Source organism: Lepidothrix coronata, unplaced genomic scaffold, assembly GCF_001604755.1.
Source record: "Lepidothrix coronata isolate B3197 unplaced genomic scaffold, Lepidothrix_coronata-1.0 Scaffold235, whole genome shotgun sequence".
NCBI lineage: Eukaryota > Metazoa > Chordata > Aves > Passeriformes > Pipridae > Lepidothrix > Lepidothrix coronata.
In genome coordinates, this window is record NW_016690415.1 from 431,995 (window position 1) to 484,913 (window position 52,919).

Sequence of the window (52,919 nt, forward strand, 5' to 3'; positions counted from 1 at the left end):
AGCAGTGTTAGGAGGAGGCTGTAACCTGACTAAACAGGCACTGATTAAAGTCATAGGGAAATTAAAGTTGTTTAAGTACCAGAAGAAGGGCTTCATTCCCTTCTTGATCAGAGTGTATCTTTCATGGCTAGTTCACTGCCTGATAAAGCATATTTGAAGACTGAAAAATATAGGACTACTATGAAGGCCCAGCAAAGAAACAAAAGACATGAAAGAGCAAGAATGTACTATTTTTTCAGTCAGGTAAAGGTCAAAATCCAGATGCTTTCAGAGCTGATCACCATTCAGAATAGACACCTAACCCAAAGACAGACAAAAGGATAAAAAATGTTCTGTAGAAACATGCTACATTACTTTAAAAGACGTTGCAGCTAAGAGAGGAAATGCCTTGCATTTGATAAGGCTAGCTGGCCATAGCTGTAGTCATAGGAATAAAAAAAAATCCCTTCATCACCTGAGCACTTGGTCCCAAGGAGTGAGCAGATTTCCACCTCCTGCTGCATGGTTCTGATCAGCACTTCCAGTCCTACTTCAGAAAAATAATAATCTTTTTAGCAAAATCCTATGTACTCTCTTTACAGAAGTACATGAAAACACACTTATCTAGAGGTAAACACATGCTCAAATGCTTCACTGGAAAAAACAACCATTTAGGCTGCAGGTACCTGACTGAAACAAATAGCAGTGCTGTCCATGTGTAGAATAAAAAAAAGGAAAAAAAAGAAACAACAAAACACAACCTTGTGAAGAAGTGCAAAGTGATGCAGCTAGAGGAGAAGGCTCTACAACAGAAAGGACACGCCTAGAAAGAGGCTGGCAAGGACATCCTATTCACAGCCAGGCAGACGAAAGTACTCTCAGAGGCCTATGGGCAACTGGACACCTCTAGATTTAAGAGTAATGGGAAGTCATGCACTTGATGACCATGTGAAAATGTGCAAACTGGGAACGAAGTCTGACCTCACTCTGTGAACTTTCACCAGTAGTGTGAAATCCCTGTGACACGGTCCCAAAACACACCATCTCTTGGATGAGGGGCAGCAGTGCCACCCTGCATCCAGGTGCTGCCCGTGCATCTGGCACCCTTAAAAGGAATAGTTCAGGTTCTAGACAGGAAAATGATGGATGTAATTCTGCAAGACTAGTTACTGATATTCACCTGTTACAACTTTTGACATTGTTTTGTTGAATAAGAAGGTTTCAACACCTCTGGATGCTTTCAAATTGTTTTGTAGTGCTAGAGCGATATAAAAGTACTTAGCATAAAAGAGACTTAAGCCAGGAATGTGTAACAGAAAAGGCATGGACCTGTCTGGAAGAGCTACAATACCCACAGTGCAGGCAGACTCAGTCATGTGCTGGCACTCAGCTCGCAGACAGGTGTGCCGGTCGCTGACATTATCATTCTTCCAGTTGTTTCTTACCACTCCTCTGCCGAGAGTTTCCACGCCCGCAGCTCTGTTGGCAGAAGGAATTAAGTAAGCGCTCCCTCGTGTGCTTCCAACAAGTCAAATGGATTAGTCAACAAAGAGGGTTTAAACCAACCTGCTTGCTTTGCCTGAAGGAAATGAAAGTGCTCTTAAACAAACCCTGTTACCACTGTTACCAGCAGAGCTACAGCAGTAGTAACTACAGCATCAAAGGGGAAGCATGTAAACTGGAAAAATCTTCAAATGGCACAGTTAGGACTGGAACACAGTGTCTGTCCACAGCTTCATAAGTAAGCACAAGCCATAGCATCTTACACGGACAACACGTGTCCACATGTATATTTTACTCTGCAGCAAAATTACACTGCAATTACACTGAAATTAATGCAATTACACTGAAAATTCTTCCACTGTGGGCTAAATTAAGGCACATTATCTTGTGTTTGCTGTGTACTAAGAGCATGTGAAGGAAGAGGTATCAGACAATGGATGGTAAGTTTTAATTCATAATACCTTCTTAACCTTGGAGTGGTTAGGAAGGTATTATGACTGTGCAAAGTATGCAAGGTATGACTGTGTAAAAATAAGTAATTGACCTGAAAAAAGTTGTGATTTACCTCACAAAAAGATTCCAAGAAGAATTACTGCATAGACTCCATTCAAATTCAGTTTACCTCAGAAACAGGTACCAATTTTAGTCCATACATTCTGTTGACATTTACAAATTTAAGAGTTTTTACTATCAAGAATTACTATTTCAAGTCTTCTCCAATTGTAATCTGGAAACAAAGATCATTACATGACCAGATGTGCCTGTGCCAGGTTGGACAGAAATGAATTCCCAGCACACGCAAGCCTTCCCAAGGCACTCAGTGCTCCCTAAGCAGATGATTCCATGCCACCAAAACCTGCTTTGGTATGTCTACTTCAGTGACACCTGAGCACACAGCGTAACCAGAACCGCAGACTAAGGATGGCATCAAGGTTTCTGAGTCCTTCCTCATGAAATTCGATTGTTGTACTCTCTTCCTGGTACTTGTTCTGTGCAGCAGCACCATTCAAACTACAAACTGACAGCTTATACTATTTATTTTCTGCTATGATCTATCTGTCTACTTTTGCCATATCAGGACAAATGTACACTTGTTTCTGCCCTGGTATAAGGCTTCAATTCTGATACACTCACTTTGCGGTGTGATCCCCACAGCAGATGAGCCTATTTTGCAGAGAAATGAATTTGCTTGAGAGACAAGAGCACCTTCTCTCCTATCAGTGAACTTTTAGCTTCAAAAAACCCTCACTATGCAGGAGTATGTGAACTAAAACTTTCATATGCCCAGGAATATAGATATCCATAAAGACAAAAATCATATTAGTGAGACTTGAACTCTCTCAAAAAAATCCTCCTTACTGTATGAACAATCATTGCAGAGTTGTGCTCTGCAACAACCCATGGGTTTCAGAAGCTATCTTGGAAGAGTCAGCCTCATCAGGAAAGTGTTCCTTAGGTCACAACAGGAATTTCAGGACCAAAATCTTTCCAGCTATAATGTGTTGTTCACATCAGTCGAATTTTGTTGAAAATGCTTATGATTGGTATACACTGGAATCGTGCAAAGTCTCTCACGGCATAATCTATTTCTCACTAATTTCTGTAAGAGACACATCAGACTTCAAATACTCTCCTCAGCTGCAACAAAGGAAACACTGGATGTGTCTAACAAGCTCACTAGCCATGGTGGGGGGGTTGGAACTAGATGATCCTTAATGTCCCTTTCAACCCAAACCACTCTATGAATCTGTGGACAGCACACAGGCATTAATCAAACAAGCATAACAATTTAATACTCAGAGTCTTGCACAAGAGGTTTATCATCTAAAAGCAAAAGATGCTATTCTTTGTGTAGGAGTTTGCAATTTGTTCGCTGAAAACCCAATTCGGTAAAATATACAAACACACATTTAAATGTTTTGGTAGAATGGGCTTTAAGAAGAATGAAATATGGAATTGATTAGCGATGATATTCACCACAAAGAAGTTCTATAAACCATTCTCCCCAGATATATTTACAGCTGTAGTGATAAACAGGATTTTATGTGATGCTCACTCCCTTTCACAGCATTATGTCCATGTAATTACTTTTAAATACTGGACAAAACAAAAACAAATGACAAGTGATGCCTTCCTAGACTGTGTCTCCTCCACAAAGTACTGCCAGTGACTGGCAACTGCATAGTTTAGAGTTGGACGGTTCTAGATTTGGAGCCACATTGCAGTAGTGTATATAGCATTAATGTATTGATTATTAATTCCCTCATCTCATGCGAGCTTTTCATTTGCAGAAAGCTGAAACAGTTTATGATTCTTTCCTAATGAACAGTCGGAGATTTCTGCGCCTTTCTGTAACACAGGAGAAAGAAGCAGAAAGAACCAAAGGACTACCAGAGACATAATGAAGCTCCATGTTACATCTGGAGAATTAGATTTCAGACTGAATAGTGTTGCATTTGCCATCTACAGGACTAGGACAGTTAACCACTAAAGCATTCTTTCCTACACTGTCCCATCAAAGAACAGAAAAGCAAAGAGATCCTGGCTGTTGTCCAAAAGTATGAACTTCGGCAGTAAACACTATTGACTCTGAAGAGACTGTGGGTGAAAAAGGTATGTTAAAAATTACCAGGAGGTGTACATCAATGGTTATTTTTTAATTATGAACCTAGTAGCACGTGGATTTGACAGGGAAACTGAAAACCAGTTGATGAGGAAGCTGCAAATTGTTTCTATAAAATCAACGCATTTTAGCTACAGCATCTCCAGATGTTTTTTGAAATATTTTGTCCTATCATGAATACTTTATAAAACCTAATTTGCAAAAAAGCAGTCTGAAAATGAGAATTTCTGCCATGAAGATTAAGCAGTTTGTAAATTTTTGCAAATCACTCGACAAAAAGAGCATCATACAAAAGTTAGGACAACCTGTGGAGACTTGTGTCCATGAAGATACTCAGTAAAGTGGTAGTATTAAATAGACCAGTGCAATCGAAATTCTGGTGCAACAGGGCCATTACAGAGGAATCAAATTAGCCACAATAATTCGGTTAAGTTCCCTTTCCTGAGAGCACTGCACACAGTGGAATACCTCATAGCAAGCTGACAACAAAAGCATGATGAGACGATTTGGGAGGAGCTATTGCAAAAGCTCTTCTCAGCAAACAGTCCAGGAGAGTCCGAAAGGGTGTCCCTGAGCAACCTACTGTAACTTTGAGGTTGGCCCTTCTTTGAACTGAGTGAACTCCGGAGGCTTCCTCCAATCTAAATTATTTTATGATTCCGTATTGATCCAGTAGCACTCTAGATTACCTGCTGTAATCAAATAACACTTCCTTGCACTTTACAACAAGGACCCTACAGCTCATTATCCTACCATTCCTCCTGTGTACTTGGCAGTTCATTCCTGGATGCCCACTGGTACATTTTTAACAGACCAGTCATGGGTGCACTTTATGTTCTCCGAGATCACAAGCAGTTTGCTCCGTAAATGTGAATCCCAGCAGGGATTCTTAATGCAAACTTTCTGTGTACAGTCACTGCAATCTGCACTTATTGAAACATATGAGAAATAATCTACACCGCCAAACATTTCTTTAAAAACAATACAAAGCAGGCAAGAAATTCTAACGTAGGTTTGTCAGCTGACAAACACCAACAGACAAGGATCAAGTACAACAGGAATGCAAAACCATCGACACATCACCAAACCTAAAAGTTTATGAAGTACGGGTCTGTTTTGTGTTTTATGGAGGTTGTATCGTGGGAACCCTTCCCTTCAATGGACCCAGAGATGAATCATTACCTCCACCCTGTGCCCCAGCGAGGCACGGCAAATTTAAAAATGCTTTTCTTTCCCTTCACGAGTCTGTCCCCTTGCCCAGATTTAGACTACCTTTCTCTTCTGGAAATCTCATACTGCCTTTTACAGTTTTTTTGTTTCTCCATGACTGACTCTCCCCTCCTCTCCCCCCTAGAATTTTAAAAAGACTTTCTTAATCTTTCCAGATTATAAATTAATGTTCTACCACATATCTCCTTTTCCAAGTAACTCTTTGGAAGAAAGAAATCATTCCTGTTTACAGAATTTTTACAGTATTCTTGCAAAGGCTTCTCAAATGTTTAAGTTCAGGTAAAGTGTCTCTCTGTGTATTTCCAGGCCAAGACACAGGGGTATATATTTTTTTGCTACTGAATATATTACGACATACACAACAGTGACAAAACTGCACTTCTTCAGCTGGAAGATTCCATCACTCTCCCTCTCTGAGAGACTTTGTTATCTATAGTACTGGGTCTGGCCAGGGTGGAGTTAATTTTCTTCTTAGCAGGCTGGATGGGGCTGTGGTCCAGACCTGTGGTTGCACAGCATTGAGACCTTTTCTGGTCCACCCCAGTGAACAAACTTGGGGTGCCAAAGAGGTGGGGAGGTGACACAGCTGAGCCAAGGAGAGCGGTACTCCACGCTGTGTAACATTGTGCTCCAGGGTGGAACAGAAAAGGGTGTTTAGGGAAGTTAACCACCTTTTTCTTGGGAACTGGGCAGGCATTGGTCTACCCACAGGGGGTGGACAGTGACTGCCTGAGCATCACTTGTTCTGTTTTCCTTCTCTCGTCTCTCGCTTTTTCACTTACTAAGCTGTTCCATATCTTGACCTATGAGTTTTCTTGCTTTTCCTTTTATGATCCCTCGCACCACTGGGTGTGAGGGAAAAGCAAGTGAGCAGCAGTGCCATTCTCAGTTGCCTGATGGGCAAGTATCTGAATAGTGTGCCAAGAGGATGGAGCCAGGTTCTTCTCAGTGGTGCCAAGCAATAAGACGAGGCAGTGGGCAGACACTGATGAACAGGATGTTCCATCTGAGGCAGAACTTCTTTACTGTGCGGGTGACCGAGCACTGGAACAGGTTGCCCAGAGAGGCTGTGGAGAGTCCCTCACTGAAGATATTCAAGAACCGTCTGGATGCAATCCTGTGCCATGTGCTCTGGGATGCCTCTGTTTGGGCAGGGAGGTTGGACCAGATGACCCACTGTGGTGCCCTCCAACCTGACCAACTCTGACTCTCTGTAACCCACTGGGGTCACCCGGTGGGGTCACCCGGTGGGGTCGCCCCACGGCTCCTGCCCGCCGCCCTCCCACCGCTCCCTAGACCTGCCCAGCGGGATGCCTCCTCCCCGGATGCCGCTCCCGCTCCCGCCGCGCCTCGCGCCTCCGCCCGCGGCGGGCCCCGCCCCGCCGGCACGTGCCGATAACGGTACCGCCGCTCCCGCCCCGCGGCCGCGGCCCCTCGGGACCCGCCGTGTCCCCCTTCCCTGTCTCACTGCTTCTGGCAGCGGAGCGGGCAGGCTGAGGCCCCTCGGTGCGGGGGAGCGAGGGAGGGAGCTGGGAGGAAGGAAAGGAGGGAGGGCAGGTGGGAGTGGGAGGGTCACCCCCGTTCCCCCTCCCCTCCCACCCCTGGGCGGACGGGGCGGGGCGGGCGGCGCGTGACGCGACGCGGCCGAGGCGCGCGCCCGCCCCCCGCCGCCCCCCCCTCCTGCTCCTGCCCGCCCCCCGCTCGCGCCCCCCCTCCCCTCCCCTCCCCTGCGGCGGCGGCGGGCGGCGGCCGCGGTGCATTGTGGGCGCAGCCCGTTGTTCATTTGCCACCCGACCCGATCCGGGGCCTGTCGGGACGGAAGCGCCGCCGCCGAGCGATCGAGCGGGATCCATTGTGGGCAGCCCCGCGCCCGCCGCGATCCAGGCCGGACCCGGGGCAGTGGGGAGCGAGCGGCCGCGCTTCGCCTCTTTCGGCCGCCGCCCCCGCGCGGCAGCCGGGCGCCTCCTTCCCCCGCCCCGTTCCCGCGGCGGACGGAGCGCTCGGCCGGGCGGGGGGCGCGGGGCGCGCCCGCCATGTTCGCGGAGATAAACCGGCGGACGCTCGCGTTCCGCGGCGGCGGCCTCGTCACCCCCGCGGCGGCCCCTTCGGCGGCGGGGGCCGAGGCCTGGGAGCGGCAGGACCCCGAGGCGCTGAACGGGCGCGGGGCGGACGAGGAGGCGGAGCTGGAGGGGCTGGAGGCCGAGGAGCTGGAGGCCGCCGCCGCCGCCGAGGAGAAGGAGCTGCTGCTGCCCCAGGACGCGGCGTCGCCCCCCGCCGCCGCCGGTCCCATGTTCGCCGAGAGAAACCGCCGGACTCTGGCCTTCCGCGGCGGCGGGGGGCTCCTGGGCGCCCACCCCGCCGCTAACAATGGCTGCGAGGCCGCGGCCTGGCCGCGGAAGCACTTCAATGGGCGGGGGGCGGACGAGGAGATGGAGCTGGAAGGCGCGGAGGGGCTGGAACCGGAGGGGCTGCTGGAGGGCAAGGAGCTCGTCCAGGACGGGGGCTCGCTGAGTGACAGCAGCGACGATGAGGAGGACGGCGAAGGGGGCAGCCTGGGCGACGGCAGCGGCGCCGAGGGCGGCAGCTGTAGCAGCAGCCGGCGGTCGGGGGGCGACGGCGGGGACGAGGCGGAGGGCAGTGGCGAGGGGGAGAGCATCAGGCATTTCCCGCTGGCCAGGCCCAAGTCTCTGCTGCAGAAGCTGCACATCTCCTTCCAGGGCTCCTGGCTCAAGGAGTTCCCGTGGCTCTACTACTGCCAAGAGACCGGCCTCATGTCCTGCGCCTGGTGTACTGCGGCCGCGGCCGCTGCCGCGCCCCCCGAGCTGATCATGGCCGGCGGGCCCCTGCCCGGGGGGCACGACGAACTCTGCAAGGGCACCCGCAACTACAAGCGCACCCTGCTGCTGCGGCACCACCTCTCCGCTGAGCATCGCCTCAACGAGCCCGGCAGCGCCGAGCAGGTACGGCGCGGCATGGGGATAGCCATGGGCATGGGCAGGGGGGCGGCGGGGAGGGACGGGGCGGTCCCGGCTTCCCCTTTCGTATAGGTGGGGATTTTCCGTGCCCACGTGTGTGAAGTTTTTTTACGTGACTGCCCATGGTGGCGGTTGTTGCCCGGCGGGCTGGGCACACCGCAGTGGTCTCGGTCGCCGACTCCGGAGCGGGAGAGGAGCCCCCTCACTCTGGGATTTGGGGCGGCTGTCGCGCTGGATGCGGGCAGGCACGTGGCACGCAGGCACACAAACACAGCCCGAGCCGTGGCTGTTCGTGTCTGTGCCCGATTCCCGTTATCCGTCTGGCGCTGGTATGTGCCGCTTCCATTCGTTCATCTGTTTATCTCGTGAAGCTAAACCGGCGATGTGGGAAAAAAAGTTGCGCAGGAATCCCAGTGTCACAGCACTGATTTAAATACGCTCGTTACAACTTCCTCCTGCGGTACGGGCGGAGGGAGGGCAGTGTCCGGCCAGCGACCGCCTGTGAAACTGGGACTCGCTAGCGTGAAATTGGAATTGCGATACCGCGCTTAGCGGTACGGCCGTGGAGCGCTAATCGGATAACTCCGTATACTCAAGTTCCTCGCATTTAAATCTTTTTTTGCCGATTGCGTTGCTTTGGATTGAGTTGCTGAGCAAGAAGTTTGCAGTCGCTTGGTGTGTGTTTGAGATAAACATGCGGTTTCCTGAAAGCCGTGTTACTATGCCAGAGCTCCTCTAACGCTTTAGGAGTAGTGAAACTCTTCTTCCCGTTCTGGCTGAACTTAAAATCATCGCGTTTCCTGGCTGCTCTCATGAATGAGGCAGGGCTTGCTCTAGAACATACGTGGATGAAAAGCCCCTAAAGAATACTCGTTCGGAATCCGCAGCGTTCTGCAGCCTTTTCTCCTAGGATGAAAGTTCGTTCGCTCGATCGCCTCGTTGGCGTTAAACTTGCCTCCGGGCATTAGGTAGTGTGCCTCAGGTTAGGCCAGTCCTTGAATTGTTAGGCTGTTAGCCGGAATTAATCCCCCATCGCTCCGTTTTTCCCCATTTAGAACTCAGTTTTAATCACGACACTCACCTTGGCTGTATAGCTTTGTCTGGAGCCCGAAATGTAACGCGGTAGTTATATTGAGTTTAATGCTTGAGCGCTTTAAGGAGCTCAGGGTACCTTGGACAAGAGCTGTGATTCAAATGTTTGGGTAGGATATCAGGATGACTGATAAAATGTTAGGTGAACGTAGGTTTTCTTAGAGCTACTTGGAAAAGGTATGCAAGTTTTATGTGAAACGGCTGCGGGACTGCAAGAAGAACCTTATGGTGCACAAATACAGGTTATCAAAAATATTGGGTTTGGATTTACAAATGCAGCATTCACCTTCGTGATTAATACTGCCTTTTCAGTGAGTGTGTTTCTAAGGCAGCTACTGTTACTTTCACAGCAGTAGGTCGTCCAGTCTGCGTTTGCTATTCACTCTGCAGTGTTTTAGCCAAACGCACTTTCAGTAACTTGTTTCTAATTATGAAACTTTCATTCTTAGTTTCTTTTACCTCTTTATATCTGAAAATGTTAATTTTTGCATAACGTTATCACAGCATATTCCTTACTGTCTTGTTGCCTAGTTCCTGACTTCGAGTTGTGAATGATTAACCATGTAGAGGTATGTTCTGTCACTGTGTAGCCTCCTGTGTTAGTAGATGCTGCTAATTCCTGCTGCCTTTGGAATTTTCTCACTCCATTTAAGGTGAATTTAAATAAAACCTATTCCAAGCATTTTTTCCTAGTTAATTTACTAGTTTGCTCTTTCTGTCCTCCTATCCCTAGTCTGGTGTAGAACTGTTAAATACCTGGAGAGTAGAAGGAGGACAGAATATTGGCTTGTTATCACAGTAGCCTAAGAGTTAATATAAGTATGTATTTGAAGATTGTAAGTGTTTATTTGAAGACCTTTCATTGTCATGGGAAGCTTTGTAAAAATGAGCCTCTGCTTTTATACCGCTGATGGTTTAAGAAAAAGTATTTGTAGTAGTTGTAATAATAAACTAAACGGTAGGATAGATGAGTCAGTGGTTCTTTTGCATTGTATTAAAGATAAGGTTTGGGTAAAGGTAGCTGTACAGAGATTGGTGTTTTCAAGTAGAAAACAGTCCTCTCTGCATCCCTCTGCAATTACATTTTGGAGGGAAGGAATTGCGTTTTTTCAGGAGTCAGTGTAGTTTTCTTTGTGGTGCACTTCCAGGTTACACTTGCTTTATCAAAAATCTGATTAAGAATCTCTGTTTTCTTTCCACTTCTATGTTTAGTTTCCGTATCCTTTCATACTTTTAATGGCACTTGAATTTCTTTTGATACGTATGTTTAAATTAATACCAAAACAATAGCCCCATTTTTTTCCTTAATGCCATGATACCAGATCCTTGGAACAAAAGTAGGTAATTTGTACCCTGACTGTATTTCCAACATACATAATGAGGCAGCAAAGCCGTTTAGATTTAATGAAACTTTGGAGAGATCTTTCAGCCTTTGTGTTAGAGACAGCGCACATGTATTCTGGACTTGACAAGCCTCAACTGCAGGGCATGTTTAGCAGCTGCTAATAAACATATGGCAAAGTGCCACTGTTCAAGTGCAGAAAGGAAATTGTAGGTGTTAAGACAGTAAAGCGGTGGAAGTTTCTATAGGTCTGTTGGATATTACACTCGTGAAGAAATGAGTGATGATTTCAGTTTATTTTTGGGATACATTTAATTTGGAATGCCAAAATACATCACAAGTGGTTGCAGCTGCTGTAATTCAAGGGTATTGAGCTGTCAGATGATACTTCTCTCTAAGACCAAATTCTTGGCTTTTTTTCTATTCCAATTTTTAAAATAATCTGTCTCCATATTAAAGCTTAAGGAAATCTATCATCACCTTGAATTACCTTTGTTTTTTTAATAAATGGACTGTTGTGTTGCAAATATTTTAAGAAATGAATGCTTACTGGGAAACCACTGCAAAATATTTTAATTCTTTGATGAATTTAGGTCCATAAAATGCAGACTTATTGGCTGCTGGGGGTTCCTACCCTCAAACCAGCTTCTTAAAACATTTTCTCTCTGGACATAATTTGAAGCTAAGCTTTGGAAATACTGCCAGAAAAGCTTTCTCCAGCCTAACAGGAATGTTGGTTTAAAGCAGAAGTTCTCCAAAAGGAGGAAGGCCTTTGATGTGTTATTTTTTCCATGTGAACTGTAATTGTTTGCTTTATGTGAGCAGTGATGAATGTAAGTCGTGCTTCAGATGTAAGAGTTACATTACAGTGTTCTAAGTTAACTTCTTAACTTACTCTTAGGAGAGCAAAATGTTGAGGAGGAAGTCAGAGTAAGTACTATTATTTACTGTATTTTCATGTAGTGTTTCTACCTGATCTTGAATTCCTCAATTTGATATTAATGGAACAATTTTAAATTGCTGAGTTTTCTGTGAGAGATGCTGTGGCTTGTACAATGGCAGCAGGGCATCATTTTGAGATCCTTTTCCTCTGTAGCTGCACGTGGTTAAGGAGCTACTAATAGCTTATTTTGTTGTAATATCCATTTGTCAGGACAAGAATTAATTTGGGGGCATAGGGAACCTGCTGTAGAGTAAGATGTGGTAGTGGGGATGGGATTACAAAAATGTGGCATGATTCCTTTTCGTATACATACAGCTGAGAAAGAATCTGTGGTTAGATTGGTTTGGGTATTTTTTTTCTTCTTCCTGCCCTTGCTGTTCTTTTCCGAGGGACAGAATATGCTGATGGAACAGGAGGAGAAAGAAAAACAGGTTTCTTATAGCAGTTTTTGATCATCTGTTTCTGCTCCTATTAGCTTTTAGGCAAGTTTAATTATTGAATTATACATATAAAATAGTAATACATCTTTGGGTGTATTCAGGAGATCTCAGCTATTCAAAACTGAGCATAATATTAGTTTCCTTGAGTAGTCTCTGTTCTATTAGACTGCTTCTCAGTCTCACCCACAGAAAGAAGTTTTTGAGTTAGAATGCAGTAAATTCCATAAATTGAAATGAAATTGTGCTGATTCTTATCTTACATTTCTTACTAGTTTTTTATTAAAAGGATAAGGTGGTTTGATGTTGAGATAGGTGATGGGAATACGTGGTCTGTATTCTGAAAATATAATTGACATCTAAGCAAATCCCATTACTTTGTGGTTCTCATCAGAAAAACAGAACAGAGGATGTACTGTGTCAGTAACAGAAGTTTGCAAATATACTGTGTTCCTGTAATTATTTTCTGCACCTTGCTTCCTGTTGAACTGTATAGTATTTTTTCCTGTACAAATGTTTAAAACACTCTAAGTGATATAATTTGGTTTTTTTTTTCATTTTCCTCATAGCAAATGTCAATTTTACTTGTCACACTTGGTGTACATATGTTTGGTAACTGTTCAGATGTCAGGACTCTATTTCATTTGAGTTGTGGCATTAGGGTTAGCTGCTTCCGTACCAGCAGTTAAACAGTTGTTTCTAATACTGCAGTTAGTTTTAAAAATGTTTCAGTAAACCTGTGAGACTGATCTCTTCCCCCAACACACACCCCTATAGCTTGGACATCAGTTATGTAATATCTCTTTTTTTTTTTTTTTCCCTTCAACCTTCTGGTCTGCTCATAAGTTAAGATTTCAGTCTTGCATTTCTGTATTGCATTTGTGATCTGCATCTTCTTTATCATGCTGGCTTATCCTTTTCTCAGGAAACAAAAAAACCCCACATTGTAAAAATCAATTTTTTTTTTCACCCCAGCTTGACTGGGTATGTATACTTGCTCTATGTTAAAATGTACTCTATCTCCATTCTTTAATCAGACATTTGTCAAAATTAAAGAACTGCTGCAGATTGTTGTGAGGTGGTTTTTTTTGGTTTTGTGGGTTTTTGTGTGTGTGTGTGTGTTTTTTTTAATTTATGTGGTATTTAACGTGTTCTCAGAGAATGAAATTGGCAGCTATCATAGCATCTACCTAACACTTACTGTGTGAGGTGCAAGTCACTGATGATTGACGAGAGTGACAACACTTCAGGGTACCATAATTTTCATCTTAATCTGATCCAACGTCAGTGTAATTGGTGTTTTGAAACTATGCAGTGCTCCATTGCTGGATTGACAGGAAGCTAGTCCAGATCTGAAATCTGCTGAGAACTAAGAGTGACAGACTTGGCTGTCATATGTTTGAGGCATACTCTGTTTCAGAGCTCTGATCTGAAGGAGTGCTTGGGATTTATCGGAGTACACAGAAAAAACTAAGCTGACGTTTCGTAAAGAATGGTTGCTTGTTTTTACATAGAAACCTAATTGCTTTTATTCCTACCTCTTCACTGAACTCTTTGTCTGAGAAGGGTAGAGATCCAGAAGCAGCTTGAATGTGATAGCAAACTGAAATGATTTCTCAGGAGATGCTGAAGTGGCAGTTTCTGTTTTGGTTATACTGGGCATTATTGGCTGCTTATAGGTGTAAACAGCATTTTAGATGTAGTTACAGCCTCAGTTGTCATTCCAGTGATCCACGCTGGGATTATGGTTTGAGGTGATTTAATCTACTAATTCCTGTGTGGTAGAAAACTACTTTTTTAGTATATATACCTGGTTTCTGCTGTAGTCCCAAATTAAGGGTAGTGCTTTTCTGCACCATATATTTTAGCCCCAGTATAGATTATGGGGTCACGACAGTGTTAACATTTACCTTCTTAATGCTGATTTTGACCTATAATGTTGAGGCTGTTGACCTTTAACAGTACCTCTAGCTCCCAAGTCAGTGAGATGTTTTATTAAATGTGGGGAGAAAATAGTGTTGTAGCTTGCAAAATCTGATCTTCTCTCATCCTAAACCATATTGGAGCCATCCACTTTTGAACTCTACTTATTTGTTAGGGAAGAAGAGAAATATTGGAGATCCAGTATAAAATAGACTCTGCTGTAGTCTCTGCTCTTGATGGCAGCATATGTCAACCCATATAAGTATGGTCTCAAGTATGCCAGTCTGTGTTGTTTTCTGCTTTCCCCTAGCAGCTCTGAAGCATCATTTTCTAAATGCTCTAAAATCCGGTTCAGATCTCTTGATGCTTACCAGCCTCTCACTGTCTGAACTAATTTTTAATAATGACTTATTTCTGGCTGATAATGTCAGCTTTTAGCAACATTTTGAAGCTGTGTTTGAGATCACATCTTAAAAATGCTGCATCTGTAAAATATGTACCAGTTAAAGGTGTTGCCACTGGAAAGTTTCTGTGAAGTTTGATTCAGGAAAGTCTTACTTAAGTAATTTAATTGAAGCTTAAGTATTTCTTTTGGTCGTCTGCAGTATTGTCTACTTGCCATCTGATACTGTTTCTGTTTAATCCTAAACCTGCCCCAGTTAGAAAGTAGAAGGTAAATGTTTAATTTGTAGAACTGTATAAGAAATGTATCTGCTATTATATCTACTCCAGCAACATGTTTTCTTTAAAACATTCAAGACAGATTGGGAGATACAGCTCTAAGCCTTAGGTATTCTTATCTCAGCATGAGAAAACATTTAGTCAGTTATCAGGATTCTGCTTATTTGTTGAAGTGGAGATTTCTAGGGAAGAATAAGTGTTTGGATATGTAAGAATCCTCTAGTTAAATCTTCGGAAAGAGAGGCTCCTGAGTCTTTTATATATGTGGGTTAAGAATAACAAGTACCTCACACTCAACTAAATCTTTCCTTACTTTTGGCTGAAATTTCACTTCCTTTGCCCTGAAGGAAAATCTGCTAGTTCATTTTGTTTCAGATTTGGGGGTGGAAGGTGCAGAACGAGATCATGACTCTTAGTTTTCAAAAATAGCTTGTTAATTACATATTCCTGTCTGCCTTTGTGACCAAGAACATAAATAACAAAAAATTGTTTGATTAAAGTTATCTTCTTAAGATTATTTTCATATCCTTATTGTAGTGTTGGAGGATTAAGAAGGGCGTTCACCAAGCACTAATTATGTTTGTGATCTTTTAATTGCAGGAGGCGGAGTTACCATCAGAACTGAACAATGAAGGATACTGTGATTTTAACAGTAGGCCAAACGAGAACTCTTACTGCTATCAGCTCCTGCAAGAGCTCAACGAGCAGAGGAAGAAAGGCATTCTTTGTGATGTTAATATTGTGGTGAGTGGGAGGGTCTTCAGAGCTCACAAGAACATCCTGGTTGCAGGCAGCCGCTTCTTTAAGACTCTCTATTGCTTTACAAACAAAGAAAGCCGGAACCAAACCACTGTTACCTATTTAGACGTTGTTGCTGTTCAAGGTTTTTCTGTCATCTTGGACTTCTTATATTCTGGTAACCTCGTGCTTACGAGCCAAAATGCCATTGAAGTGATGTCGGTGGCCAGCTACCTTCAGATGACGGAGGTTGTCCAGTCCTGCCGCAACTTCATTAAAGATGCCTTAAACATAAGTATAAAATCAGAAGCTCCAGAGACCGTTGTAGTGGATTACAACAGAAGATCTGTTAGTAGGGATGGTTTGTCTCCAAGGGATCAGAAAGTTGCCAGCTTCTGGGCAACACGAAACCTTACCAACTTGGCAAGTAGCATAAAAACTGAGAACGATCCCTACCCAATTGATGAGGGCCAAATGGAAAGCTACCAAATGAATGACTGCAGTTGGGTCCAGGACAGCTCACCTGAAATGGCTGAAAACGAATCTCAAGGTGAGGGAAAAGTTTTTGTGTGGAATGACATGGGTGCACAGGGACAATCAGTTCAAGAACCTGGAAAAGCAAGAAGGAAAAACCAAACTGCAAAGAGATTTATTTATAATATACCACCTAATACTGAAGAGAACTCAGAAGATTGCTCAGTGTTGCAACCGTCAGTCCCATATCCAGAAGAAGATCTGTCATTTATTAAAGAAGAAGCAGGTAAATATTGCTTAATGTGATCGTGTTATTTGAAAACTAAAGTATTGAATGAAGTACCTGACAGTGTAACTCTTATCAAGGTATGTTGGATAGGATTAGTGAAGTCAGCACAGCAATCACGTTACTGAATCATTAATCTGATTCTCTGCCTTGGGGCACAGCAGTGATTTTCTGCTGGGGAGAGTAATGGCAGCGCTGTGCTGTGCAGGATGGAATGTGCTGTTTGCATTTGGTACTTGAATTGGGGATCCTTATCAGCTGGTACAAACTAAAATTCTTACATTCACATTTAGTCTGTGGTGACTATTAGGCACAAAACCAAGGAGTAATAAGTGTTGGCTAATGAATATTAGCTGGTTGCACAGAGAGCAGGGACCTTTATAATTTCCTTCCCTCCACTAGAAAAAGATTTTTCTAGTAATCTCCTTCACCTGAGCATCACTCAGAAAGTGAAGTCAGCATTCTGCTGATTTTTATTATAGGGGTGTCTGGGAACCTACAAGACAGAGTAATCCTGGCTACTATAATAGAAACACTTAAAGCAAGTTTGTGAAACATTGGACAGAGATGCCACAATGACATATATTAGATGGGAATATATTTTTGTTAAACAATGCTTTAAACAAATCCTGAGAGTGACTGAGTTAATAGGATTTTTTTCCTTAAGGATCTATGATTAATGTAAACGGTAGAATAGGGTTAAATATCTGTTTGTTAAACAAATAAGGTCACACAAAGCATTATAAGCAGCAGACTGCTCACGGTGTAATTGGGATCTGGGGCAGTGTAATTAGGTCCAGGGCTTTGTTTTTTAAATTATTATTATACTGTATGAATAGTTGAAGTATGTATTTGAAATACTGTCATTTACCTTTACTGTAATTTGCATCACTTTCTGACGAATTAGCAGTTTTGAAAACGTATTGCAGTTTAGGAGTCAGATTAAAGATAGATTTGAGACATAGCTGGAATTAAATTCTTTAGATGTGTCTGTTTCTAAAGCAGGTTAAAATATATGCCTGCTTGAACCATGAAGGTGGTGTAGATGTCCTCTGTCTCCTCCAGGAGCTCTGCCCCTGCCTATGGGGCTGGAGGCCATAGAGAAGCAGGGGTGCCGCAGTGGGCACGTGGTGACCCCACTGTGCCGTGCACTGCCAACTGGTGACATGACAGTCCCAGTCTGCACTGCTGTGCACTATGGATGTGTACCTCCAGTACAAGATACCTCCCTGTAGTTAGCAAGTAGTGTGACACAACAAAGCAGCTCCGGAGAAGCAGCTGTGCTGAGGAGCTAACATTGTTCTGCAAATGCAGAACAGGGTGTTTGCCTATCTCAAGCCTTCATCTCTCAACTCTGGGTAGATCTGCTTTAGCTATTCTTGGGAGCATGCACTTGTAAAGTGAATTTCCTGATCTTCTCTTACTGTCTAAGCTTTCCTAGCCTGTACAGGATTATTCAAGCTGAAATCACAATAGAAGTTATGTTTCAAAAACATGCCAATTGCTAACAGACCTCAGATCCACAGCACCGGGTTAGATCTAGCCTTAAGTAAAGCACCTTTAGACCCGGATAGTGTGGATGTTGAGTCCTCAGCACCCACACAACAAATCTGCTTGTGCTAGGCTACACTACTCGATATAGTTGCAGTGGCATGAAAAAGGGTCTGGAGCAGGAGCTGAGGACCTGTATATAAATTGCACAAACATCAAATTTCTGACACAATTTAGCATGTGATTTCTGTTTGATTTCTGTGGGGTGGTTATTCAACCTCTTTTACCAGTGGAAATACAGAGAATATATCTACTAAGTGATGTCACTAGCAACAGAAAGAAATACTTGTTTGCCTTCTGTGGAATTCGTATGTGTTCTGTGGAGCTTTCTTGAAGAAATTATGGAGGACATGGGCAGTCAGTAATGATTAAACAAGTTTAGTTCTGTTTTATTTTTTGTGGATTTTTTTTTTTGACAGAAGCACCAAGGTTTTCAGTAGCTTGTTATGCTAAAGAATTAAATTACAAAATACATCCATGTAGCATCTTGGTGAAGAGAACTGTATTGGAGACTAGGGACATAGTGAATGTGTGCTGTGGTGTCTGTCCAAAACCATTTCAAGTTCTGTGACTGAAGGGGGAAGTTTATTTTATTGAGCTGTAAAATACCATCAACTAACAATTTCCTTGGTATTTTCAGAGCATATGTGTTCCCAAGTACATAATTACGTTTTCTGTCAATATTAGAACTCTTGGAAGCCCTATCTAATATTTTTGCAATTATACCTTTTATGAAGTTCTTCTCTGCATGCACATTGTGTGAAGCAAGGAGTGACTGGAAGTAGGGCTTGGTATAATAGCTCACTTTCACCCATACTCTGTGCTTTAGCCTTTGGTGTCCTTTCTCCTCTACTGCTGCGTCTTTCTCTTTGCTCTGCAAGCAGATTCCACTCTCAAACATTCTTCTTTGAACTGCTGCCTCTATGCCCAAGAAGAGGTGGAAGAGGGAGGAGTGGAGCGTTGGAAGAATGTCAAGAATGAGTTGTAGAGTAACCTGCAGGTTATACGATAACTTTTTAGTTTTGGATTAAATTTCTTGTGGAGATGAAAAGCTTACCAAAAATAATATAGGCACTGGGAGGTAAAAATGCAGAGGAAAATATCATCTGGAATAGATACAAGACAATGCTGTGAGAAGAAAAATAAAGAATAGCAAATTCTTACGATGAGAGCTAAAAAGTGCAGTCTCTTTGGTTGCTGAAAGGGAAAGAATGAGCTTCTACTGTTATGCTTTGTCACGTTCTGATGGGAATAACCAACACCAGCTGAGGTTGTGAGCTGTCAGTTACATGCAAAGTGAGTTCCTGTGTCCTCGATTATGGTTTTGGTTGGTCTGGTTCTTTTGTGAGGGGGGGAAAAATACTGTAGATATGGTGGAAGCCTATTTAAGAACACTCCTCTCACTAAAAAAATTATCCCAAAAACCACTTCCTTGATTTCTGTAGTAAATGGACTTGCCAGTTGGGTACAGCTAGATAAGTATTAAGTAATAAACAATAAAAGCTTTCTGAACCATCTGCTATCCCTCTTGTCCCAGTGAAGCAAACATGTTAAACTGCTCCTTGCTGAACGTGAGTTTTCCTACAGGTATCTGTAAGGATATGTCAGCTTCTTCCTTTTACCCGGTGTTGCCAGTGAGTTTATATTTAACACTTTCTCTGTAAAAGTAGCACTTTGATGAACTTCCAGAAAACTCAATAAAGTTGAAATGGATTTGAAATTGCATGTACCATCTTCTATTTACTTATTTTTGCTTAAGCTTTCAAGACTTCTCCAGTTTTAGCTATATTAATTCAAGTAGCTGTTTAACTAAAATATTGAATGTTACTGCCTGTGTCCATGTTTTCCCTTCTAGCTGGTAATCTGCTAAAAAAATCTTTACTGTTTATAGCCCTTGTGCATTCTACAATTAACTGTTTACCATGGTAAAAGTAACTGTGCAGTCAGTCAGCATCTCATAGTCAGTTTCCAGTTCATAAAAGCTCAGTGAATATAATTCATCATATTCTTAATGTTGGTTCTTAGGGGGGTTTTGGTCAATTTTCATCACTTCTTGGATATGTTTTTTGTCTAGGCCTGTTTTGGAGTATATGTGTCCTCTCCTCAGGCTTCAGAACAGCTGTGGAGTATTGCTCATGCTTTGCAGAGCTGATTGTGTTGATTTTTTAGGAGACTTGTATGCAATATTGCAATAGCTTTATGAAACTACATCTGGATTATGTGTTACCTTGATTTTCAGGCCAGTTACTGCTGTGTCATTATTGTGGTAGAGGCAAGGCAAAGGATAACAAGTGCAAGATGAATGCAGCCCTTTGGTGGAACAAGAGGGTTTGTGAACGATTTTGTATGGGTTCTTAAGGAATTTAATTCAGCTTGCTGTAGAAGCAACTACTTTTCAGAAGGATACAAAGAGCCAGCTAAACCTGCTTACAAAAAACATAGTGCTGGTCACAGCTTTTGTTATGATGCAAGGGAGGAGCATAACAACTTGATTAGGACTTTACACTATAGACAGGTAACTTTGAAGAAATCAAGATTGATGGACTTATCTGGAAATGCATGTATTTCTTATAGGGATAAACCTGACTTGATTGAGTTACAAAGGAAAAAAAAAAGCCTAAGAAAACTAAGTGCTTTTCCTGTTTCTCCATGGTAGTATCACTCTCAGCCAGATTTTCCTCAGATCTCCAGCTGATACCCTATTGAAAGATTTTAAGTTCCTTGATGGACCTTTAACCTCTTTTTTGCCCCGTTTCCTATGTAATCTGGTATTGAAGGCCTTGTAGGTTTTTAGAAGTCCTCTAAAGAGAGCACAACATCTGAGGGTCAGTCTCTTCCCCGTTCATTAAACTTACTTCTCCTAGGGATGATCCCAAAGACAAGCAGATTCCCACATTTTCATGGTATGGTCTGTCGTTTACTGTGCAACATGAAGCAATGTTTTGTGTCTCACTGCTGTAAATTTGTTTTTTTGTTTTGTGATTGGTTTGGGGAAGAAGGTTTTGTGGTGTCTACAGACCTTTTCTGCCTGAAAAGCTTTTTTTCTTTTTTGTTTCATGCAATGCATTTACTTAAAAAAAATACCAATCTGAAGTGCTGATTTTTTTCACTTATAAAATAGTGATGATGCTGATGGCAGCAACTCCATAAGTTGAGATGGTACATAAGAGCAACTGACTCCCCCACACATGTGGATGAGGAAACTTTTTAATATCTTCTGTTTCAGTTGTGTAGCCTTTGTGGGAGAGAGATCAGCAAAACAGCTTTCCCTTTCTTGGGAAGGAGTTTTTCAGGGAATGTTTGGTAAGCAAGTTGAAAAGCAAGTGGATGATATGTTTGGCATCAGTTGGTGGTCATCTGGCAGATGATTAGTTGGTGCTAGATCTGACTCCAAAGTCAGGGCAATACACCATTTTTTTTTTGTGAATGAGAAATAAAAATGGAGAGCAGCTGGGAGCAATAGATAAAGTATTAGTATAAGACTGCACTGGCAAAATGTCTTAAGTGTCTGGGGGAGCCTTCTGTTGCAAGAGGAAGCTGAGCAATAACGTGCTTCCGGAATAATCCTTTCCAGAAGAAATGGGGTTAAAGATGTGAGAAATACTCTGGGAACAAAAGGAGTGCAAGATATTCTTTCCCCCACCTTCCTAGTATGTCAGTGTTGACAGTGCTGTTTCTTCTGTCATGTTGCCTAACACATCCAACTCTCTAATAGCAATCCAGATTGTATCAGTAGATTACCACTGCTTTCTTTACAATCCTTGAAAGCTATGGGCTAATTGCTTATCCTGTCTAGTTTCTGTCTTTTTTTAATTGATCTAAATAAGCAGTCAGTGTCAGAAAAGCTGGTAGAAAAAATAGTAGTATTCTCTTTTCTCTTATTTTGGCACTATTTCTAGTGCTAATATGTATACAGAAAAGAGAAGTTCACTACAGACAACTGTATCTAATATGAAGTTTTGTATCTTCTCCCTGAGCTCACCCTCTGTCCATATCCCTTTCTCTAATCGCCTGTTCAGTGACTTCTGTAACTGATCTTCTTCCTTAATCATTCCCTACTCAGTAATGTCTCCCTTTTCTTCCCCCCAGATCAGCATATTTCTGATTACAGAAAAAGAGTGAAACTTGTCAAACTAAGGGCATTTCTGACTCGGATATGTTGTCTTTTTCTGGTGATGCTCCCCTACCTCTTGCCTTCAAAACTGAAAATCGGCGGTTTTAACTCCTGGTTATCCTTTTTCCTGAGAACAAATGCAGTAGAACATACAATTAAGTGGTTGTGTAGGCTTTTACAGCACTAACTTTTATCACACGATTTTATTTTGGACTGTCTGTCTTCTCAGATTGACATCTTGAAAATTTTAGAGCTGATATTTAATCAGCTTATTTGGATTCTGGGTTTTTTTTATTATTTTTAGGTTTGTTGTTGATTTGCTTTTTTAAGATTGTGTTACTGATAGCCTCTCATCTGTGCAGGCTAGAAGAATGGGTAAATGTTTTATATTTGGGTAAATGGTAATGATATTTGTATTATTAACTTATACCTCCTAGAAATCAACTAAACTGTAGAAAGGTATCCTTAGATCAGAGAGGTGTCGTGGTCAGATGGCTTGGTCTGCAGATACAGAACACCATTTCTTCTAATTAGCTTTTTGCTTATTTTTTGTGTTGAAGATCTGCATTATTGCAGTCTATATTTTCCCCCTTTGCACCCCACCCCCAGTCTTCCAGTACAACTATATAGATAGTTGCTTTCAGTCTCCTGTCAAGATCATTTGGGTTAAAGTTGACCAGAACAGGTCAGATGATGACTATCCACAGTTTTGCAAGCAGGTTTCAGAGGGCAGTAGCCCTCTGGGAGGAGGAACTGGAGATGTTAAGAATCACAGGGGTCTTATAATTGGCTCAGCTACAATTGGAAACTTACCTGACTGTCAGCTCTACATCCACCTGGGGAAGCTAGTAGAGGCCAAGTATTGCACTTCCAGCTTCCAGTCTCTGTGTAATTTCTGTCTTACCTGTATGGATCAGCAATTAGATGTTAGAGATGCCTTTTTCGTGGCTTTGTTTTGAACACATTATATGTGTGCTTAATCTAGAAAGTAGGTTTTCTAGGTCAACGAATTATTCTAAGAATAAGCATTAGGTTTAATTATTATCTACTTAGTCCTGTACTATGCAGGGACTGAAGTGTGTGTAGCAACCTCTTATCTCTTGTGGTATCTGTGCTGGTGTTCTTTCACATTATAGTAGGTTTTCTCTTCAAATTGGAAGTAGACAGATTTGGTAGCTACTATTTACACTAGACAACACCTCTTAAATCTGTTTGGCTCTGTGCTGAGTCTTTTATGCTAAGATCTAGACCTATGCACTGATTTGAGCTCCTAACTTCCCTCAAACTTCAATACCAACCTTGTGCATAAATGGTCTGCTAATGTTAAAAGTAGTTCTCCCACAAGAGGGGAAAAAGTAATTTGAAATATTTTCATCACTGACCTTTCACTGTTCAGCTAAAGCTGGATCAGTTCTATTACGGGGGAAAAACCTATATAGAAAAAAATCTAATATTTTAAACAGATTACAAAGATTGTTTTATTTTTTTTTTCTTCTGCTAGATCCTGAAGCCTGTTTTTATTTGCAGGCTTTTAGCCTTAAGATCAAGTCATCTTTGTTCTTTCCAGAACTGTATACATTGCTTCCTCACTAATCCTTTCTTGTGTATTACAGAAGGAAGTTTTGCTGCTCACCTAAAAGGAATGTGTAGTTGGCATGTCTATAGGGTATCTGTGTTCTATTCCTTGAGCTGTTGTGAGATGCCATTGCTGGAGTCCAAATTAGCATAAGGAGTTCTTGCCTCTTTTGGACATAACAGCTATTAGAGTCAGTAATTAAAAAAAAAAAATTTCCTCATTGCTTTGTTTCTTAAAGGAGAGATTTTTTTTCCCCTTTCCACTTCTTTCTTTCTATACCAAAATAGCTAGGTGGAACAGCTAAAATACTGGTATTTCTTTTCCTTCATCTACTCAAGGTCTTGTTCTCTAAAGCTTGGATGGAATGCCTAGTTGGGCAGTTGTGATTCAGCTTTGCTTGTCATTTGCCATTGTCTAATGGATAGGATAGAATTATAAGCTTCCTACTTGTTAGGTGATATCCTTTTGAACTGTTGTCTTATGTTGGAGACAAAACCACTGCTGCCAGCTGTAACACTGCCTGAGCAGTAAATGAAACTGCTGTATATGTCTAATGCTGTGAGGATTTGTAATCCGTACTTTTCTCCAGTAAAACTGTAAGCTGTGAGTGTTTGAGTGTGCAGCTTTTTACTGGCTGCATGAAATTCTAGTTTACCCTAAGGGAATTTCTTTTCCCGAAAAAATCCTTAGAATGAGCAGTGTAGGGATAAAGAAAAAAAGTCTTTGGACTTGTAAAAGGTACAATTTCAGGCTTGAAAACAAAAATGCATCTATTTACTATTAAGCCCTTCTCAAGACTTTTCACAATGGTGACATTGGAAATCCAGTGTGAGGACCCAAGCATCATCCAGACAGATAAAGGAAGTCTGCCAGTTACCACTGTAGTTTGTTTGTTTAACATCTGTTTGCCTGTGAGGAAGGTAATGGATTTATGAGTTCATGTCTTCCAACAGACTCCTGTCTTGGGAACTGGGGGCAAGATTGATTTGCACTCTTGCCAGAAGGGTCTTTGCCCCACAAATACAATTTTTGTCAAATGCCTAGTGCAGCTTCATTGTGTACTATTTGTAGCTGTCTTCTTTGTGCTCTGCAGTAGTGATTCCATGTTCACTGATGTAATTCTTACTTGTTACAAAAGTACAGAATTATCACAGAGTCACAGAATATGCTGAGTTGGAAGGGACCCACAAGAATCATTGAATCCAACCCTTAGCCCTGTACAGGACCATCCCCAAGAGTCACACCATGTGCCTGAGAGTATCATCCACACTCTTCTTGAACTTTGGCAGGTTTGGTGCTGTGACCACTTCCCTGGGGAGCCTGTCCCAGTGCCCAACCACCCTCTGGGTGAAGAACCTCTTTCTGATATCCGACCTAAACCTCCCCTGACACAACTTCAGGCCATTCCCTCGGGTCCTGTCACTGGTCACCACAGAGAAGAGATCAGTGCCTGCCCTCCTCTTCCCCTCACGAGAAAGTTGTAACTGCAATGAGGTCTCCTCTCAGTCTCCCCTTCTCCAGGCTGAATAGATCAAGTGACCTCAGCTGCTCTTCATACGGCTTCCCCTCTAGGTCTTTCATCATGTTCATGGCACTCTTTTGGACACTCTCCAATAGCTTTATATGCTTATTATATTGTGGTGCCCCAAACTGCACACAATATTCAAGGTGAGGCCAGTGCAGAGCAGAATGGGACGATCACCTCCCTTGATCAAGCAAGGATCTTTTTGAGACATCGATCACTTCAGAATGGTTTTGTTCTTTTAAAGAGGAAAAATGGATGCAAAGACAACATGAACTGCATGAAGATCTTGTCCAAAGCCCAAATGTAAATATACAAACCAGTCTTTTAAACTGATATATTCCAAGTAATTATGGTCTGTTGAATTGATGTGGTTATGGAGTAGTGGAGATGATTATTCAGAAAAGGGTTTAGACACAGCTGTAGGATACTTTACATAAATAAAGGTATTTTAAGCACTTTATATATACCACAGAGTTATTTTAAGGCAATAAAAAAAAAAATCATACCTCCAGCAGAAAATGTTTACTTTTGTACCAACTAGACTGCCTGTGGCAGACCAGATGAAGTCACTGCCCAAAGCAGTTATAAAGAGAATCCAGTGGAAAGCCTTGTAGCCCTGTCATGATAATAGTGAAGGAATAAAAATCCTTACAATAAAAGTTCCTGTAGTATGAAAAAGGCTTTGAATTTTTCTCTGGGTGAGGAGAATTGGTGCTGTGGAGAATAGTTCAATGATCTCATTTCACTGAAATTAAGAACGCAGTTATTTCTTAGTTTCAGTATTGAATACTCTGAAAAAGTACTACTATTACTATTTTAAGGTTAGAAACTTCTTTGTCACAGTTAAACAATACATATTTTGCTAAACAGCATGACTGATTAGAACCTGGGAAGCTAAAGTAAGACTGTCTTTAATAGCAACCTCAAGTGACTTCAAGTACGGTCTGCTGCCGGGTACCTCAAGTGACTTCAAGTACGGTCTGCTGCCGGGTACTTCCAGTGACTTCAAGTATGGACTGCTGCCGGGTACTTCTGGTGACTTCAAGTATGGACTGCTGCCAGAATCTTGGCCAAAAGAAGCTTGGGAAAATGGTAAGTATATCTGATGGAGAGAAGTTTCTTTTTTGCCTCTCATAGGGGTTCTTTGTCTTCTGTGTCACTGCTTGTAATATTTGATTAATTTGTTTGAAGGTTTATAAGATTATGTAAACACTTAATCTTCTTCCATGTCATTTGCCTTTCTGGATAATGTAAATATGAGGATTTCCTTGGAGGGAGAAAAAGGAATTCAAATGTATGGAAGAGTAAGAACAGAAAGTGATTTATGTCAGCTCTTTTATTGTGTCTGAATGTGAAGATACCTGAGGTCTTTAATGACCTGATAGCTTCCTCCCCTTTTCTAAGATAATTACAGATCTATGGCGTTTGAAATTGAACACTTGGATGATGGAGGTAAGAAATTAAATATAATTTTAAAAGGAGATCTTGGCATATGTCTCGCTATCAAAATAAAAACTTCATTGCAATAAAGATTTTGAGTTCTGTGCAGCTGTAATTAAGCCTTCTTCTGTCAGTTCAAGCAAGCAATTATCTGTAATTATTTTTCTGTCTGAAAACCTCCCAAAAACACCACTGCATCTAAAACAATTGTTGCTTAAAATATATGAAGTCTTGGATAAAAGGAGGATCTTAAGGCCTGGGTAATAATAATGCTTACCTCTTCTCTGTAACTTTGAGCTATTACTGGGATGTGGTTTATGGTTTACTTTAAATTATTTGGGTTTTTACAGTGGAAGAAATTGGGTCATCAGAAGGTGAAATTTGCTAGCAGTCAAGGGATTAGAACCTGGTCTTAGGGTCTTAAGCCCCATATATCTTACAGCCCTGATGTTGTGCATAGGACTTACTTTTCTTCATATAAGCTATTATGTGACATTATATTGACATGCAGCTTGCCTGAGTACTCCAATATACCAAAGAAAACTTCTGAATGTTAGCAAAACTTAACTTCCATATTATGATGGATTTTGAAGCTCTGAGGAGGCAACTCTAGATGGGTTGGGGCCCATGCCTGTGGCCATGCCTGTGGCCCATGCACGTAACACGCAATAACTTGTGTTTTCTTTCTCCCAGCCTGAAAATGAGAAATTCTTGTTCATAATCATATAGCCTGAGTCAGTGCTTTTTGGGTGCTTCTAGATGGTTATGATTATGTTCATAAATTATCTCACATGTAGTATGTTTTGAGCCAATATCATATTCTCAAAATCATCCTTATATTCCTACGTGGCCTTCTCCACGTCATAGCATCCTGTGTTCTTCTCTTTCACACAGTAATAGGCAGCTGTAGCAAACCTGTTTTGCATATATCCTTTGAGCAAACTGTGTTACCTGTGGTGCAAGGATATGTAAAGAGCTCCCCTCCATCATAAGGAAGAAGTGAGATATTGCTACTTCCGGAAGTTTCTTTTCTGTTCTCAATTTTTTCCTACCGTTAGACCAAAGTAGAAAATAGATAATATATGAACCAATAACTTTCCTTTTCAGCTATTTCAGAATTATGCTACCTCTTAGTGTCCTACTCCTTTTGTCAATATTCATTCTTGCTTAGTTACACCTTTTTTTATTGATTTGTCAAGTCAGATCTTGGCAGACAGTTACTGCACGTAATTCTAAATAGAATATTGGGAGAGGAGATTGTAACTGTCTAAATGCTGCAAAGTTAGAGAGTTTCTAATCCAGAAGAAAATGTTTTCTGGTATAGATGACCTCTAGAAAAGTGGAATACCGCTAAGTTGTAGTTAACTTATTAATGAAATAAGATGGTTTTTCAGAGAATTGATTAGTACTTCTGTAGTAAAAATACTTTGGTTACAAGTAGGTGTTTTTCTAGCAGGATCATACAGGCAGAACTTACCATCATTTGTGATTTCTGCAGACAGGCATTGTCCTGATTTGGCTGATGAAAAGTCATGTGGGTGCTTTATTGTTTTGGCACCTGTTTATTTTTGTGCAACAGGCAGAACATACTGAAATATTTTTTTGTGTGTGTTTCATTGTCTTTTCTCCTGATGGCTTATTATCTTGTAGGCGATTCCTCTGCTTTAATCATGAACAAGTTGAAGTGTCCACACTGTAATTATGTAGCCAAATACAGAAGAACACTAAAGAGACACTTGCTCATTCACACAGGCGTGAGATCTTTCAGTTGTGACATCTGTGGGAAGCTGTTTACACGAAGAGAGCATGTAAAGAGACATTCCTTGGTAGGTAATTGCAAGTGTATGTGTGTCGAGTGGGTTTTTGGGTTTTTTTGCATATTTTGGTAGTTGGAAGAAACGCTATTCTCTGATTTGTCATAATGTAAATTGTTTTATTGTAATCTAAAATGAATGAAGATAAACATCTCTTCGTGATAACTATACATCTTGTATTCTTAATGGAAAATGCAGTGTCAATTAAGAGAGTCACTGGAATTCTAGTAACTTCAAGATTATTTTGAAAGTGACATGATATAAATGCAATATATGTAAGTATTCTGTAGATAACAAAAGGCAGTTTTGGCTTAGTGTTGCTCAGTAGAATAGCACATCTTGTTCTATAATGCTGCATCACCATCTTCTGTGAGGGCACTCTGTTAATTCAGCAACTGCACAATATCTTGAAGTAGTTCTGAAATGTTTATTTCCCAACTAGACAATGCTATAGTATAGTATCTGCTTTAAGATTTAGCAAAGAACGAAAAATATCTGATGCAGAAAGTAAACATCTGTCTGACAGACTACCAATGCCATAATCAGCAGTTCAGCTTGCCCTGTCCTGTGCATGTTGCATAACTCAGGATTTGACTTGAGTACTTGTTTATCTGAGGAGCCAGAGAAAGTGTTATCTGTCTTGGGTATTTTGCAGGTACTTTGTATCTAGTCTGTAAGAAATTGCCTTCATTATGATATTTACTGCACAAAATCCAAGGGGTGTTTTAGGGGAGTAATAAGAACAAGATTGTATTGTTGGTGGAAAAAATAATAACATTTCTCCAAGCTGTGATTTTTTTAAAAAAATCTCATTTTGCAACATGCTTTGTAGATAGACAAAAGAGGTTAGTACATGGAGTGGGGTAAAGTACACTTCTCCAGAATGCTGTACCTGGGTTGGGGCAACACCCCATATCAGTAGAGGCTGGGGGATGAACAGATTGAGAGCAGCCCTGCTGACAGGGACTTGGGGGTGCTGGTGGATGAGAGGTTGGACATGAGTTGGCAATGTGAACTTGCAGCACAGAAAGCCAAGTGTATCCTGGGCTATATCAAAAGCAGCGTGGCCAACAGGTCAAAGGAGGTGATTCTGCCCTCCACTCTGCTCTTTTGAGACCCCACCTGGAGTGCTGCATCCAGCTCTTGGGTCCCCAGCACAGGAAGGACATCAACCTGTTGGATTGGGTCCAGAGGAGGGTCATGAAAATGATTGGAAGGATGGAGCACCTCTCCTTGGAGGAAGGGTCCTTGGGTTTTTTCAACCTGGAGAAGAGAAGGCTTTGGGGAGACCTAATTGCAGCCTTCCAGTACTTAAAAGGAACCTAAAAGAAAAACAGAGAGAGGCTTTTTGCAAGGGCATGTAGTGATGGAACAAGGAGGAATGTATTCAAACTGAAGGCGGATAGGTTTAGATTAGATGTTAGGAAGAAATTCTTTACTGTGAGGATGGCGAGGCACTGGAACAGGTTGGCCAAAGAAGTTGTGGATGCCCCATCCCTGGCAGTGTTGAAGGTCAGGTTAGATGGGGCTTTAAGCAACCTGGTCTAGTGGAAGGTGTCCCTACCTATGGCAGGGCATTGAAACTGGATGATCTTTAAGGTCCCTTCCAACCCAAATCATTCTATGGTTCTGTGACTTCGGTAGCTTTCCTCAGTCCTTTTAGAATCAATGGACCATTTTGCTCTCCTCGCAGAGGTGTTCTGTAAGTCTCCATAGCCTCCCTGTAGTTGGCTTTTTGTTCCTCAGTGAGTAGAAAAAGTGGAAAGCTTCTATGCTTTCATGTGGATGCAGAAAAGAGCTTTTGATCTAAGTCTTCCAAACTTTCCTTTCTAGCTTCTGTTATAATGAAATTGAGTTTGTTAGCCAGTAATGTTATTAAAAGTAAGTAATAACGTGAGTCGTATCAGGATATAATTCTAGAGTGTTTCTTGAACTGCTCTACAGGTAATGAAGGCATATGTTAATAGCTCCTGTGTAAATTTTAGAACCAGCATCTTATGTTCTGCTGGACTTTGCTAATTTTAGATACAGTTCTTTCCACCCTGCCACTGCTGCCTTTCTTCACCTCCTGCACCCTCTAGTGAAGGCTTAGATACCTAAAGGGACAGGAGTACCTGTGATGTTACTGAGTCTGAGGAACTGTTGTGCCTGTAGGTGACTGCAGTGAGGGAGGTGGTGATGGTGCAGGGCAGCTCCATGGGGTGGCAGAGGAGTCTGAGGCGTTATCACCTCCTTGATGGTCGTATGCAGCAGCTGCTCCTTCCTTTGCAGCTCACTGGAGAAGACAGCAACACTGGGAGATGGTCAGTTTACCAGGAAGAGCAGAGTGAAGAGCAGAGTGAGACTTTAGGTTTCTGTCCTGCAGTATCTGACCAGATTTTTTTTTTCCCTTCAGGAAAGGAGTTGAAGTCAGACCGTGAAAATAGCTATAGAATGAGCTCAGCCTAGTTCTGTGCTTTAACTGAAGTGTCCTTTCCCCATTGAAGACTGAATACTTTTTCTTTGTTTGTTTTTTTCCCCCCTCCTTTCCCCTTTCCATTCAACAAATCTCAAACATTCTGCTTTATGTAAGTCTAGAGGCTGAGGAAAACACATGTATCAGCTCTACAGAGGACTGAAGTAACTATTTGTATCTTGACCTGATTTTTTTTCCCCTCATCTGGATAGTAATTTCTGTTTTATCTAAAATGGCAATTTTTCAGTGGGACTTCAAATGAGATATTTAAACAGCAGATACAAGAAGGAACTCTTCAACTTAATTTTTTAGTAGATAGTAACTAATATACGTGGCTGCTGAATTCAGTTACATGTACAAGTAACATACTTCCAAATTGAAAATTAAAATTTAGTCAAATTAGTCAACAACAGCCTTTTAACTTTACACACAGGCTCACATACAGACAAAAAACTCACTAAAGGGACCTGGAAAGTTGATATTGGTTTTGGTTACGGTGGGATAAAGATGTCATGGAAGAAGGATTTTGCTCTTTGAATTCACACAGAATTTAATAACTCTTGCTCATTCTAAATTTTTCTAGAACTTAAAATTGTAAAGGCAGTTTTCTAAATGAGATATTATCCTGTGTGCAGTGTAAGCGCTGTTCTCATTGCCTTTGAGTCTTGCTCTGGAGGGTGAGTAGTGGACTGAACACTCACCTGTATACAGAACAGGCAGGTGTTCAGTTTCGTTGTGGGAAATAGCTCATGTATGTTGAGGAACACATAAACAGATCTCTAGTAGTCCTTCTCTTACTCTGAACAGTGTGAGTATCTCTTGGAAATGTTCAAAAAGAATTTTTGTATTAGTAATTACTATTCTTATTATCAGTAGTTTTCTAGTACTGTGTGCAAATGTAACTTGCTATGTGTATTTTCACCTGTTAAAATTTCTCTTCCACAGGTGCATAAAAAGGATAAAAAGTATAAGTGTATGGTGTGTAAGAAGATTTTCATGCTAGCAGCCAGTGTTGGAATAAGACATGGATCACGACGTTATGGAGTTTGTGTAGACTGTGCAGATAAATCTCAACCTGGAGGGCAAGAAGGAGCAGACCAGGTGCAGGACACAGATTTCCCTAGGGATGAAGAATATGAGGAAAATGAAGTGGGAGAAGGTGATGAGGAGCTTGGTGATGATGTAGAAGAACAGAATGACCAGTCCCGATGGGATGAAGCTGGGGAAGTTTGTATGCCTTTAGATGACTGACAGAGCATATGACTTCAGGGTGCTGCAAATGGACACTGTATGGATTGACTATTCGACTATATGAATTTTGGGACTGAAGGCTTGCGAAATATGGTACAGGCTGGATGGTAGTTACATTGCTGTGAAAAATGTAGGGTCAAAGCCTTATAGCAAAAAAAGGATTATTAATTTTTTTATGATATTTGCACAGGACTGTACAGCATACAACCATTTGGTTGAATTATACAGAGTCCTCACATCTACAGTCAGTTATCAAAAGAAAAATGTATTTTTTATTATTTATAGGCTATAGCTACTTGGGTCCTATTCAGACATAGTAGTAACTGTAATTATGTTACACATTCATGTATCTGTTAACATGAATGAAGAAAATTACAACTTTGTATGGAAAAATCCACTTCTACTACGGTCAGTGAGTCAGCAAAGGTAATTTGGGGTAGTGGCTCATTTTCCACAAGCACGTCTTTGCCATACAAATTTTATCCCTTCCATAACCTGAGAGGTGAAAGCCAATCATTAAAATATGCGTCACAGATATTGCCAAAACCATACTGAAATTTGGTTTGAAAACTTTTGGCTCTGTGCTGGCAGGTGGTATGGGTGATAAGCACTGGAGAAGTTGTTAATGGCATTAATTTAGCATCTGTTTTTAAAGAAGGTTGTTGTTGATTCATCAGTTTCAAAATGATAATGCAGAAGAAATGACCAATAATGAAAATAATAGACTGGTCAGAGCATGGGTAATTCTTGTGCCACTTGTAGTCAAAAGAAACAGTCATGCTAAAAGGTATCTGATGTAATAATGTTTCTTCCCACTAAGGTGCCCCTTCTCAAACTTTTTGATTTCCCTGGTGTATACCTCAGTCCCACAAAATAAAAATACAAGGAATGGAGAAAGTGTCATATTAAACAACTCTTTGGTCAATAATTTCTCACTTGTCCGCTTTTTGGCTAGTTTGTGATGTGAATTGAACACTAGGCTATTTTGCCCATCGTTCATCATTAAAATGAACACAAACTATTTTTTATTCTTTTGTACTTAATGGGTTGTTGCTAGTATTTAATATAAAACAATTACATTTAATTTGCTCATTTGCTGGAATTATTTCTTTTAAGAAAAACAAAAAGTCCAAAGCAAAATAATATTCTTTGAGTTGTCCACTTTTCAGGAGGATATGCTCCCTATGCTCTTTGCTTCAGATTTTCTAGGAGGCATTGAAACTTGAATTTTTGTAGCCATGTAGACTTTTTTTTTTCCCCTAAGCTTGTAATATTGTACCAATGATTTCAGGCCCCTTTTATAGGGAGGGGAGGGCATTACACCTTCACCTTAAACTCCTCTGTGTTGTCTAGCCTAAGGCAAACAAATTCAGGCAATCATTGGAACAATACATCTGGTGTACTATTATGTCACAATGAGTAAATATGCAGAGCATTTATCATGACACATAGCTAGGCCAGTGTGACAGTACTGTATAAAAACCAATTGAGGGTCACCATATTTTTCAACTTTGTTTATTTTAAAATGAGTATATTTTTTTTCCTGTTTTATATCAGGTAACTAAATTATGGTAGTTGTGTGGATAACTTTGAATTATGCTTTGACAGACAGAATCTTACTGGTGCTCCATCTGATCAAAGTTGGTATGTATTTAAAGAGACAAGCTTTACTGTTGTCCATAGAACAGTAACATAATGTTAAGACATTGTTTTTGCTGATTGAAGCTAAGTTTGAACTACAGTTATATGGGAATTAAAATGCTTTTTTTTATCATCCACTTGTTTCATTGGTAGCTTCCACATCATTGTAAACCTGACGTGATTAGTTTTTTTGGGGAGGGTGGGAAGGGTGGGGTGCCTTTTTTACACTGAAGAATACATTTTATTCTCATTGTTCTAGACTGAAATGAGTAATGTGTAATCCTGGTGGGGTCCAAAGTAGAAATTAGTTGGGCAAAAATGATATGAATTAAAAAGTACTTTAAACGTTAAAGTAATGTTCTGCTTTGTGAATATGTAAGTATAGCATAAAGATTTTTCCATCCCGTTTATCCCTTTTAAAACCATAGTTTACAATTGGTAGATCTGTCTATATATATAAGTATATATATATATCTGAAATTCACCTAAATCTGCTTTATTAGGATACTGCTCACTTAATACTTAGAAACTGGACCTGGCTCTACATTCTTAATGTATTTTCCTTTTTTTTTTTTTTTGTTTTGTTTTTGTTTTGTTGAGTTTTTTCCTCAAGTATGAACTTATTCTCTTGGAATTGAATCTTCTTTTACTACTTAAATCATTTATGTATATCTGGTAAATTATGACCAAATTTGTTGTTAGACTGCATACAGTAAATTGAAATATACACTTGGTACACTACAGAATTGTTGTGCTTTTGTTCCGATTATATTTGAAAAAGCAGGCTTTAATAGACATTTGGTATTTATAAATATTCAGTTATTATTCACTGGCCTTAATATTCTGTTGCATTGTAACAATCATGTCCTTGGTAACACTTCTTGCTTTTAAAAGTTGCATGTAATTGCCCCATGGTAGGATTGGAGGGAGAGGGATGACTGTCTTTAGCGAATGATGTGAAATACTTTAATGGAGATCTACTGTTCTTGTGTTGTAGAACCGAAAGAATTTTCCATTTCCAATGGATTTTTTGAGCTTTTTATTCAGAAGTCATTTAAAATACATTAATTTGATTGGGTAGTTCTAAATAATAAATGTAAATTTCTGAAGAATTAACTTTTGAGGGACAGCTCAAGTTTCTTTACATTATAAGAAGTAGAAAGATTTCTGTTTGTGCTAGAAATTGTTTCCCTCAAGAAATGCTGGCGTTATGCTGTAGTAACACGGCAGTGGATTTTAATTTGTTTTGAAATTTGTTTTCCTTTTTAAAAGAAGAAAGGCTAATGCCCTTAAACTGTCTTCATTATCAAATGAAAAGATACCCAGTCTTTCATTTTGTCTTCTGAAATCCTTCTCAAATCAAGCTTGAGACTTGCTTATTTGGGGCAATGCCACACGAGTAGTTTTATGAAAAGAATCATGTATGTTTTTAAACAAACACAAAGTTCTGATGTTGGGACTCCCCCTTCTTCTGTGGGTTTTTGTTTGCTTTCTGATCTCTTCAAGTAATGGTGGGTATCTTTTAGAAAGAAACATACAGAGCACTTCATGGCAAGGCACTGTGATGCAGGACAAAATCAAATCATTAAGTAAATTCATTTAAGATTCACAAGTAGAACTTTTGGTCAAAGTAGGTGTGATGTAAGGAAGACATGCAATGTGAGATGTGTTTGTCCTATGCCAATGTTACTACAGTATGTTAACATTTTTTAATTGTAATGACAAATGCATTTTGCAGGAAAAGTGGCACTTTTTCCGATTACTTAGAAACTTTTTGTAGTTCTGTTTGCAAACAAATCCTCTAGTAAAATAACTTTCTGAAGTGAAACCAGTTTTGAAAACCAGAAGTGGTATTTAGTTGTTAACATGCATCCTAAGAAGTTGCAATTACTGGTTCCCACAGTGTACACTTAGTTTTTGTAATGTGGATCGTTCTGCAAATGCAGTTTTCTGATATCACTACATTGTCCCTCTTCCTTCTGACAAGAATAAGCATTATCAAGTGAGGAAAAGCTTGGGGCCAGGACACTGGCATGAGTTATGCTCCTAGTTGTGGGTCACAGCAGTAATGCTGTTAGCAGAAGGTGCTTTCCTTGCGTAGCTTTAAGTTGGTAAGGCTTTTAATAGGATTTGCTTTAATTAGGCCAGTCTCAGTTGTTTGCTTGCTTTTAAGGTTTGTTTCACTTGATTTTTCTTGTTCTTGCCACTCAGTAATACAAGTCTCCCACCTATTCTGAAATATTTATGTAGTCTGCTGACTCCACACAGATCCAGAATTCACCTTGCAAGTGCTGTACCTTGTTTGTTGTTTCTTTTTTACTTTGTTGTATTTAAATGGCTTTGGAAACTAATAACAGAAATGAAAGCAAGACAAATGACACCACCAGCAGCCCAAAAAACTTGTGTCAAAAGAAAGTGAAAAAGAAGAAAAATGTGGAGTGCAATGTGATGAGGAAAAGGCTTTTGGATTTGAGTTGTTACAATTCTTCTGGTTTGTTACTTGAATATTTTGGACAATTCACTGTGCTTTTCTCTAGCACTATTTGGTGGCAACGTTCTGATGAAGAAGCTATGCAAGAAGTCCAGTTGTGAATTTGTTCAGTGCCTCCAGAATGTGGTTCAGGCTCTGCAGAGGTAGTAGCACTGAGTAGCTTTCTGTAGATATTTTACCACAGACCCTTCTGTTAGCATCCCTCTTCACTATGTGATCTGTTACCTAATTTTTATTCGATAAATATTTGCTCCTTTGCCTTTTATACATTTTAATAGCACATTACTGTGTATTACTGAACAGAATGGTGAAGTTTAAATATTGACACAGGGGATAAAAAGGAAATAAGTTGGTTTTCCTATAGAATCCTTTAACAAACCTGTAATAAAATAATTCCTCTGTAATAAAGAAAATACAGGTTTGGAATCCAGGGGCATGGGTGTTGCTGAGCAGAACACTTTGAGATGATGAAGATTCCCTACATAATTCATCACGGGTTTTTGGAAATACTTTTATGTGGGGAAAAAAATGCAAAACTACACTAGGAAGAATTTATGGCTTAAACTTGAAAATAAAATTGGCTTATCAAGTACTTTGTATTTGACATTATTGCAGTTTGAAGTGAATGTTTAAAATAAGCTATACATGATGTTTCTTACCTGGATCAATTTGGATTAGCTACTTCAGAAGACAGATAAAAATGACTTCTCACTGACATTTTGGTATATAAACATAATTTCAAGACTTCTAATATTCTGCGCCAGTCTTTAAGTTACCATGCTGCAAATAAATTTAAGAAATAACAGTTTTATCCATTCTTCTGTGCCCTGCCTGCTCACCCTCCACAAGAAGATGCAGAGAGATTTCTTTGGATGGCTTAAGTCTCAACATTCAATCGTTTGCTCCAAAAAACTTCTGCTTCTGACATAGAATAGAAGGTATAGAAAACAGAATTTATTTTAAGGTTTTATTTTTAACTTCTCTCATAATAAGGCATATCACTTTAAGATGACCCATTTCCAAAAGCCAGAATTCAGATAAGGTGTTTATACCTAAAACTGGATTTTAGACAAACTGCAGTGCAAAGCTGAGCAGGTCACTGAAGGGGCACTTTAGCCACAGTCTAGTGTGTGCCAGAAGTTTTGGATCCCCTCAGAAATGCGGCAGTACTGTGTGTGCCCAAAGCCTTTCCATTGGTGTTTTGTTCCCTCTCTCTGTTTCCACCAACCTGACAAGTTGGAACAAGTCCTTTCAACCTGAGTTTCTCAAAAGCTTCTTGACTGAATAATGCTGGATATGTGTTTGAATTGACCCTTTGGCTTCTGTTATCTTCCTAAATGTGGGTTGTTTTTGGTAGATTATACACAAGTGGATTTCTTCAGCTAGAAAGTAATCAGCCCTTTGTTGGTTCTTTCAAGGATTTGAAAACTTCAGAATTTTCTTTTTGCCCTGCAGAGAAAACTTCAGGTTTGATATCCTGGATAGGCAAGTCTGCTTGTGTATCTTGCCTTGGATGCCCTGGTTTAGGGAAGACCAAAGGCCTCTGTCCCATCAGCTTTTCCTATTACATGCCCCTTGTACAGCGTGTAATGGATTTGTCTTGTGGGGGACTATAGCTCTGGTTTGGGAAGAGCCTAGAAAATAACTTCTAGGCCATTGAACAAACTGCATTACTTTAAAAACTATCTGAATGGTGGTACACAGAGAATTGTTTCGAGACTTGAATATGTTTTACCTTGTTAATTAAGTGTGATATAGTAATGTGATGTTCTCTTGTTAAATGTACGTAAACTATTGTGTTTTGTCTACGTATTTTAGGAAAAGAGCTTCACATTCCACAGAACAGTGTGAACTTTGTAGCTAGAAAGGAGCAACAGGAGAAGAAATACGTTTGTTAAAATTCAACAAATTCAGTCTAATTAGATAAGAATTAACATTGGGACAGCAAACAGCTGCAGAAGAAACTGTAAAGTTTGTAGGAGGGTTGTGAAGAAAGTCAGCGCTGCAGGAAAGGGTCTCGAGAAGCTTTCTTAATGGGCCTGAAGTGTAGCTGTATTCATCAAAGACCAAGGAAAAAATGCTTATCTTTGCAGCATGGTTGAGTTGGTGATGCTGTAAAACCCTTAACTCTTGAAATGCTGACCTTTAAAGGATAGACCTAACATCAGATTTTGAAATAGTCATCCTCTTTCTAGCCCTTTAATTTGGAAATGCCTCCAGGATTGACTGGTGAGATATCAAATTTATGCTGAGAAATAGACCAAATTATTTTCAGATCAAATGAAGAGGGGGTTTTTTATATAAGTGATAATACCACTTCATTTATTTCCAAAATTCCTACAGTAGAGGCATAGTACTAGTCCAGTTCCTTCAAAGAATTTATTGATACTGAATGCCAATACTTGTCAGATTGACAAGAAGTGGTAACTGCATACTACTACTAGTAACTTAAGATGCCTCTAGCTTGGAAGGATTGTTTTTATCAATCTGTGTGCTCCATTCTGCTCAGATACTGTCTGCATAGGTTACATCTTGTTCAAACTAGCCTTAAGTTACCCTTCCTGGATATAGATTGCAAAATGTTATCAGTGAAGAAGTGTCACAAAATAAATGTTACCCAGGAATGCTTTTCTTGTTTTTTCCTTGCTGAAACACAGGAAGTAAATTTCTAAAGCACTGAAACTTGATGCCAAGATGTTTATAAACTGCATGGGATATATTATATCACTCTGGCTAAGTTTGCAAAAATTACCACTGACATTTTTAATCATATTTTTTCAAAAGTATTGGTTTTGTTATTTCTCTAATCTTTATTGTCATACTTCTGACATAACTTGCAACTTCGGAGGATCTACTAGCTTTCTAGAAACAGTAAGATATGAATATATAATGTTCACAAAGAAGTTGTCAATAACTTTCTGTTGAACATTATTATTCTGCCCTGGATTCCTCCTTGAATGGTGTTTTTTGTCTGGAAAGGGGCATGGTGACCACTGTCCGCTCATAGGGCTTAAAAAAACCTGTTAGTCTGTGAAAAAGGCGTAGGTGTTTTCATACTGGAAGCAGACTTTTCCCTTGGAGTTTCTTACACCTTGCTCTGAAGCATTTCAGTTTTGAAACCTGCGCAGTAGTATGAAGAGGCCACTAGTCAGTCTGAACTTGTAATTTTGCTGCTTATACACCATTTAAATTAATAAAAATGTGATCTTATTGTAATGCTGCACAGGTCTTAACTGCAGTTGTCACTCTATGCCCTGCTTTAATAACAGCAGCTATTCGNCTGAGGCAGCCTTTGACAGGGCTTTTTAAAGCTGTTTTGTTGTCTGCTTGTGCTGTGGCCTGCTGGGTAATGTCAGGGAGGTTATTTTATCCTCTGTGTGTCATCTCCCCAGGTAGCTTGTTGTCTTTTTCCTGAGATACTTCATAAGGCTCTTCTGAAGCACTGAGGAAAAAATACTACTCAAGAGCCAAAGTACTGGAGTAGCTGTGTAAATCTGTAGTCTTTAATGACAATTATTGGAAGTTCATCCTCTTTGATGTAGGTTTAGAAAAGAATCTAAAACTGAATGTGGTTTTAAGTTACCACATCAAATGATTTAACTTAAGAGTTTATTCACCATGATGGATGATGACTCATTTCTTTATCGCCACAGGATAAAATCTCAACTCTTCCCTAAGAAACACTTCTACCTGTTTATCTTGCACCAGATACTCCTTTTTCTCTTTATAGGCTGGAACGAGTCAATTGAGTGCATAATTATCTTTTCTGCACTTCTGTTAGCTGGCTCTGAAGTGATTGTCTATCTAAATCCATGGATTTCCTTCCTTGCTGGAGATGTAAAAACTCTGGAAAGGAGTTTCTGTAGGAAGAATATTAGTGGAGTTAGAGAGATCTGTGTCAACTCAGTGTTAGCTGATAATGGCAAAAACCACTTGAATTTTCTCAATGCGATCATAAGAATTAAACTTAGCAAAAAGAATAATGAAATCATTTAACATAAGTATCTTTGTGGGTTTTTGGTGATGCTGCCTTGCTTTTACTGATGTTAATGAAGATGATTGGCTTTCCCCATACCTCCTGCTGAAAGTAGAGCAGTTGAAATACGTACCTGTACATACTGCATCATGGATATTGGCTAAACAATTCTGCCTGTAAATTGTCTGCAAATTCGATGTATCCTGAAGATTGATAGTGTGCTAGAAAACGTATTAGTAAGAAAATGAACAGTAACTTCTAATTTTGGATTTGATGACACTGTTCTACAATGTTTTAGGTTAAGTATCTTAAAATGCAGTTAGGCATTTGTCACCAGCATTTGGAGCTATATTGCACTAACTGCAAATTACTGCACCAGGTAACCTGTATTTCTATAAGTTGATATTGGGCTCTCAAAGAAACATGTTTAATAACAAGAAACCATCTGATTGCTGGATCTGATGTAGAGCCTGAAAGCCGGTTCTCTTGTAAAGAATGGCAGGGAACAACTGAAAGGATCATAGGAGAGGGAATCCTCAGCTTTGACACAGCAGGGAGGAGGAACCCTGCTTTAAGAGTTTCTTTCACAGTAAAACTGCATGGAATTAGATTTATGTACTTTGGAAGGCGGAAGGACTGAGTCAGCCCTGTTGGAATGTGAACTTTTGTGCTAGGGCACTTAGATGATTCCAAGTCTGAGCTTACACTGCATCCCTTTTAACATGTATAAGAGCTTAGTACATTGGAGCATTAAGTCTGCTACCTGTTATTGCCGCGTGAAGGTCAGATTTTGGTTTTAAAGAGACTTAAATTCCCAACTTAAAAGTTTAAGTAGTTTTTTTAATGGTGCTTTCAAGTGATTCTCATTTGAGAATCCAGTATTTGACACCCTGTGTGTAGTCAGTGTTAAATGCAATTGATACATTAAAGATAAAATGCACAGTATCTTTTCACATGCAACAAGGGCTTTATTTTTCATGTTGCAGTTCTTAGATAAGCAAGCTGGAGCTCAGGTTGTGTCCCTTTGTTCCTTCCAAGACTCTAGATTGGAATTTCCCTTTGAAATGCAGCTGCTCTCCACCTCTCAGTTGCTGTTCCTGTACGAAATCAAACATCAAAATCCTCATATCATGTTTAGCTTTATTTGTTAAGCACACAGTTTGAAACTTGGTATTTTTTATACTCTGCATAAATTCTTTAGGAAAAAAAAAAGAATGTGTTTTTCAGGTGCAGAAATAAAGGTTGTTCTTGAACATTTGATCTCTCTGTGTTCAGGATGGCCAAAGCAATATCTTATTAATGCACTTAATGTAATACCAGCTTTGCCTAGAAGTAGTCTCTGGTGGTTCAATGCTGAGGGGTGTGCCTTCAGGCACAACTGTCATTATGAATAAAACATGGTACAGAAGGCAGTTGTACTAAAAGTGCAGCAGATCTTTTGGGCAAGTGAAGTGGGAGAAAAGGTATCGCTAAAGCTCAAGCTGCTGAGGCATAACCATTGCCAGCCAGCCTTGTGACATGGAAAGCTTTTCTGAAAGCTTGGTCAGGTCCTTCTGTTTGCCCTCTGCCAAGAAGCAATGCTCATCCTCTGTAGTGCTTGGCTTTTTCTCCATGGCATTCTCTCCGAGGGACAAAAGGCGAGTGCACCACTTTCTCCCAAGGGAGAGTTATTCTTTTGAGCTTGCTGCTGTTTAACTTGCACCCTTTCTTAAATAGTGTGGGGCAGAGTATCATGATATTGAGGCTTCAGATACTTAGTGAACTCTGTCATGAGAAGTGGTTTATGTTCTGCTTTTCAAATTTGATACCAAGCTCTCACTTACCTTTTAATAGAGATGCCACCTTATGTCGGTGCTAGGGATGACAGGCTCTGTATTGGCAGACTTTATGTCGGGTCTGTGCTGCTCTTACTTCTTGTAGATTTTAACGGCCAGTGAATGATGTGACTCATTCATTGATATCCTGTATCTTCTGCTGTTGTCAGCTAAAAAGCAAGGGGCGGGGATGCAATTTCTGATTTAAGTCCTTTTCATGTTTGCTGGCTAAACTGCCAGTGCTAGTAAGCTACTTTACTCTTAAGCTTTATTAGTTTGCTACTACTGTTGTTAAATCTAAGTAAAATACAAATCAGCCTTGTCACATCGTTACGATTTAAAACAAATAATGAAGGAGTTGGTACTGTTATTCAAGTCTAGCTTGTTTAGAAGTTACTGTACTCAGACTTCTCTTTTCAGAATAACGAAAGTTATTTTCTGAAAATTTGTCCAGCCCAGTTTCTCACATACTTATGACCAACCTTTTTTTGTTTCCAGCAAACTATAAAACAATTGCAAGCACTTTTTCTAGTCCTCTTTTCTCATCCCCTTATTTTCTTTGATCTCTTTTCTGAACTTCTTTGGCTTCCTTGCTAAATATATAAACTCGAATTACGTATTGTTCTGAAATATTGTAGGAAACTCATGAAATTTGAAAAATGGCACGTTTGGATTCTATTTTTTTCACTGTGCAAAAGAGAACTGCAAATAATTGCTCAATTAAAAAAAAAACAGTACAACACCCCCTACCCTAAAATTGGGCATTTTTGCTAGTATTCTTGAATATCTTGGTCCTTATCTGCTTGTTAAAGATGCAGATACAGAGGGATGAGGAGGTAAAGGAGATTTAGTTTTCCAGGTGCCTTCTGCAACTGAAGAAAACATGACCCTCTGAGACTGGTTCTGGGAGAAACTATGAAGATCCTCCATCCATCTCCTATTACATCCAGCCTTCATCTTTGCATTGCCAGGTGCTGTTTCTGGGCTGGCAAGAGACCCAGAAGACTTGAACGGTCCTGTAGCTCTTGCTGAGTCAAGGTACAGACATTTCATTCCAGTGCAATCAATCAAAACCAAAGTAAATGCATCCTGGTCATGGAGTTAGTTTAGATGCAAGGTCACTCATGAAGCAGAGCTTTTAATCACCCCCACTTGCCCACCTGTAGTTTATATTGTGGAGCTCTCTGAACACTTCATTGAATTCCTTTGGGGCAAAATTAAACTTGAAGACATACTTTAGGAGTGCTCCTGCTATGCTCCAAACTACAAATGCTTCCCTGTCCACAGGACCAAATGAAAGATAACTAAAAGGAAAATTTCCTTGAAACGTGCATAGTCTGGACAACTGTTTAGAAAGCTACTTTTATGGATGTAGCCCAAATGGTCACAAGTCAGTGTTACCCTAGAGCTGTGGTGCTTTTGCTTTCATCAACTGTACCGAAGACCAAAATGAGGGCGCAGAATTTCTTAACTTCCAAAGTAATTACTGAAAAAAGTGATTCACAAACCATGATAACTACTGGCAGTTTTTTCTGACCCAAGTTCTTTAGCACTGTGATGCTGCACGGCCTGGGAGTGAGAGGAGTATTTCTCTTCTTGGTGATGAAGCAGTACCTGCAAACTTGCATGTTCTCACTTATTTTGTCTTCCTTCAGTATCCTGCTGTTGCTTAGGGGGGGGGGATTTTTTTTTTTTAATGAAGCTGAAACCAACAAAATATCTTTAAATTTAAAAATCTTTAACTTCCTTTTTGGAACTGTTCTGATGAAGCAGTGTCTTTACTGGAAGTAGTGCCTAAGGCAGAAGTGACAGTGCTGATAGGAGGATTAGTTCTCTCTAAGTTGTGGATGTGATTATTGTGACCTATTTCTAGCATGGGGGAGAGGAAGAGCTCACAACCACTATCCTAGAGCTTTTCAGGTGGATTCCTATTCTTGGGCTGTTGTGATGCTTCTGCTCTCGCAGGGACTCACAATATTCTAGGAAACATTAGGGATAAAATTGATTGCCTATGGGTGCTCAGTTTGCTAAGCATCTTGCTGAAGAAGGCTGTCTGAGCAATGGATTTTGCCACAATGGAAATGCTTACTTTGCCCCTTTCTATTGCTGCATGTTAAATACTCCTTAAAATTGCACTGACTGAACATGTGACCAAATCATGATACTTCCTTGTGCCCAGCTACCATAATTTTGGTAGAGAAAGCAGCTTTGGGGTTTTTTTCCTTCTACCAGCAGCACAAGCAGCATCCAGATGAGTCATGCACACACAGGGAGCTGCCTGGAGTGGCTTGAGTGCCTGCTCTGCTGTATATCACAGACCAGTTTGGGGAAGGTGGACAGAAACAATTGCAGAATTAATTGCAGGCACAGAGCTAAAGCCGACTAAACTTGGCAGCTCTTTAGGCCCCCGATTGGACCTGCCTAGAATCCTTTCTTCTTTCTTTTTTTTTTTTTTTTTTTAAAGATCTCTTGAGGAAAAGCCAAGTAACCAATGGCTTTTATATCCTTTCCCTTGGATGATGTACCATTTCTCAAGCCAAGCCTTTTTCCTGCTTAGTCTGGGAGTTGCAAGGTTGGGTCCTAGAAAGGATAACAAACTACTTGAGGTATTTTGACAAACTGTCATTTAACAATGCATAGGAGTGCATTTATATAGTGCAAAACTTATTCAGAAACCTTCTGCTGTCTCTCTGTCATGTTAAGTACTCACAATAATGCTGATTGTAATCTTTCTTCAATCTGATTAAATCTTCATCACATTTATACAAGCTACATTTTGACAGGCAATTGTTAATGTTCATGAAGCATGTTGAGAGTGAAAAAGATGACTGGTAGTGTGAGAAACTAAGCTATACTTGATTATTCTTGTGCCCAGTTGCTTAAAGTACAATTTTGTGTGCTCTTAACGAGAGTTAGTTTGGAAAGCAGCCATTTAATTATTCTTGTTCTCAGACAACTGCAAGAGAAGTGTAGGGAACAGAACAAAGGTCTCTATGTAACCTTTGTTGATTTCACCAAGGCTTTTGATACTGTGAGCAGAAAAGGTCTGTGGTGGATTTTGGAACGTTTAGGGTGTCCCCCCAAGTCCCTTAAAATGATCATCTCACTCCATGTGTATCAGCACAGCCAAGTCAGATATGGCAATGCACTTTCTGAGCCCTTTCTAATAACCAAGGCTGCGTTCTTGCACCAACCCTATTCACAGTCTTTTTCAGCGTGATGCTCCAAAGGGCCACAGCAGACCTCGATGATCAGGACGGTATCTACATTCGATATCATACTGATGGAAGCCTATTCAACCTAAGGCGACTGAAGGCCCACACTAAGACCTGAAATCATTTTGTCCGGGAGCTGCTCTATGCTGATGACGCCCCCCTTGTCGCCCACACAGAAGCAGCTCTGCAGCGTTTAACATCCTGCTTTGCAGACGCTGCTGAGCTCTTTGGGCTGGAAGTCAGCTTAAAGAAGACAGAGGTTCCCCATCAACCTGCACCTCAGGAAGTCCCCCATCATCCCCATATCACCATTGGCGAATCAGAGCTCAAATCAGTCCAGCAGTTTAATTACCTCGGTAGCCTCATCTCCTCGGATGGTAAGATTTACGGGGAGATAGACAACAGGTTAGCAAAGGCATATAGTGCCTTCGGAAAGCTTCATAAAAGAGTTTGGTGAAATAAACACCACAAGAAAAGTACAAAGATCAGTGTTTACAGAGCCATAGTGCTGTCTACTCTCTTTTATGGTTCCAAATCATGGGTCATCTACCGCCACCACCTGTGACTCCTAGAACGCTTCCATCAACGCTGTCTCCGTTCAATCCTAAACATCCACTGGTCAGATCATGTGACCAATACATCTGTTCTAGAACAAGCAGCAGTCACAAGTATTGAGGCCATGTTGCTGAGAACGCAGCTGCGATGGGCAGGGCATGTCTCAAGGATGAAGGACCACCGCCTCCCTAAGATCTTGCTTTATGGTGAACTTGCCACCGGCTGCTGCATGAGAGGAACCCTGAAGAGAAGAAACAAGGACTCCCTGAAACAACATCTCAGCCTTGGCCATATTGGTCTTCATCACTGGTCTACTCTGGCCTCCAGTTGGGAGGCCTGGAGACACGCCATCTATAACACTGCTGCTTCTTTTGAGGACGCACGCAGGATCACTCTTGAGGAGAAAAGACAATACAGAAAGAACCGTGTCTTGCTGATACCACCCAAGGAGTCTTTCTGCTGTGCCTTTGGCAACCAGACTTGTCTATCTTGTGTTATTGGCCTCTTTAGCCACCAGTGCACTTGAAGAAAATGTGGGTAGAGTCCTTCCCGAATCTTTGTTCGCAAAGCCTGGCCATGATATGATAATTATTCTAGTTCACAAAAATCACTAATCAAACTCTGATTGATCATGTAAAGTGGGAAACTTCAGTAACTTTCATAGACATTTTAAATTTGTGGCAACAAATGGGGCACCTTCCAGAGATCGCGGTGATCATGCTGGGATAATGCAAAGTGGGCAGCAGCCATAACTCTCTGCTGGAGGGTGGAATACTTGCTGTAGGAAGCAGGTTGGCATCTTTTGCCAACTGAGTGAGGTTGGGAGGGAGGAGGGGGAAGGGATGGCTTTGGGGTGCAGGATTCAAAACAGACAAAGTGTGAGTTAGTTCCTACCTGCACCGTATCAGTGGGTGCAGTTTAAAGATAACATCCCCCCTACAGCTGTCTTCCTTTCTTTTTAATAGCCATTTGTGATACCTCACAGTGTTTCAGCCAAGGAACTGATAAGGTGCCCTTTCCACTTAATTCTTTTTTCCCAGCTGATATGGCCCATCTGTTAGGTGTGACTGAAAGTGGCAAACAGATGTTGAATTAATTATGGAACTGTCTGTTACCCACCAGGATCAAAAGTCTTTGCCCTCCAAAAGATGCTGTGCTAGGGTTGAACTCTGATTAAACAGGACAACCAGTATTGCTTCTCAGCAATGGACCTGATGCAAGTAGAGGAGTTTAATTTCAATGCCATATTTGACTGCAGCTGCTGGTGAGGGCCCTTCTGCTGATACATTTTCAGGGAATAGTGGTCTGAGCTTTTTTTAGGAAACCAAACCCCATGCCATAGCTCCTGCAGTCCAGCCTACTCCAGCAAGGCATGCCCAGTTAAGTGTTGGCGGCTCAGTTTAGTTATGCACCTCTGGATTTTTATTTTATTTTCTACCTTCATGGAAATGCATTTTAGCTATTGTAATTTTTGAACCAATAGAACTTTGTGATTCCCACGTTTGCTTTAGAAAGGTGGCTGTCACTGTAAATCAGCAATAGCCAGGAGCAGTAGGTACAAAGAAATGTTCTCAAAACAACAGCCTTGATTTTGAGCTGTTTCATGTCATAATGGACTTGTAACACAACAGTTTGTCTGGTCATGTACAGGTTTACTACTCTTTTCAGTCAGTCTTGACAATCGGCAAATCCAAAGCGAATATTTAATTCTGGATCATTCATTTTAACTCCTTAAAATGCTTGTTCTTTGATTTGAAGAAGCTTAGTCAAATGTGTCCTGGAGTTTGACTTAAGTTTTTAGGCTCTGATTGTTTCAAGCACTTGAGTATAGGTTTTACCTTAAGTGTCTTCAAAATTCTAGGTCTTCATTTATGTTAGTATCTGGGGGCCTGATCCAGTGATAGTGATCACTGAGGAGGGTAAGACACTGGCCAGTTCTAAAGAAGTCTAGTTTGTAGACTTGAATGCTGAACTCCTTTTGAAATATTTACTACCTCAAGTCACACAGAGTTTTGGGGATTGCTTGATGGTCCTAAGAGTCAGCAAAGCCTTTAATACAGTACAGGACAATAAATCTAGGCTAAGAGATAGTTACAGGAATCAGTCAAAGGATGCAGTGAAAACCTTCGCTCTCCAAATGTTTTCTAATTACGCTGTCTGGTAGACTTCAGATTGATCATCCTATTTCCAACTCAAGACAATTAATTTGGGAGTTATGGTAAAGAGATTATATTACTTCATTTTTGAAAAGATGAATGCTGTGTTCTTTTATTCTTTGATAATCAGTGGTTTTGTGTAGTTCTTGCTGTTGTTTTCTTTATTTGTCAAATGTCCTGAATGGAAATACCAACCATCTTCAGCCATGTAGCACTTTTCATGAGTAACAGCTTTCTCATAATTTGCATTTGTGTAAAATATTCAGTCATCCAGATAGCTGTTGCATAAATTTTAATGTGTTCTTTAGATTTGCGCAAAGAATTCTCAAATTTAATTTTTACTAAGGTGCTGTATTGGATAGCCCTTTGGAAAATGAGAGGGAGAGGAAAAAAACCAGTGTTTGCAGTTAAATTAGAATGTGTTAAAGAATGTTAGAGAGCCTTCTTTTCAAGTCAATTTTTAATGTTAATCTTAATTGAACAATTAGTTCTTCTTTTTAGAGATAAATATCTTCCAGAAATCCCACTCTCTTCCCTTTCAAGCATCTCCTCAGAACCCATTTGTTTTAGATCTTTGCCAAGAAGTGAAGTAGGAGCATTAGCTTTGCTTTGCAGGAATCTGCATGGACCCAGTTCTGTGTGTCTAAATGAAGTAGCTGCAAGACCCAATCCTTTGTCGTTCACCTTTTTTTAATAAATGACCCTGTTGAGATTACAAAAAAGTCCATTTATCTTTAGTCTACTTTTCAACCAAATACAAACGCTGATTTTAAAGCTACCTACGTTTTTGAATCACGCTGTTGTGATCCTCTATTCAGTGTTGTCTCCTACTCTCTAGTCCCTGTTGCTTCCAGGGAAGTGTGGTGGATACCATGTTGCTTCTCCACTCATATCTATGCAACTGCCTTTGGCTACTGTTGGAGAGCGTGATGCTGGGAATGATCCCTGTCTTCAGTCTGAGACAGTTTGGCAGGGCTTACTCTTACAGTCCTCAGCTTGATTTTGAGTGCCATCTCCACTCTTGTCTTGTGATACCATACTATGGTTCAATCATAGAATTGTTAAGGTTGGGAAAGGCCTCTATGATCATCAAGTCTGACTGTTAATGCAGCACCACTGTATTCACCACTAAATTCTATCCCCAAGTGCCACATCCACACTCTTTTTGAACACTTCCAGTGATGGCGATTCCACCACTTCCCTGGACAGCCCGTTCCAATGCCTCACCATCCTTTGAGAAAATACATTTTTCCTAATATTTAAGCTAAACATCCCCTGGCATAACTTGAGGCCATTTCCTCTCATCCTGTCATTTGTTACTTGGGAGAAAAGACCAACCCCCAAATGTCTACAACCTCCTTTTACGTAGTGGTAGAGAGTGATAAGGTCCCTGCTGAGCCTCCTCCAGGCTAAACAACCCAAGCTCCCCCAGCTGCTCCTCATCAAACTTCACCAGCTTCGTTGCCCTTCTTTGGAAACACAAATAGTTCAAGTAGTTTCACTTTTCTGTATTTAATTGCCTTACTTAATATACACATTCATAGTCTTAAAAAACCCCCAATCTTCTGATAAACAAAATGCCTTTATGACTGCCCCAGGTAAGCGCAGTCTCCAGAGTGATGTTTAAATCCTTGACAGAATTGACAGACATTTTCACATGGTTTGATTTTTCTGTCCCTAAAACCTTTGCGTGGCTGTCATTCTTTCCAAGTCTTAGCTGGACATGATTTATTTGTGACTGCTGCTGCTAAGATGGAAGCAAAGAATAAAAATTCCATGTGTTTCTTTGAGTTGTGCTGTCAGGAGAGGCATCAAAGCTTCTTCCTTCTGGAAAGAAGCCAGGCTTTTTAGCAAACAATAACTTCAGTAAAGTGAACAGAGAGAAACATGCAAGCGATGTTTTTTAGCTGAAGAGAACAGAATCTAATTGCATGAGCTGGGAAGACTGAGTTACATTTAGTTAGAACAGGGTAATGTGGCTGCTAGTCTTAATTTACAATGATGTATGAAAAAGGTTTGCAATCTCTGCCCTTAACACAGACGCACTTTTCCACCCAAACAAAGGCATGTGCAAGCTTTATATCAGCACTGGATTGCATCTCACCTTGGTTGTCTATGTTCACCTCATCCCTTTCAACACATCTGCTTTAGAATAAGATGAACTTAACCCAGGTGGTGCTTATGCTTTCTTAATATAAAAGAAACCCCTTTCACATGAAGGGAGCTAGGGCTTGATCCAGCTGCCCCCTTTCAGATCTTTCAGGGTATCTCACTTGGCCTTCAGCTGCTGGTCAGAAAGTGTGTGGGTGACTTACAGCTCTTGTGTGGTATCTGCCAGTCCCATATAGGTATTGGAAGAACTGAAATACTGAATTGATTCCATGGGATGAAATTTGGTTTTATGGCAGGAAAACAGTGCAGGCATCTACACATCTGAGGTGTGTGTCCATTAGAGTCAGTGAGAGCTAGTCACTACATGGACTGCACTGGAAGCTCAGCTCAGATGTACACTAACGAGCCCTTTAGCAGATGAGCTATTCAGAGTCTCTTTTAGCTTAAGCAGAATCACTCTGTAGACTCCATTGTGCTTATTTAGACCTGGATTCAGGTGTCTTGATTTGGGGCTAAGGCTCACCTTGTGTTTGGTCAGGTAAAAATTTCATTTGATGCCTCTGTTGCTTTCTGAAGGTTCAAAAGGCAAAAGAGCAGAGGAGCTAAAAGAGAGCCCAAGTGAAGACCCAGAGCAATATCAGACGTGTGACCTTGAGAAAGGCCTGGAAAAGTTTTGTTGCCAGCTAAGTGCTGGTATGTACAGTGATGCTTCTTCCTGTTCTCTGCTGAGAGAAACGGGGTTTGTTAAGTATACAGGGACACATGAAAAGCCATTCAGCTCTTGTCTTCACTAATCCAGAGGACTCCTAGTTTTTGTTAGGCACTGGGGCCAAAGAGTAAGACTTACCTATTCTTTGTTTCACAAAACAGTGTGGTATAGCAACTCTCACACGTGCATGAGCTAGCCATGGTGAACAGTGACACAGAAAGTCAGGTAATGCTACATCTGCCAAGAAAATCCTCAGACTGGAATTCAGTTCTTTAGATCAGAATTTCTGTAGGAGTGGCAGCTGCTCACGATTAGATTCTTAACACTGTGATGTGCAGAAAATAGAGTATCTTATTGTAGGAGAAGCTGTATTATTTGCCTTTGATAGATCCATAGAGTATAATAATTTAAAGCTGTCAGGAATAAAGCAAAAGCTCAGCAAAACAAACTGGTGCTGACATACACAGATGATGTCAACTGATAGCTGATTGGCATTATGAATTGTTTTATAATTAGGTAATTAAAGCAAGTCTGTACAAACTTTAACTTTCAGAAAACCGTAAAAGTACATGTAGCTGTAAAATTATATTTATCCATTAATTTCTTGTCAAGTCTGTCATACCTGCTCATAAAATGCCTAATAAAGAAGCTTAAACATGCACAGTCTCATGCATTTCTTCTAGAAACCATGGTATGTAACAGCAGTCCTAGAATACCAAAGTACAATTGTAAAAATATATATAAGTTTTTGCTCTTCATTCCTTTTCAAATTGAAGTTGTTATTACAGCTTTCATCTTCTAAAGGCAGGAGAGCACCTAAGCCAGTCCCACTGACTCAGCCAAGACTGTCAAAGTAGGATCTCTGGACTGAGAACTAAAACTGTTGGTTACTGGGATTCAGATTTCTTCCCAAGTTTCATTTTCCACTGCCAGAAAATAAATCCTAGAACTTCACAGGGAAAACACATGTTAGTTGAACACACCTAGGGGTCTTTCTTCTGGGTCTTGTAGATCCTAATAGGTATTGTACACAATATATAGATATCTCATGACAGACATGGTCATGTCTGATAATGAATGAAGGCAAACAAGCAGATTCATAGTAAAAAACAATGAGAATACAGGCCCATAGAACAGGCTTAAATCTAGGATATTTAGTTTGACTCTCAGTTGCACTTAGAAGTCAAGGAAATTTTGTACCTGTAGCCTGAAGATTAATTTTGGTTCTTTATATCTGAATTTCCAATTATCCATCCAGTGCACCCAGGTTCCTTTAAAAATATGCAAACTAACTTGCTAAAAACTTTTTGCATTTTTTGGGGGACTGATGATGAAGAGTTCTTTGCACACTACTTTCAGTCTCAATTAGCTGACATGTTTTGCAGAATCAGGCACCACAAGTTATGTAGAACAAACAGAAGTCTATTCCAAACATCTTTTGTGCCAGGTATTTCCTTCTAACATTGAATAAATTAAATGGAGAAATTAATGTAAAACTAAAATATATTGAAACCAACAGATATATCACAGTTATAAAAATGGCTGAGTTGGCTGATATGAAAAGTTCCTCAGTTTTGAAATGTATTTTTTTGGGAGGTGAATGCTGTTGCTGAACAGTCCATACTGCAACAGTCAGTCCCTTTCACAAAGATGCAGATTACCCCAACCTCATACTTTGTTTATTAAAATTGCTTAGCTATCCAGTGCATCTTTGATCATGATGCATTTGACTGCCCACAACAATTTCTAAGGGCATGTTCATTACTAATCTAATCTAACTTATCCTGTATACAGCTGCTAACACCCCAAAAAATTGTGATACAGTAGAATGAAACAATATGGGTAAGACATAGGCAAACTGAATGCTGCCAATATTGATTGCTTTGCATCTTACTTTATACAAGTAGTTTTCCTTCACTGGAAAAAATACTTTTGACAATGAAATGAACCTTAAGGTGCTTTGGAGGGTGGCAGAATTTTATGTCCTTTATTTCTCTCATGCTTTATTTATGCCCTCTCAAGCGCCTGTAAAAGAAAAGCCAGGGCTTGCTCTTTCTTGACGTTTCACAGTGATTTTTAATTATTGGAGCGAAGCTTGAACGTTACTAGTGTACTTTTTTCTCCAAGTTTCAGTACCATAATAAGCAAAATAAACTGAAATATTGGTATCTATAATGCTTTTCTCTTCCTAATTGTGTTGTTGTAAAGATGTATCACTAAATCTGGGTAGAGGGCTCAATTTTCCTAGTGGATGTGTTAATCATTAGCATAAAAAATACGCCCAGTTACTGGAGATTT

General features: G+C 40.5%; 1 protein-coding gene across 1 annotated transcript; it reads left to right on the top strand.

Moving 5' to 3' along the window:
- Positions 1-7,368: 7,368 nt before the first annotated feature.
- Positions 7,369-36,676, top strand: ZBTB10 (zinc finger and BTB domain containing 10). The gene is made up of 5 exons (XM_017834592.1): positions 7,369-8,295; positions 15,329-16,226; positions 25,911-26,084; positions 28,083-28,258; positions 31,647-36,676. The coding sequence occupies exons 1-5, from the start codon at positions 7,369-7,371 to the stop codon at positions 31,950-31,952; spliced, it is 2,481 nt and encodes an 826-aa protein (XP_017690081.1). The 3' UTR covers positions 31,953-36,676.
- Positions 36,677-52,919: the final 16,243 nt, after the last annotated feature.

Bases quoted from the DNA above. Each gene is read 5' to 3' on its own strand.
- ZBTB10 (XM_017834592.1), top strand. From the start codon at position 7,369: ATGTTCGCGGAGATAAACCGGCGGACGCTCGCGTTCCGCGGCGGCGGC. The intron at 16,227-25,910 runs GTAAATATTGCT...TGTCTTTAATAG, and splicing joins ATTTATTAAAGAAGAAGCAG to CAACCTCAAGTGACTTCAAG. The intron at 26,085-28,082 runs GTAAGTATATCT...ATTATCTTGTAG, and splicing joins AAAAGAAGCTTGGGAAAATG to GCGATTCCTCTGCTTTAATC.